The 71,195-nt window shown below is 53.5% G+C and overlaps 1 long non-coding RNA gene across 5 annotated transcripts; it reads right to left on the bottom strand.

Moving 5' to 3' along the window:
- Positions 1–14,964: 14,964 nt before the first annotated feature.
- Positions 14,965–21,216, bottom strand: LOC109434896 (uncharacterized). Of its 5 annotated transcripts, none has more exons than XR_012494201.2 (3): positions 20,951–21,213; positions 20,250–20,324; positions 14,965–18,080 (listed from the first exon to the last, which is right to left on the bottom strand). It is a non-coding gene; the product is annotated as an uncharacterized LOC109434896 (long non-coding RNA). The 5 variants fall into 5 exon arrangements; XR_016020330.1 differs by lacking the exon at positions 20,250–20,324 and having other exon boundaries at positions 14,965–17,308; positions 17,983–18,245; positions 20,951–21,204; XR_002135891.3 differs by lacking the exon at positions 20,250–20,324 and having other exon boundaries at positions 14,965–17,308; positions 17,983–18,080; positions 20,951–21,179.
- Between the last annotated feature and the right edge of the window lie 49,979 nt (positions 21,217–71,195).

Below are 71,195 nucleotides of genomic sequence, written 5' to 3'. Positions count from 1 at the left end.
CGGGATGATTGGACGCGTACAGAGCCTCAGCTGACCCGGTGGCCTGGGTGTCTGACTCAAACCCCAGAGCACACCTGGCTGGTGAGGGGCAGGGGTGCCCCAGGCAGGGGACGGACGGGCAAAGGCCAGGCTAGTTATGCTGCAGGACGGGCCACACAGCACAACATGCCCCTCAGACACGGCGTCCTGGCAGCCTTGGGCAGAGGGTCAGGCTCACTCTGCTCCTGCCCTTTGCACTGACCACGGGGCTCAGCATCTGTGGGTCCATGTGGCGCCTGGCACGGCGGTCTCTCTGCTGAGACTGTCACCATTGGCAAGGCACCATCTTCAGGGACAAGTTTATCTCTGAACTAAAAATGGCCCCGATGACTCATAGCGGGGAGTCCCTCGGGCTACCCTGAGTGTGACAGAGCAGAGCAGCCGCTGTGTGGGTGCCTGTGCCCGGGGCCTCCCTCGCCTGTGCCAGGCCCCACACGCACCGAGGGGGAGGTGCTGGGCTCCGTCCCAGCTGGGACCTCAGCAGCTTCGTCCTGCCCGGGAGTCAGTGACTTACCTGTCCCCCACCCCCACCCACGCCGTCCTCCTCTGAGCTCCGCAGTCGGGCTGGGGCCTGGGGCCAGGAGCAGCCCGTGCGTCCGGTACCCTCAGTCTGGAGAATCCCGTCCCATCTGCTCCGCCCTCCACCCAGCCTGCAACACCCATGGAAACGTTCCTTTTTGGCCTAGAACATTTGGAAGATTTGTACAAATGCAAATGTACGTGGAGAAAACCATAAAGCTAGCTGAACAACGGGCTTCCTCCACAAAAATGTAAATTAAAACTTGACAGCCAAATAGTTCTTATCTGGAGAAAAAAGTCATCACAGAGGAGGGTATCCAGGAGCTGCAGGAAGACACAGCCCTCTGGGGTCCAGGGGAGGGGGCTCCAGTGCCCTCTGTGCCCACGCCCGCCTGGGGCTGAGTCTGAGCTGCTCTGGTCCCTGGGCTTCATTTACATGGTCACTGTGCCAGGAAGGTACTTTGATTTGTGGGGGATGTGTACTCTCAGTGAGAGTCAGGAAACAGAGATGCCTCCGGTCCTTAAGTGACTCAATCATGCAGCCAACAGAACCTTCTGGAAGCCCTGTTCCAGGACTGGGAGCCAGGGAGGGGAAGAGACGCATCCAGGGAAGACAGGTGAACACACAAGGGGAATGGGGGAGGGGAGGACAGGTGAAGGTGGGGGAGGGGAGGACAGGTGAGGGTGGGGGAGGGGAGGACAGGTGAGGGTGCCTCATGGAAGGCCATCTCATCCTTCTTCATTCACCTAACAAAGGTGATTAGAAAAATGTTTCATGTTGGATGTTTTTTTGGAAAGCCTAGCAAAACCAGTGTCACACACACAGAGCAGGCTGTTTGGGGGTAATTTATGGGGCTCTGGGGAAGCCTGCTGTCAATATTGGTTCTTTCATCAATTGACAGGCTCATTTTCCATCATATGTCCACCAAGAAGCAGATTAAACTCGTCTTGGTCAGTTCTCTGCAACCACACGGGCCCATGAAGGGAGGCAGGAGGCAGTGAGGGAAGCCAGAGGGAGGGGCTACGCGTCTCCTGACGCGAGCGAGACACCCCCCTCTGTGTGCTGGCCATGGAGATGTCCAAACGGACGGTGACGTTTGTTATCTGTGACGTGGGGTGACAACACCACCCCCATGACGTTGTCAAAACTGAACAAATACTGCGCACACACGGGGACACTCCCGGCCCTGTCCCCACAGGGTAGAGCCTCAAGCAACCTCACCCACCCAGGCTCTGAGAGGGTAATGCTGCCCAGCCCCCAGGACAGCCGTCCTCCCTGTGCCAAGGGCTCCCCTCCTCGTCCCGCCGGTGCTGCCTGGCCTGTGGGCACGGCTGGGTCAGCTGCATTCTGAGACCTAGGCTAGCACAGCGAATGCATGGCCTGTGGTTGGTGACACAGACTCAGAGTGAGAGAGGAGTGCTTCAGCCACGGCTTCACAGAAGTTTCTGGAAGCCTTGCTGTGCCCCTGGGGCAGGGAGGGCCAGCCCTCCGCAGACCTGTGGTCTTTGAGGAAAGACCCGGTGAGCACCCTGTCGTGGGCTGAGGCAGCAGCAGGCAGCTCCAGTGACCACTGCCCCCTCCGCCCCTCGCCCCCTGGGGTCCGCTCCATGTCTGCACCACAGCCACCCCTGTGGTGTGAGTCCCCAAGCGCTTTCTACACACAGCGCCACCCACAGTGGCAAGTCATGCTGCCCCTCATCCCGCGGTGCACCTCCTTGGTTCCCACAAGTCCTTCCTGCAACACTCACTTCACCGGCCCCCCCTCTGGGAAACTTCTTCCTCTGGTCCACTCAGACCACGGGTGTCCTCTTCTATCTAAGTTCAGAACCTGCCCTGAATGGACACCGAGGCCTCTGTGCACCTGTCCCTGTCCCCCAGCCAGGCTGGGAGCCAGCCAAGCACCCCGACCCTGCCCAGCCTTCCTCCTTTGCACGCTCCCTCTGCATTCAGCAAGGGGCTTGTGCCAGAGAAGGACGCTCCTGCAAGCAGCACGGAGGCATCGCCAGGTTCTGGAGCCTGACTCTGTGGGTTTCCTCTGAGGCTGCTTGGGAAGTACAAGCACCTGGCCCCTAACATCCTGCAGGCTCACCCGCACACGGTCCTTCCAAGGGACGGGCGCACACGTGGGCCGCCATGCCTGCTACGGCTCAGTGTCCCCACCATGTATCTCAAACGTTTCCGACAGAAAGTGTAAAATTGCTTATTTTATTGAGCTGACTAATTAGAACAAGCCAGACCCTTTTATGAAGACACAGCGGCAAGGGCTCAGCCCAACCTCCCCCGCGTCCCTAGAGGAGCCCACGTCTCACAATTGGCAGGTTGTCAACATGTGGGACGCATCTTCAGGAAACTCAGATTTCATTTTCCTCAATAGGTCCATTTTCCATGATTGGAAAAGAGCGAGGCCAATCATTTTAAGTACTTTCCCCGTCTTTCCATGGGAATAGCAGAGAGAACATTTGCTCAAAGCACAGGGCATTTTCTCTTTTTAAACATTAAAAAAAGGAAAGAAGAGAAACAGGAAGATATGAAAAGGCCATGTTTGCTGCTATTTCAGCAAGAACTGCAGTTTTGTTCCTCATCCCGCTGAGAATTAGCGTCCGGAGCTGCGGCTGTGGGAACCGGGGACCCCCAGGCGCCCTGCCCAGGAAAACACTTGCCAGTTCTCGGGGGAGCCCCCCATGCTGATCCAATGAAGGGAGTTGTTGTAATTAGCAAAATAATTAAGACATTAGGGGAGAAGTACACACACATGGTGATGAGTTAGAAGCCGGCTCAAGAAAGGCAGGAGGGCCTGCTGGGCTGAATGCTGGTGAGAAGCACGTGGCAGGTCACGTGCTTCCTGGGGGTGGTGTGGAGGCCGCTGGGAGACTAAGTGGGGGCCGTGTTCTCTCTTTGCTCACCCACCCCAGGCTTCTCCAGAAAGTTCCAAACTAGGTGAGAAGGCGAAAGTTTGGCGGGACCGTGAAGCGAGCCCCTTGGATGACGCTCTGCCGGTGAAGGCAGTGGCAGGTCCTGCCCCGATGCTCGTGCACACGTGGGGTGACGGGCTTGCAGGGGCCCCGAGGCAGGGCCCAGGTTCTAAGCCAAGTGGACCCTCAGCTTCTGGGAGAAGACAAAGGTCCTTACCTGAGTCCTGGTGACGTTGCCCCTTGTCCTGAGGGTTCTGACAGCCCCGATGGCCGGGGTCATAGGCACCTCTTGGTGGCTGGCTCTGCTCCAGCCAGGCCCAGGCATGACTGTCCTACGTGTGGACACCGCGACGGGGCCTGGAGACCTCACTCAGCAGTCTCCCTCCTGTGGGCCAGCCCCAGCCTCTCCCTCCCCTCCCCCTCTTTCTTTCCCTCTCCATCCCCTGGACCCTAAGTACCTGCTTCCAGGTGTTGCCCCAGCACCTGGGCCCAGTTAAGGCCCAGTGTTCTGTGAGCTCAGGCCACAGGCTTTGTCCACTCCCCCAGCCCAGTGTCTCGCGGGGCCAACCCTGCCTGGCTCGCACTGAGCTGCTAACACCTGGCGCACACCTCCACTGGGGAGGGTCGGTGGGGTCTGGACTAAGTCACCAGGGATGTGTGCAGCGGGTCCCCACGGAGTGTGTTGGGGGGAGGAGACAGGTTCACGCATGTCCATTGGATTTCGTTTCGCGAGCGTGTTACTGTGAATGACATTCAGAAAGTACCTGGAGGCACCAAAACAACCCCCATGCCCCGTCCTGGTGTCTCCTGGACCCAGCACCTATTTCTTCTCTCGCTGTGCATCCGTTATTTGTCTCTTTATCGACCATATTTTCTCCCATTCTGCTGACCGGCCGTTCATTAGGCACGTCTGCCAAAGAGGCTCTTGATTTCTGACTCTTCAAATCATTTCCAAATATGTTACTGCTGGAATTCTGAGCAGCCGAAGGGAGGATTGTTTAAGGGAGAGGAGGGGTGGGGGGCCCGATTCCCCTGACTGCCACCCACAGCCCCCAGGTGCCACCAAGTTACGAGCACACCAGCCTCCAGTCTGCTGGTAGCCCCATGCAAGGGCCACTTCTTCCAGTCTGGGGGCCTCCTGGGGCCTGGTGCCCACAGGGGTCAAGTGTGATGGGGGAGGGGAGATGGCACTTGAGGCTCAGGAGCCTTGAGGGACTGACTGTCACTGTGAGGGGCTCTCTGTCCCCACACATCACAGCACGCCTACATGGTCCATGGGGACATGGGGTGACTTCAGGGGAACGTGCCGTGTCCCGTTCGGGTTGCTCGCACAGTGGTCTCGAGTGTCAATCAGAAACAAACTGTTCTCTGTGTTTATACATCACACCCAGGAAATGGCTGGGGCGGAAACACCCTGAGCTGGCTGGCTGTGGCTGCCACTTCGCGGGGACCATCCAGGCCCAGCCACGGCTGACGGATCTCCACGCCAGGCAGTGAGGAAATTGGCAGCTGGCTATAAATAAGCTGACGATAAATAAGGCGGCCTGCTGAATTAAAATGCAAAACATTTCTTCCAGTTCCCTGACAGCCACTGAAAGGGAAAATCACTAGTCTTTCCATGGAAGAAATTAGCATTAATAAGATAAAACCGTATTTGGAAGCACTGACATTTTGATGAATGTGCGGGAGGATTGCAGGGGAGACTTTTGATGGATAATATTTTGGGTTGCCTCAGGTTGCATTTAATTGTTCCTTTGCCGTTCTCAACTTTAGTTAAGTGAAACAGAAAACCACGGTGGTGTTGGTATTTAGCTTTCAGGAGGCAGAAGCGAGGCTTAATGATGAATCCTGCGGGCAGACACGGGGCTGGCCCACGGCTGGTGGGAAGCAGGAAGCCCGAGCTGATGGAGCCGGCGCCCCCGCCCTGCGGAGGGCATGCGGCCTGCGGGCAGCCCTGTCCCCCGATGGCGCTCACACCACTTAGAAGGGAGTCTAATCGATTATCCACAAATGAACACGAAACCCAGGTGATTCTAAATAGTGTGTGTGTATACTCGTATGTGTGTGTATTTAATTTGGATAAAATGATTGTAAATTTATTTTAAAAATACATAAGTATTTTTATTTTAAAAATCTATAAGTAACCAAGAAAACCTTGAAGAATAAAACTGAAGAGGCCCTTGCCTTAGAGACGTAAAGCTGTTGTAATGGAGGGATGGCAGGGGTGGACGGAAGGGACCCGCCTATGATGACGGGGCAGCACTGTCCCTAACCTCCCAGAGTGTCAGGCCCTCCTCCCCCAGCAGGGACGCTTAGAGGGTGGCAGGTGGCACAAGGCTGTGGGGCGGGGTGACGAGGCCCATGAGTAAGATGCTGGCACAGGTTACCAGGCCTGCCCCAGTTTTTCACCTTCCAACACACCGTTTATCATTCCTTATATCTCTGTGCATTTTTAAAAATCATCCCCATTTTTCGAATGAAGAACCTGAGGCTGGGAACAGTTGGAAGGGCCTGTGATAAGGTCCCCTCCCTCCTCCTCTTCACGTCCTGCCGACCGTCCTCCCCAAAAGGGCTTCCCGACTGCACCTCTGCTCAGGTCCCCAGGAGACCCCGCCTGCTCTGTGGGGTTTGCAGACTAAGGCTCAGGCTCAGCTGGACCACAGCACCTGCAGAGTGGAGGTGGGCAGAGGTGGGGCAGGGTGGGGCGAGGCCACGGTGACGATTGCTAAGCTCTGAGTGGCAAGTGCCAGGGCAGTGCAGAGAGCACAGGATGGCATTGAGAGGGCAGCATCTGGAGTGACCAGAGCAGGATGCAACATGACTTGGATGGTCCTCCTGACCATAATCCAGGTTAACTGCTGGGTCAGAGCCCGGGAAGGCCCCCTATCCCGGCTGGAGACGGGCTGCATCTGTTCCATGACCAGGGCGGCCACGGGGTCGGTGGCACAGCCTGCACGCTGCTGCCCGGCACGTGGTCCTGTGGCCCCAGCTCATTTGGAAGAGTGACAGTGCCAGTGTGCAGGTGGCATGCAGGGTGCTCGGTTCCCAGGGAACCCACGCAGCGTCTGCACTCCCTGTTTTCAGCTCGTTTTCACTCTGCAAACACAGACCCACGTCCTATGCGTGCTGAGAGGATGCAGCAGCTGGTCAGTTTGCTTCAGGGCTGGGCGCAGCTGGCTGAGACACGCCACCATCTGACCCTGCGACGCTGTGCCAGGACACACGCCACAGCTGACCTGAGGGGCCTGAGCAGAGTGGGGTGGACGTTCTCAGAAGACAGCTTCCCTGATGTTTTCTGTGGCCACTGTTCCTGCTCCACGAAGCGATTGTTAAGAAGGGAGTTATGGGCGTTCGAGGAGGTGATGGATGTAAAGCAAGAACAAATTCTCGGGAAATGTTATTTTATCATCACCGTCATCGTCACCATCATCACTGATGCCTTATATGTGCGAAGCCAAGGGTCTCACCGTGGTTAATCCCACGATCAGAATTCGGTCACAGATGTGGGTCCCCCAGCCTGGCCCACACCCCTCCTCCTGTCCCTCGTGTGGACAGACTTGTTCTGTGCTCACATCTCTGAAGATTTGCCCCATGAAAAGGGCCTTCATGGCCCAGACTCATCAGAGCCCCAGGCAGCAGTGTGTGGCCCCAGGCCCCTAAGGACCGGCTCTGCCGCGTCATCCAGACAGTCCCCAGATTAGCGTCGACGCAGAGAGGAGCACAGGTGAGGGGGAGCCTCGGATGTGGGCCCTCAAGCTAGCACATCCTCACTGTACCTTCTGGGATATTTAGACATTTCTTTTAAAAATAGTGAAAATCTGTTAACTTGGTGACAAACAACTTTGTTTTCCATTCGTAGAAGTAATGTCTTTAAGAGAAGTCACAACAGGACCACAGTGTCTTGCAAACCTGGACCCACAGATGACACTGCTACCATCTGGCCTGTTTGCTTCCAGCATTTGCCCACGTATTACACTTTCCCTTCATTCCTTCGTTCACTCTTCAGAGTCCGGGCACCTGCTGTGTGTTGCACCATCCTGCACCCGTGGTGGCCGCGAGGACGCGTCGAGCTGACCTCTGTCCTTTGGGAGCTTCTCAGACCCTGAGGTGACGGTCAGAGTCCCCAGTGAATCAGCTGCATAGTAGGCATTAGCGAGGGTGTACAAAGCACAGGGCGAGGGGCACCCACAGGCCACCAGGGAGGCAGGGAGCGAGTGCCGTGGCCGGCGTCTGGCCAGGTGGGAGGGACACTGAAGCCAGCAGCGGAGGGTTGGAGGGTCCACAGCTGCGTTGTGTCTCCACAGCCAGGCACCTTGGGTTGGCCTGTCCTTACCCACCAGCCGCTGTTCGTGACCAGAGTCTCACCTCCCTGATGGCGAGCTCCCTAGAGGAAGGTCCCCATTGTCCCCAGGTCCGACCCCGTGTGCCCTTGGGGAAGAGCTTACTGAGTGAAGGTGGCAGAGATGCTCTTGGCCTCCCAGCTCTGAGGCTGAGCCTGGCGCCCATTCCCCATCCCTCCAGTGGCTACCAGGCTGAACGCAACACCGGGCGTCCCCTCTCCCGCTGCCATCACCTTCCAGTCCCTGGGTTTTCTCTCTCCTTCCCCTCCCAGGGTCACAGGGGGAGGGGTTACATGTCGCCAGGGCTGGACCCTGGTCCTGAGCCCCTCACTGGCCTCCCTCTCCTCCCAGACCACATCATGGCTCCTTTCACCTGTTACAGCTGAGGACACACCCACACACCAGTGAGCTCTGTGGTGCTGAACAGGTAATGCATGTGTTTCTGTGGCCCCCAACCCAGCCCATGTCACATGTGCTCAGTGGGGGCCTTTCAGATTCACAGATGTACCAGGTGGCCCCGCGCTGGGCCCAAGCCCACCGTGCACGATGAGGTCACTGAGCCCCGGGCACCGAGGGCATTGTGGGCTTCAGAGGGCACCCCCCCCCCCGGTGGTGATCACCCCATTAGTGGGGTCTCCGTCTCCCTTCACCTCTGCTCTCTGGGCCGTGGTCCCCCACCCTTTGGGTCCCAGGGACCTTCTTGCACCAGAAACTCTGAGGAGGAGAAAAAGGGTGTGGAGAGAAAGGGATGGTAAAAGGCAGAGTGGCCGGAAGGGGGACTGAACAGGAAGGGAGGCAAGATGCCTGCAGAAGGGCCGGACAGCAGGGGACACTCAGAGTCCCTGCAAGGACAGAGGACAGGACAGCAGGGGCTGGGGCCCTCCTGGGCCTCGGACGCCCCCATGATGACCGGTGGGCTGGGGTCTCCCGGGCCACACACACCGAGTCCCCGCTCACCCTGTGCCTCCCAGCAGGCCCTGTCCAGCTGTGTGACAGCAGCGTCTGCAGCCACACTGAGGTCTCCGTGGCCTCTGCGTGGGGCTGAGTCCCCACTCCCAGGCAGGGCCCAGCCTTGCAGCCAAACCATCCTTATCAGATGCTGGGAGGCCAGGGGGTGACGCGTGTGAGTGTCTCAGTGCCTCTTAATTTTACAGCCTCTTGTGGAAGTCGCCTCTGATCTCCTGGCCGGCGTGTGACTCCGGGCAAACAGCTGTGCTCGGGTTAATGGACTCCGATGGTTTGCTCTGAAACCTTTGATGTTGACCCTTCCCTGTGAACGAGTGTCAAAGAAAGACTTTAATAACTTGCTCTGTAACTTAGAAGCGTTCGAGATCACACCATTAATCCCTGTTTTCCATAGTTGGCAGAAAGCTCTAAGTACCTCGAATACTTTCTGAATCTGACAGTTTTAATTATTTCCCTGCACCACTATTGATCCGGCAACTCAGCCCAGGACTTTGAAGGAAGGCCTTTGTCGATACCCATTGCCAATACCAGAGCCAATCACTCCTGGGCCAAGGGTGGGGTCTGCGGGCTGGGGCAGGGGGGCTGCAGGAGCCGTGGCTGTGACAGCAGCTGCGTCCTGTGTCGGCCTCTGTGGGCAGCTCTCCCGGGGCCTTCCACGTGCGGGTGAGGGCTTTTCTTCTGAGACCCACGCTGCTAATGTGAGCACGGGGCTGGAGGGGACTAGTGAAGAGAGAAATCCTCACACCCTCGCACAGTCCCCTCCCCTGAGATAAACAGGCATTAACACGTTGCTATGCGCCCCCTTCCCCCCACATACGTGTACGTATACAGCTGAAAACCAGAACACGCCTGGAGGGCTGGACCCATCCATCGGACCATAAATGAGATCACCCGCTTTTATTTTTGTGCTGCTCACGTTTTTCCCTTTCCTGTTGTATTTTAGGACCTGTCCATCAGCACACAGACCCGGCCCTGTAAGGGTGATGCTGCAGGGTGCCCTCGCCCACAGCTACACCTTCAATAATGAACACTGTCCCTCCTGAGGGACACTGAGTGTGTCTCCTGGTTTTAGTAGTGAACTTGCTGCTGCAGAGACGTTTGGGGGAGGTGTCTTTGCACATGGTGTGAGGATTCCCCAGCAGTGGCACCTGGAGAGAAGAGAATGCCCTCCAGAAACACTCGCCCTGTGACACGCTGGGGCAGCTCGCAGGGGCATGACCTCCCCAGACCTCACCTGCCCTGAGTGAGGCGGGCTGCGTCCTGCGGTTGTGAGTCAGACACACCCGCTCCCTTCTCAGCTTCCCTTCCCAGGTGGAGATGGCCTCTGTTTGTTCCCCATTTAATTTTTCTCCTGTGACTCTTGCTTGTTTCCCTACTATTGCCTTTTTCTTTATCTTTCTGGGTGACCTCTAACCCACTGTGAACGTCACTCATTGATTTTACATATACAGCGAATTTTTTATATTATTTCTACTCATTGCTTACGATGTCATTTCTACCGGGTATTTTAATTTTCATGTTGACAAATCTGTCTTTTTTCACTCAAATCCGAGTTCTACATGTTACTCAGAAGGGAATTTTTTGTTGTTGTTATTCATTGATTGTGGTCTTTATTTGTCCCCGATAGGCTGTGATGGTCTCAAAACATTTCATGGAAACTGTGACCTCAGGGCCACTTGGCATGAGACCTCCATCCCACACCGAATTCTCGTGTGTGCGTGGGCTTCCTGTGTTGTATTATTCTCTCTTCTACCAACAGGCCTATTTTTACTCCGGCACCACAGTGTTGTCTCTTGAGTTCAGTATTGCACAGTTTTCCTTGATATCTGGTTGGAAGCCTGTCTGCATTGTTCTTTATCTGTATTTTCATGCTTAGACTTGCCAATTTTCTATTTCATATATAGTTAAGATTAAATTTCACCAGGCATAAAATTGGGATTTTGATGAAAATTGCCTTAAATTTACACAGTAATTTGGGAAGAGTTTGTATCCTTACAGTAATAAGTCTCCCCCATGAAAGCACACTGTAGCTCCCCATTCAGACGGGTCTTCTTTATGTCTTTTCAGTAATGTTTATAACGTCCTTAAATACAAATTTTGTATTTCAAATATTTTTCTGGATAGTCTGAGTTTTCCATCGCTAATAAGAATGTGGTAGACATATGCTATTTTCCACTCAGTCATTGTAGGCCTGGAGTAAAGCTCTTGGTTGGGGCATTTTGGTCTGATACCTAGCCACCTTCTGTATCTTGAAATCGTTCTAGTAATTTCCACTTCATTCTGTCGGATTTTCCAGATACTCCCGTCCCATTGGTTCATAATGACATACTTGTGAAAAGCATCTTCCTTCAAAATGCCTGCAGCTCTTTTGTCCTGTGTGATTGCAGTGAAGACTCTGTCTCCTCGTGTGACTCCAGACCCTTGTTTCTTGTTCATTAATCCCACAGTTTCCTCAGGAGCCTCTATTGTACGCTAACCCATGCTCCAGGTCCTGGCGGTACCGAGCGGCTAAGTCCCTCCCTGCTTAGAATCTGGGGGCCAAAGAGCCAAAGGAGAGGAACAAAGGAGGTGCATTTCCTTATTAACCTGTTAAAACTTGTTAAAATTAGATGGGCATATAATCCATGGAATGCTTTTGGTGTTTATCGAGATGCTAACGTGTTTTATTTTCTCTAATTAATTAATGCACATGAATAAATCCTAAAGTTGAAAAATGCTTGTGTTTCTCATCTAAAGCCTTTTGAGTTGTGATGTATTATTTTTTAGTACCTTGTTGGAACAGCTTTCCATCTCCTTCGGAAGTTCTAGAGGGTTTTGCCTGTTAAATGTGAGGTTTCGTGGAACATACCTACTTACCATCTGCACCTCATGCCTGTGAAACATTGCCCATTGATGGTTTTGTACGTCTTTTTGAAAATTTACCCTCTTAGAGTTACTTTCACTTTTTTCAAATAGTTTTTCTCATTTACATTTCCCTAAGTATTGTATATTTCATTTAGCGTTTAAAATTTACCATTCCATAGTTGTATTATTTTCTTAAAATTATTATGTCTCTCTTTTAGATTTACCATGTTTATTTTATTAGAATTTCAAGGAAGGAGCTCTTGATTTTGCTGATCAAGTCTACCTGTTAATTTATTTGTTCAGCTTTATTGATTTTTAATTCATTTTTATTTTTTCAGCTTCTTTGAGATACACTGGACATATAATAACAATTGACATTCAAATCGCTCAGTTTGAGGCGTTTTGACATATGCATAGACCTGTGAGACCGTCACCATGATCCCGAAGGCAGTCACGTCTGCACCACCACCACCACCACCCCCAGTATCCATCCTATTTCTTCTCCTCTGAGACGCCAAGTTTTTTGTTTTGTTTTGTTTTGGTCTTTTCACACTATCCTACAAGTCCCCAAACTGCTTATATTTTTCAAAACTTTCCCCCCCTTTCTGTTGTTGCAATAATTTCCATTAGTCTATTTCAAGTCAATTTCTCTTTCTCCTGTCACCTCCATTTCGGTGTGGAGCCCACACACTGAGTACTTTATTTTTGCTACTGAAGATTTCAGTTCTAAAATGTATATTGGATTCTTCTTTATAGCTTCTGTTTCTTGGCTGGTACTCTGTTTCCATTTGTTTCAAGAGTGTTCGCCCTTACTCCTTAGCTCACGATGAAAATAGTTGCTCCCAAGTCCTTGTCGGTTAATCCAGATAGCTGTGTCTTCTTGGGTGTAGCTTCTGTTCGTTGTTCTTTACCCTTGTTAGCTGGACATTTTCTCTGGTGCTTGGTATGCTGAGTGATCTCCGGTTGTGTTCTGGGCATAGTCAACACTGTTCTGTGAGTCTTTTACAGCCCAAGGTGGATGCTGACTTCTGTGTGTTCGGCTCGTAAAGGAAATCCAGATCACGTTCAGGCTTCAGGTTCCAACCTGCCGTCTGCGCTCTGTGGTTCTGACATCAGTCCAGTGACATTCACATCAGCCCATGTGTCACCCACCCCATGGGCACCCCAAGACCCGGGCAGTGGTTCGCCTCATAGCTCAGCTCTCACAGTCTTAGCTGGCTTTCCAGAGTCAGATCCACACATGCACAGCTCGGAAGCGAGTCCGGGGTTTATACACCACTTTGGGGACTCACTTTAAAGTCCCTTCTCGTCACCATGTCTGCAACACATTCCAGGCCGTAGACTTCCATTCCTAGGCTGGGCCAGAAAGCCGTGGCTTGTTTCCTGGTCCCACCATCCATGTGCTGTGACCACCCCTTCATCGGGGCCCAGGTGTCAGGAGGACAGGAAGAGGAACAAACAATGGGGATCACCAAACAACTTTGGGGTCTTAGCTCCTCTATCAGAGAGAAAGGCTGCCCCCCGTCCCCCTTCAGAGTTGCAGGTGCCCACTGGTGGTCCTGCTGTCATTGTGCTGCCACTGTCACTTCTGTCTGAGATGTGGGGCTGGGAAAAACAATCGGGCTTTTCTCCCCCTCTGTCTGATCCTCACAAAACCCACCCCACTCCTCTTACTGAAAGCAGCAGCCTGTCTTGGGGGGTCTTTCTCTCTGTACTCAGGGTGCCTCTCCAGGTTTTGTGCCTCCTTTGCTTCAGGCTGGGGATACTGGCAGGGAGAGGTGGGACTCACAGGTGGTTTGGTAAAACTCGGGTCTTTCTCACCAATCCATTGCTACCATCCCCTTCTCAGTCCCCAGGTAGCAGCTCCGGGCACTCCTTCCAGGCTCAGGTGCTTTCAGGGTGACAAGGTGCAGTGAGCTTCTGCTAAGGGCCAGGAACCCTGCCCGGGCAGGTGCAACTGGGTTCCCTTTCTGTCCTTATGAGAATGATTGAGCATCTTTCCCCGTGATTAATGGCGATTTGCATTTATTTCCTGTGTTCGTAGCGCCAGTTCATTATTCTAACTGAATTTGGTCTCTCCCTTTTTTTTCTTCATTATTTCAAAAGGCTCTGTCTACATTAAGGATAATTACTGTCTATCTGTGATAAGCCATGTAGTTTTCCCAGTTTGCTATGCTTCCTTGTACTTTGCTTGTTGTGTTTGTGCCGGGCAAAGGTGTCTTTATCTTTTATATAATCGAGGTAAATCCTCCATGTGATAACCGAGCTCATTTCTTCTAGTACCTGTTGGTTGGTTTTTTACAGTTTTCAACAGTTTGGAATTCATCCTCATTATATAGTGTGAGAAATGGATCCAACTTTGCCGTTGCCTGTGAATACCCAGTTACTCTATAGGGCTCATAAAAGTCTGTGTTTCTTCTGCTGCCCAAGGTGCTGTCTTTACTGCATATTAAATTTTCATGTGTAATTGTGTCTATTTCTGGGCTTTCCAGTCTCTTTCTATTCATGCACTGACACCTTCTTTTTATAACCATAGAGGACTCGTGCTGTGTTTTACTATTTGACAGATTAGCCCTCTACCTACTGCATTTTATTTTAGGGTTTTCTTGGCTAGTTTTGTTTTTGTTTTTTTCCTGATAAACTTTGTAAGCGACTCCTTTACCTCTAAAACAAAAACAAAAACAGATGGAATTGGATGGGAACTTAAAAAAAGTGACGTGTATGTAATGGAGATTTTCTATCCCAAGCGTGACCTTTCCCTTTTTTCCAGTTTACTTCTATGGGATTGCTTTATAGCATCCTCAGCGTGGTCAGTAAATGGAGCAGTCTCACTTACAGGCTCGTCCCTGGAGCGACAGGACAGGACAACGTAAACGCTGCTGGGGGACTTCTTGGTTTTATCAGAGAAGTGGCGTCAACCGTGGACTTTGGTGTTTGCCATGCAGTCTTTCCTGTGACTCTCCAGTGTGTCACCCACCAGCTGTGGCATTTGGGTACGTTCCTGAGCCTCTCGTGCCTCACGACCCACGTCTGTGGAGTGGGAATAAGCTTCCTCGTTCCACCCTCAGCACTTTTTCTCTCGCACTTGTCGTAGTCGTGTCCCCGTCCTAAGTCTTTTAAAGTCATGTTTTCACAGGTAGATACTTTTGGGGAAGAACACACTCAAGAGTTGGTGTTCTGATCCCTCGCCGCATACAATGTGTTCTATTCCGGGCTGAAAGTTGAAAATAATAGATGGCATTCTTATGTCGGCATTTGGTATTCTATTATTTTGAACCTTATTTCTGAAAGACAAAGTACATGTATTTACGTAATTGGATTCTTATCTGAAGGAAAAGGAACCTGCTAAAACTTGAGCGGTTTATTTGCCATTAATAAACACTTTCCTTTTGCCAGTATTTCAAGTAATGGCTTCCCCCAAAATATGGCCAAGAAAGATATTGCAGTGCATCCCCCTGCCATTTTTATTTTCTTCGTTTGTTCCCAGGTGGTATTCTTACACTCTTACGTGTAGGAAAAGAAAAGTAAAAATGAATTCTAGGTTTTATTTACAATACTATTAAAATGCTTTCATTAAGTATAACTTAACGGAAAACCTTTTATGTTTTCATTAAACTAATATTTATCAAGAGCCCACTTTGCACATATTTCCATTACATGCCAGGGGTGGCGAGTTACCCAAAAACTGTAGAATACTCCCGCTGGGGTCTACACGCTTGCGTTCCGGAGGCTAAGACAGCTGTGCCATAACCATGCAGCCAGGCTGCTTGTCTGTCCATCATCTCCAATCATCCATTGCCTTAGCCCTTCACCGTGTCATGTGCTGTCCACACAACATTTGCACCTGTCTGGATTCATCAGCCGTGGGTAGGACAGTCACTTCTGCTGGCACATACAGCAGACCCACAGGCAGGAAATGAGCATGTCCCACAGAGGGTCCGGTGGGGCGTGGGTGAAAAGGCCTCCAGAGAAGGGGACGCACGGAGGGGAAGTTGTGCCGCGTGGAAAGCAGGGCACTGTGGGCTCCTGACCCCCAAAGCTGTGACACATGCAGACACTGGAGAAACCCCTCATGAGCTCAGTCTAGTGTGTCTCGTGGGGGCCAAAATTAACTCTCTTTCCTCCTTTCTAGGTTCTTCTGGCTGGGCTAGGAATCAAATTAGTAATTAGGAGACAGAGTAACAGGAGAAAATGTCAAACTTATCACGGATGTACATGTGGGGGGCCGTAAGCATATGAGACTCTGGACACTTTGGCAGCTGAGGTTTACATGCCGTTCTGGACAAAAGAGAGGGAGGCGGGGGCTGGGATTGCGAAGGGAAAGCAGATCATTCACAGGTAGACGAGACCGAGCAAACGTGTGGTCAACAGGTCCTTGTTGGGACACCCAGAAATGGGGGACACGAGGGGTGTCCAGCCCTGGGCTCTGCTAGATCCCTCCTGTCGGCCATTTAGTTCATGCTGTGATGCTAAGGGGATGCCCCCTTCTGTGAGCAGGTGTTTCTACCTGGATTCCTTTAGGCAGGTGGGGGGGGGAGGGTGGTTAAAGCTCTTCCTGTGTTTTAAAATCCATATCCCGAAAGGCATATTTTGGGGTGGCAAACTTTGGTCCCCTCAGCTCCTGCAAGTGGGGGAGTGGGGCCCAGGACCAGGTGAGTCTGTGGGTGTGAAGTTACTGAAGAGCCAAATCGCCATGCAGAGAGCAGCTCCGTTGTTGAGACCAAGGGGAAGCAGACCGGCCCCTGGCCAGCCTCTCAGGCCGACACCACCACAGACATTGCAGAGGCCACCGTGTCCCAGCCCACGTGCTTCCCACTGGGAACACTGAGGGGCAGGACTCCCACACCACATGGACTTGATTCCTGAGGGCCGGTGGCCACCCTGTGGGGTGTCCAGGCTGCTGGGGTCCCGCGGAGGCAGGACAGCAGGCTGACCTCGGTCACCTGCTTCACTCCTCCAGGCCTCAGTGTCAGACAGACAAGGCCCCCAGGGCTCTTCATGAAGGCTTTTCACACCATTGTGTAAATGTTCATGTGTGTACACACACGGAGAGGGAAGGGCTCCTTTAAATAAGGTGCTTCAAGGACATTTCACCAAAATACTGGCAGATGCGTTTGTGTCTGAGTGTGGAGGCAGCTTCTCGCAGCCTGGAGGGCAAGGTGGGCTCTGGGCGAACAGGCACTGTGGTCCGGACAGCTGGGCTTGCGCCCCAGCTGCTTCCCTTCCCTGGACGTGAGCAGGCTGCAGCCCCAGTGCCCCACCTGTGGACGCGGCCAGTGACAGCACAGGCCCTGGGCTGTGGTGAAAAGTAATCGACACAAGGAAAGCAGGGCCTGAGAGTCACAGGTCCTGACAGCTGCAGCGCCTGCTCTGCTCAAAGCTGTCTGATCGGCCCGCATTGCCCCCTTTGATCCCACCAGGGAAAGCTGGTGCTCGAGATTCAAGGAAACTGGGAGGGTGTGTGTGCGCGTTCACGTGTGTGCACTCGTGCATGCGTGTGTGGGTGGGAGGGCAGCTTTCTCATGGACGTCCTTGAACTGGTGAGACATGGTGATTGGAGAGTCGGCTCTCCCCCGCCTGGGAGCCCAGCTGGTGGGAGAGCCTGTGTGCCGCTCGGCCCGTCTGCACTGGCTCAGTCTCCCTGCGGGTCTGGCACAGATCTGACACGGCCTTCTCAGGCCCTTTACCTGTTGGCAAAACTCAGAAATGTCACTTCTCTTTGTCAGAAAATGGAAATCAGGTCAGAAGGAACTCTCAGGCCTGTGGCATCTCTGGGGGGATGAGCCAGCCGCATCCTTAATGGGCATAATGGAATGTGGAATGCGCTGGAACACATGGGAAGAAATGAGGGTCACTCGCTGAGTGCAGCTAATTCTCCTGTCCCCAGGCCACGCTCGCAGCAGCAGTGACAGCAGATCTGCTCAACAGGCAGGAAACCAAAGGATTTAGAACTGCCCAGCTCTGCACGGCACAACGTCAGCAGGTCAGACCGCTGTGTCCACCCCGGAGCATTTGTGCACGTGTGTGTGTGTGTAAGCACACATGTGTACGTAAGTGTGGGTGGGTGTGCGTGAGTGTGTGCACATATGTGTGTGACTGTGCACGTGCGTGAGTGTCTGTGTGTGTATGTGTATGTGTGTGTGAGAGAGAGAGAGAGAGAGGGAGAGAGAGCACTGCTGTTCCCTTTGCCTTTCTAAGACTCGGTCCCTGGCCTGTGAACCAGTGCCAGCTGACCCGCTGTAGTTGAAGTGGCCCTGGCAGACCGGCTTACAGGGGACATAGGGTTTAACATCACGTGTGGTCGCCCCCAGCAAGGTGTGTGAGCGCTTGACCACGAGGCCCCAGGTGGTTTGCAACGTACCTGCTTAAGTCGTCCTTGTTTTGAGCAACTTTCCAGATCCTGCTCCTTCTCGTCCTTGGAAAAGGCTTGAGGGATGCCAGCTGGGTTCCCTCACTGCCCTGGAACAGGGACAGGCTCCTGAGACAGGGACCTGGAACCGTATGTGTCACAGTTCCCCACTGTGCCCAAGGGGAGGCCTCAGGATGGCTCATGCTGGAAGGAAACCGGTTCAGGACACTCCCAGGAGAAGAGTCACGCTGGAGGGTGTCACCTGCCTGTCTACCCTGTGGGTCACGTAGGAAAAAACTAAGAAAGAGTAAATTCTGCACTGAGGGTCCGACATCAGCATCAGAGGCTTTGCATAGCTCACAACCTTGTTTTCAAAGAATTATGTCAAGAGAGGCTCTGATTTACTGTCCAGGAACCCAGAGCTGCCCCTGCTCTGCCTGTGGAACATTTACGTGGCTTCCTGTCCCCCCCCACCCCACCCGAAGCCCCTGTCCTGGATTGCTGCAGTTGCATTATGCCCCCTGAGGGCGGAATGTCTTGTCTGTGCTGAAATCTTATTGCTCTTTCCTGACCAGTGTGGTCTGCAGGTCTGAGAGCTCCTGGCCAGCATGGGGGCAGGGCACAGCCAAACGGGGAGGGGGCCAGCGCCTGTGTGTGGAGTACACATGGCGTCCCCAGGAAGCTGCATGGGGGGGGGTCAGAACCCCCACCCCCACCCCACCCCCAGCACTGAGACCCATGTCTTACAGACAGGTTAGCTCTCCGTGGGGGTCACATGGCTGACTTTCAGCCTCTCCCCCATGCACATCCTGCTCTCACTGCCCAGGGCTGGGGAGGCTGGGGGTTTGTTCACCAGCACCTGGAGATGTGGGTGGGCCCTACTGGGCCCCACCTTGCCCCGCCAACCACCCTGGCCCCACCCACCCCCCTGACCCCACCCTGAGATTGGGCAGCTTCTCCCAGGCTCCGGAATGACCCATCCTGGGTGGAAGATTTCCCCAGGCGTGTGTGGTAGGGCGGCGATGGTGGTCGAGGTTAGATATTATCTGGGAGGTTTCTTAGGGTCTTCCTTCATCTCACTTCAGACCCCTAAAATCAGGCCTGGGGTACGGCTTCTCCTGGGGTGGGGTCTGTCAGGGGCGACCCAAACCTGTCAGCCTGGAGGTGCCTGGGGAAAGGGGGAGGCTGCTACTGGCATTTGTCACTTTTGTCACCAGGATCCAGGGACTTTCTGTACATGGAGAAGCTCCACAGGGCTTGTCACAGATGGGACAAGTGTGGGTCCCCTTCAATGTGGGCACCGACTCTGGGAGGTCATGTGCTGGGGTCTCGTAAGGGCAGATGTGGGCCCTGGCCACCCCAGGACCAAATACAGCGCCCCAGGTCTGTAGATGACTGTCCTCTGCCCCAGGTGGGGACCTGGGCCGAGGGTCCAAAGGTGGGCAGCCACGATGTCTTCCCCACAGACCGGTAGCTGGGACCCTTGAGCCCAGAGGCGGCCCCACGGCCACTGCACTGTGGTTGTCTGGTCCCCTTCTGCTTTATGGTGACGCTTCTGCTCCTTCTCAGGGTTTCCCAGAGTATGTGACACACAGGGCTTCAGGGAGCTGGCCGTCTGCTCTAGCTGGGGCTCACTCTGTCCCAGTGGGGCTGCCCACAGGTGGCACTAAGTGCTACTCTCACCGAGCAGAAGTTTTCAGAAAAGCGCTTTGCTATTTAAACCCAGGCCCATCGGCCAGACACACTGCACGGACATGAATGTGGGTGTGTCCGTGTAGACTTATGATGTGTACATAGAGACACAAACACACATGCACTTCCGGACGCTGGAGAGTCAGCATGTCAGGAACGAAAGCCACAGGGGCCAGTTGTCCCGGGTGCAGGCAGGTGCTAAGGGAGGAATGAGACAGGACACACAGGCTTGCTCTGGTCGGATATGTCATAACGCACTGTCCAGGGCTGGCTGGCCAGGGACGCCTGGAGCCCAGACACAGGGCAGGGAGGTGAGGGGACGGTCCAGGTCGGGACGGGAGGAGGAACCCCCAGACCAGCCTCTGCCGGATTGGCTCTCGTGGTTATTGCCAGAGTTAAAACCTGCACATTTGACTTCCTTCCATGCTTGTCTCCCTAGAGTCCCCCAGAAGCTGAGTGATCCTGGGAAATGTGAGCCAAGGGACATCTCCTTGCTCCTCCCCGGGTCAGCCTTCCAAGGCACCCGCCCGTCTCACTCCAGCCGTCTCCCCTCCCCGGGCTCTGGGTACTCTGGGTCCCGGAGTTACCTCAGGACCTTTGTACGGCTGCTCTCTCTGCCTGGTGTCTTCTGTCCAGTGACTTAGGCGTCCACTCCCTCCTCCCTACACGGGAATGTTACTCTGTGAGAAGCCCCTGGACACCTGGTCCAAAATTGAGCCCCTCCTCCCTGCCTTCCTCTTTTCCTGCTTTGTTTCTCTTAGCTGTGACCACCGTCTAAAGCGCTGCCTACTTTATGGTCTGTTTTGTCTCTGGCTGCTCCCCTGTTAAATGTAAGTCTCCTCAGGGCAGTGGCTTTGTTCACGGCTAGTTCCCCAGTAAGGGCTGGCACCCAGCAGGGATTCTGGTGTGAGATGAAGGACGGAGGAGGGGGAGAGGGAAGGAAAGAGGCCAGCGGAGGGCAGGTGGGAGGCCCACACCCCACTCAGGCCCCACACTGACTGCTGACAGCGCTGTCTGTGCTGCCAAACGCCCCTGGCTTCCGTGTGGACGGTGGGGTGGCCCTGCCCGCCCAGACCAGCCCCGCCCAGGAGCCAGAGACCTGAGTTCGCCCCAGTGCTGCTGTCGGCCAGCGTCTGGAGGGGGTGGGCCGGGGGACGTTCCCCAGGCACAAAACATAACTTTGTAAACCAAATCTTCTTAAAGAGCAGACAGCATTTAAAACCAATTTGAAGTCGAGGAATGTTCACACACGCACACCCCACGCATTTTAGCGGCCCCAACACTGTACCTTCCAAATCGTTTTATCCTGGTTTGAGCAGCTTCGCTCCATGGAAATGGCTTAATCGGATTCCTCTGTTCCTCGCAGGCGGGCGGCTTGGGGTGGTGTGTTTATTTTCCAGACTTGCTAGACTATATGGAAACAGACGGCTGTACCTGAGCCAATGTGCTGTCTGCACTGGGGGCAAGCACAGAACAGAGTGTACTATTTTGAGGGTGCCTGGCCAAGCTCCTCCTGTCCCCGTCCCAAGTGCCAAATCTCTGTGCATGCAGTGAATTCTATAGTTAGCGGCTGCCTCTCTCCTGTTCCGCTGCTATTTCAGACATGGTTCCTTTGGGGAGAAAGATGCGTGAGAATGCTCTGGGCGGACGATGTGCCTCAGATGCCTGGCTCCGTGCGGGGTATTTTCCACGTGGGGCTGATTGCTGGGACGCGTGACAGCGACAATAAGAGCTTTCATTTCGGGGGACCCGGAGTGAACGTGGCAAGTCGAACACTTGCAAGAATCTTGACAAGTAACTTAAAAACAAAGAACAGAGGTCAAAGCTGAGATTTCAGAGAAGTTTGGTGAATGGCGTCGTGCAGGCAACTGCCGGCAGTGATGAGGCAGAAAAGGGTCAATAACCGTGAACCTGGGGGGGAAGCCCAGGCCTGCATCCCCTCCCCAGGAATCCCCCAGGCTCATCCCCTAGAAATAAATCTAAATGTCTAAACCCTCCTAAAAAGAGGAGATAAGACCCAACTGGTTTTAACTGGTTCTGCACACATGCACAAACTGCCAAAACCTGCCCATTGGTTGAACTCTAGCTTAATTATAATGCAATTAGAATGGATTGAACATTAAGGCTTGTCCCCCCGCCCCGCCCCGCGGGGTTTTTCTGTGTGCATTCTGGGTACGAGCATGTGTAGAAAGAAACTAGTTACATAACCAACATATGTCAATCAAATGACCTCAGTCTATACGTCACATTTCCTGCCATGAGGAAATTTACCTACACTTTCCTATATAAGGAAAAGCTCAGCTAGAGTCAGGTGCAGTCGTCTGCCCGGCAATGTCTCGGCCGGCTTCCTTCTTCTTGACTAAACTTACTTCCTTGCTCTCCTCATTTCAGGCTAGAAATGAGAATTCTAGAGGCTAGAAAAGAGTCTGTGAATTCTTTCCACCTTTTGCAAATGACCGGGAGTTAATTCCAGTGACACAACCTCACTGGCCCAGCCACACGGACACGCTGCCTCCTGCGGCGACGTGAGCCCCGAGTTGGGTGTTGGCTTTGAAAGTTCCCCTTTCCTTATTTCTGAACAAGAGAATTCCATGTTGTGTCCCCTGTGTGCCGGGGGACCGTGTCAGCCTTCCCTGTGAAAAGACCCTGGGCAGCTGGCTCCCGGCAAAGCACTCACAGCCGAGAGCCCCACGGGTGACGGGAGCAGGCCTTGTGGTTGTGAAGCTGGTCCTGTGAAAGAGAAAGGGGGATGCGAAGGTCGTCCCTAGTGAGTTACTGTCCCCCCATCAGGGTCTGCAAACAAAGGCCGGAAGGCCAGCTGTGCACCGCCCCCCGCCCACCCCACCAGCCTGTTATTGTAAATAAAGTTTTATTGGAGAACAGTCATGCTGTCGTTTAATTATTGTCTCCAGCTCCCCTGCAGGACACGCGCAGAGCTGAGTCAGTGTGACACAGACCATCTGGCCCCCAGAGCCTAGACTGCTTACCTCCGTCTCTGCCACTTTTCAGCCTTCCTAGATCCCCAGTACTGGCCTCCCCATCTCCCCTGGTCCTCACTCCCTACCTCACGTCTCGTAGGGGACGTTGCTCACGTCCCTGGCTTGGGCCCCCGGACACTCCGGCAACTGGTTATTGATGGGACTTGAGCTGAGCACAGGAGTCAGGAAACGAAGGAGGACAATGACTTCCCAGGTGGGGAAGCCTTGTTTCTCCTGCATCAGAAGCCTGGACACACCATCTAGAATGTTCTGCCAGAACCCAGGACGCCCCTCACCTGGACAGGTGGTGGGAGGTGCTCACCTCTGCCCAGGGGCCAGGTCCATCGATGAGAGGGGCCGGCTTCTGGGCCCGCCAGGCAGGGCCCTCTCTCTTACACGTCCCAACTGTGCCCGTCCTCCCTGGGGGCCACGCACAGAGATGCCATCTGCCCGGAGGTGCTGGGCGGAGACAAGGGGACCAGTCCCTCTCGCTCCGAGGCTCCTGGAGCAGAAGTGTCAGGGCAGGTTTCCTTCTGGGCAGGTGTCTGGTCGGGTAACAGTTTGCCATCTGATCAGTGAGCCGTGGACCCTGCCCTGCCATTCTGAAAGCAAGGCTCAGGCTGAAAGCAGAAAATGCCCGTCACTCCCCGGTGACCTGCCACTTCCTCAAGGACACTGTGCTTCCCCACCTTCCTTGTCAGGAGCCTCCCACCAGTTGCGGGGCGTCCGCACCGTGAACGAAGACGGCTTTCTCCATAAACGGTCCTGTGAATCAGACTTTCTCCAACATTCAGGAAAGGACTTTAGACAGTCTCTGTCTGCTGTTTAATTACTTGATTTTGTTTGATTTTAGTCACAAAATAATTAGCCTACTAAGCATCTAATTATTGCTCAGGCATGCACTAGCAGCATCAGCCCCCGCTCTCCTCTGGCTGCGTGTCCGGACGCAACGACACTCTGAAATTAGTTATGTTCTTTTAAAAAGGCGGCTCAAATTTAGCATTGTTTGTGCTTGATACAGTTTCAGATGCCCATTCCCTTTGAAAGACAACAGTGTTTCCAATTGAAAGTCAACTCAGAAAACAATGCTTCCCAGCTCAAGGTCAAAGCTCTCCTCTAATCCCGTAAACAGGGTGAATCTTCTATCTCGGTGCCTCTCGGAGATTAGGGCAACATCATTCCCTTCCATTTATTCAGGTGCGGGACCCGCGCGTGTCTGCAGCAGATGCCGGCCCGGGAAGGCTAATTAGAGAGACGGGCAGATAAAGTAGATGGTTTATAATGCATCTAATCACGGAGTCAACTTTGCCCCAGGCGTGCTGTCTGCACGGGAGCGATTTCTATCTGGAATGTGCTCTGATGATCCGGGAAAAGAAACTGCTACCAGCTCACTCTCCTGGCTGGTTGCTGCACAAAGTTTCTGCCTGTGGCTGAGAGGACGTGGTGTTTGCATCAGGTTACCTCGGCGAGGACCCACCCTGGTCCTGGGCTGTGACCCTGGGCAGATGACCTGGCCTCCTGGAGCTCCGTTTTTAAATCCTGTTGTGGGGATTTCGTGGGAAAATGCATCTGAAATGTTTTGCATCCTGCCTGCACTGAGCACCCAGCCACCTGGGGAGGGTGTGGGATGCCCAGCTCCCCTAGGGATACCTCTGAACCCTCGTTCCTTGTTGGAAACACATGCTGGGGACCAGCCCAAACCCAAGAAGATGGTGTCACGCAGGCACTGCAGTGGCTTTGTCATCTGGAAGGTGAGGCCACCTATCCCCCCTCCTCAACCCCCGGATGCACAGGCCGCAGTTGGCCCCCACGTACCCAGCAAGGACTAGGGAGCTCTGAGTTCATGGATTTGAGATTTGGGGTGTTTCCCTTGGTCCCCGAGGAGAAATAACACCCCACGCACATCGCAAGGTGAGCCAGTGGTGCGTCTTGAGGTGGGGGTGCCTTTTCCCTTGAGAAGAGAAAGCACGTTGATAGACCTATTTTTATCATCTGTCAATTGTGTAAAACCCTTTTCAATTTGGGGGAAAGAGCCAGGGCTGTTGAAAAATCAATCAGGAGGTGAGCCTCTTGGGAAAGAATTATCACAGGTTTCCAGATGTCAGCTTTTAAAGACACAGCCACCCGTCTGGAGAATCAGGTGGGGACAGGAGGGAGGGAGGGGCCCAGAGTGTCCCCTGCTGGCCTGTGGCCTGTTCTGCTGGCAGAGGAGGGGCCCGCTGACCACACCTGTGCATCCACGCCCACGGGGCCCAGCCTGACTGCTATGCTGGCCTCTGGGGCCACTCCAACTCAGGCACTGAGTGTGTTTGGGATTTCGAGGGAGGGTCATGGGGACGGATGGACAGTGGGAGTTTTCCTAGGATCTGAGAAGGGGTCTTGCATGTTGGGGTTTGTGAACCAGCCACCCTCGTGCAGGCTCGGCGCCCTCCTCATGTGGGTCGGGCCTCATGGCGTGGCCCTGGGCTGAGAGCCAGGCCGCGTGTGGGATGACACCGCAGTCCACACAGAGGCGCACAGCCGAGCCGGAGAACGCGCACAGTGGGGCTGTGACCCAGCGTGCAGGCTCCCGAGGCCACCTGCTGCCCATCTTTGTGCCTCAGTTTCCTCTGTGAGGTAACAGTGGGCAGACATGAGGATGACATGGGAGGCCGCCACCACGTAGGGATGGCCCAGGGGACACTGTGAGATACACGTGTTCTCTGACAGTGACAATGACGCACACACTCTCGACCTTCAGAAAATACGCAGAAGCTTCTGGAAGGAGACGCTGCTCTCCCCCTCCTCAGTGTGGGTGCTGAGCTGGCCCCTTCCGCTGGGTGGGAGATCCCTTTACTGCCATCTCTAGTCTATGGACAGATGCAGCCAGAGGGGGAAGTAAGTGCTGAGCACAACCCCGCTCTCCGCTCCGGCCCCGTGCAGGGGCAGGGACGGGGCAGGGGCTGCTGTCTGAGGCTGGGGGGGGACTCGGCCGTGAGCCATGCTGGGACTCAGGGACGTCTGGGCAGCCGGGGGTGCGGGGGGGATCCGCCAGAGTCTTTCAACCCAGAGGGGAGTCATGGCTGCAAAGCCCAGGGGAAAGGAGCAGGGATGGGAGCCCCCCTGCTTGGGACGCAGCTGAGCCCAGTAGCCGCAGGGACTCCAGGACGAGGGGAGCCTGGAGCTCAGGAGCACCCCTAGGTGGGCCAGTGCTGGAGGCCCTGAGCGAGGTCCGGGCTCCCAACGAGGCAGCTGACCAGGGGCAGGTATCTGAGCCCCCAGTAGACCAAGTGAAGCTCAGGTGTGTGCAGGAAGGGGCTGCCATCCGTGAACTCAGGGCAGCCTCTGCATGAGGTTTCACTGCTCAAGGCTGGGTCTGGAGCTGGGGAGACGCCATATACATACATATGGGGAGAGAGAGAGAATATGCACGTAGTATCTAGTGTGTGCATATAGAACCTAGAGTGTCACATATGTTATACATCACTTACATAAGCTGAAGCTACTGCTGCCTACTCATCGCAACCAGCAGCTCGCTCGCTGCCCTCGTCCCCACGGCATCCCGGGAGTCATCAGGTCACGGCTCCTGAGGCGCCTTATCATCACAAGGACATTTTCCTTCCTGAGATGCTGCTGCTATGAGGGGGCAGCAGCGTGACCTAAGCAGGGTTCTCAGTGACAACGAGAGCCTGGCCAGCGTCCACTTGCGTCCTCCTCAGGCTCGGCGTACGCCGTGGACGAGTGGGTAGAACAATGTGCCCCCACCCCCCCTTCCAGGCCGACCCCGAGGTCTGAGCCCATCGGCACCCCTCTCTCTGCTGTGTGATTATTCAGACACTCAGCTGCGTGAGGCCTCTCCCTTCTCAGAGACATCGAAACCCTGTCACATCCCTCTGAGCCACGCGTGTAGATCAAACGCATTAAGAAATCGCGGTCTCATCCATCACGGTCTGAATGGTGCTACCGAGGTCAGTAACCATCTGTTTACGGGAACCAGGTAAGGTTACTTTCAGTCTGAGGATTTAACCACTAATGATGTACACGTTACTGTGTTAAATTAACTCAGAATAGTTTCTCTGCACGAAGTTTAGCTACCAAGTTGATACAGCTGTGGGTTTACTTGTTGCTGTTGGTGTCTGCGGTGTGCAGGTGTGTTACAGTCTTGTAAGCGTGTGTGCAGAGCGCTGAGCACTCCGCTATCTGCGTGGGCTCGCCCAGCCTGCCCTAAAAGCACGTGCCAGGCTGCCTGGGCGCTCGCTCTTCCTGCCTCTTTGTTTTGCTACGAGACAGGCTTCTCATAAGCACCTGTGTTTCTGTGTCCTGTGCCTGCTCCTGCGACACCCCCAAAGTGGTGGGTGAGGTCGGCCTGCGTGGGGCTCACCATGGAGGCGCCCCCAACCCCCCACGAGGGCCGGCTCTCCTGCACTGTCCTGGCCCCTCCTCCCTAGGTGCGTCCCTCTGCCTCTCTAGGGTCCACACCTGAAAGGGCCGAGCGTGTCCTGCCCTGGACCGGCCCCTCTGGGGCTCCTGCTCATGGTGACCCAGGAATCTGGCCTCCTAGCATGTCTGACTCTAGTCTGTGATCGGGCTCTTCCTCCCTGTGCCATGTCGCCTTATGCGGACGGGGGGCTCCCCGTGCCCGCACAGCCAGCCTGGCACAGTGACCGGGAGGAGCAGGGCCCCACGTGGAACAGTGGGACCAAGGCGCTCACTGCATATTCACTGTGGTCTGTGCAGGAGGGACGGCCCACCCCTCATGGGGTGCAAAGCTTCAGACACGCTCCCTCCTTGTATGCGGACAACAGAGCCAGCCAGGAAGACGGGTGCCTCCTTTGCAGCCTGTGGTCTCCAGACCAGCTCTGGGGGGTCAGCTCCACCCTGGTGGTCTGCAGGAAGCCCAGCTGGGCAGGGCCACCCGAAACTTGTCACATCACAGACCCTCAGGCTGGCCTTGGGGTGTGCGCCCTGCTTCTCCCTCCCGGTGTGCGGCTTTCATCAGCATTTACATCTTTTGTGAAGGACGGGAGACTTGTTCTGTGTTGCTAAGTAAGAACAGTATTACTCTGGCACAGAAGGAAGTCTTAAATAAAAATATCACCATAAAGCAAACACAAGTTATTCCTGTAATGTATTCAGAATGTCCTCGCCTGGCGTGTAAATCCATGTAGCTCTTAATAATTTCTGTGCCTGTCTAGCATCGGTACACATGTGATATTGATTTTTTTTTTCTCAGTCGGTGTAAGAAATATACATTTTGTTTACTCTTTAAGAAATCCCCAACACCCGTCACTGCTGGTTTGCAGCAGGCACCGTGCGTGGCAGTCGGAAAGCTCAGCAGCGTCCTGGGAAACAAACCCCCACTGTCATGTTCAAGGGTCTTCCCTGCTGCCCAGGCTGGAACCCAGGGCTGGGGACGTGTGTGACAGAATCAGCTAGGAGTGTCCTTTGAGGGCGTCAAGGAATGGGGGCTGGGCTCCCACAGGAAACCACTGCCGCTGATTCTGGGAGTTCTCTGGGCTCCCCGTGTCCACTGCTGAGAAGGCCGTCACCTCTGAGCCCTGAAGGTGTTCAGGCGGCAGCTCGCAGGCAGGTGCCTCCTGGCATCACACCGGCCTCTGTGGGAGCAAGTGGGACACGGGGAGCCCTCGGTGGCTATGTCTCCAGGGCAGTTCTGTCGCTGGGGCTCCCTGGGTGCCCAAGGAGACACGGGCTACAGTGGGTGGCCTGCTGCCCCCGAGAGTCAGCTTGGTTTCGGGGTTGCTGGCTGGAGCTCCAGGGCTGAGGGGAAACCCGCCAGGCCCGGGCCCTGCACGGCAGTGAGAGGCCGTGAGCCTCAAAGCTGTGGGTCTGAGCCACGCAGCCCCTCCTGCCTCCTTGGGTCGCTCAAGCAAACCCCCACAGTCTGTTGACTTGGCCTTTGAACATCACTCAGTTCTCTCCTGGGTGGAAGCTCCTCTTCTGGGAGCCACCAGACAATAGGAAATACAAAACCAACAAAATCACCCAAAACAGCAAAGCAAAACATAGACTCTCCTGGCCGGCAAGGCTCCAAGTCTCCATTGCTCCCTGGAATTCCGCTCTTGCTTACAGCAGAAAGGGCGGCCGTGCTGCTGAGCGCACCGCAGCCCGAAGGCCGGCCCTGATGGGGGCTCAGGGTGTCCAGCCTGCGTTTCCCATCTCCAACAGCGCTGTGCCAGGCGCCTGTGAGGACCCATGCACGAGACAGGCAGCGCTTCAGGGACGACTGGGGTGGCGTTCTCTGTAAGTGCCGGGCATCTTTGTCAGCATGTGACCTGTGCTCGCAGCTTTTATCCACCTGGGAGAAACCATCGGGTTGCCCAGAAAGCACAGAGGTGTCCCAGACACCGTCACCGGTGGGGCCCTTGCTGAGGATGGAAGGCTCTGGAAAGCGAGGGTCCCGAGTGTCATGCGGGGTCTCTGCTCGCTGCGCCATGTGTCGTGCGGGAGACCCGGCGGGGTCTCTGCTCCCGCTCCCCACACAAGAACGCAGGATATGGTGAGGCCAAAAAGGAACACCCACGGAGCCATAGGTAGGGGAGTCATACCACTATATTCTCTCTGGCGGCACTATACTCTCACTGGAGGCTGGATCCACACTGTCCGCAAATCGCCATCCACTCTTGCTAGCTCAGCCACCATCTTGCTAGCCCCCATTCTTCTCTCTGCTAGCATAGCCACAGCAGTTATATTAGTGGCCAATGGCTCACTGGTTACAGCTGACGGCCAACTAGCCACAGCTGATGGCCATCCAATCACAGTTGGCCATTTACTACCTGAGCCAGCACCTGTCTATGTGAGGCCGAGAGCCTGGAAACTACTCTCTGGGGCTCCGCCCCCACACCGAGTCACAGGGAAGTGTCTTCTAAACGGGAACAGACTTCTTTGCACTGCCTCCCGAGAACGCGGCTGCAGTTCTCCTTTCCACCATCAACGGCAGGGCGCCTGTCTCCCTGCTTCCTCCGACAATTGCTTTAAGCGCTGCCTGTCGATAGCTGCGAGACAACCAGGAGCATCATCACTAACACGGTAGAAATGCTTGAGCAGCGATTCACATCTCCGCTTCTCTAATTGCCTGCTCAGTGACACCCCTTATGAATTGTGCGTTTTACTGTCATTACTGTCCCACTTATGCATAAGAATGTTAACTCTTCATGGTCAGACACGTCGCCGATGGATTTCCTGAACTATGGTTTTCCCTTCAAACTCGTGCGTACAATTGTTTGACACCCAGCATTCTCAAAGTGTTGTGGAGTCAAGTGTATCTATATTTTAAACTATGGCCTCTTGATGTTGGGGCAGAAGAAAAACCCTTGCTCCAAAGTCCCACGAATGTTATACTAAATGTTCCTCCACACTTTGTCTCTGTTTCACTTTGAGATAGTTGATCTACCTTGAATTTATTATAAGTAGGTGTGTGGTAGGAATGCCTTCTTGTTCTGAAAAGATGGCCATTTATGTTGGTACCAATGAAACGAACTCTCCTGGCTCCATGAGACTGGGAACCCGCTGGCCAAGTCCCCGTAACAGGATGGGCCGCGTGGGGATGTCGTCCACTCGTCAGCGTCCTGACAGCCAGGAAGGCAGCTGTCGATCCCGCTGCCCTATGCTCAGCTGGCACGTCAGTTAAGTGCGCACTTCCCCCTGTGGTCTTTTCCAGAATGTCCTCAGAGACAAAGCTGTCCTTCCGCGGGAATTCACACTATTTGCACAGTCAGAGGAAGCCCCACTTGATTCTATTTGGGAGGGCTTTCTAGACACATTTTAATCAAATAACAAAACACTAAGGATACAATCATACGTTATTATTTCGAGTTTTCCTAGGCCAGGAAAAGTGCCATTTTACTTATTTAGGTCTCCCTCGGGCTCATCTTTTATATACTTTTATATACTTTTTCTTATGGGCTCAGTGCCTTTCTTGTTTGATTACATGAGATCTACGCAGTCTTCCTTGAATAGAAGATTACCTTCCATTTCTGTGCACAGCTTCTTGCTGCTGGTGTAGAAGATGTGACTAATCTTGCCTGTTTACTTTGTACCCAGAACCCTAAAATATCACATTTGGTGAGGATAATATGCTTTTCCTGTTCAACTACAAATGGGATGAGAGGATAACAGCCCAGGGGCAGGTGAGAGCCACCCTGACGTGTGTCTGCAGCTGCAGCTCTGCTTCTGGTTGTCCCAGGTGCCAGCTGTCCCCAGAGCCACTGGCCCTGAGTTCCTGGGATGGGCAAGGTGTAAACCAAGGCATGTGTGTGTGCGCACATGTGCATATGGGTGGGCAGGTGTGTGCATGTGTGCACATGTGTGCACATGTGAAAGGTACACACACACACACACACACACACACACACACACACACACCAGGGAAGCAGATCTCACTGGCAGTAAACAGATTGTCAAGTTCCAAACACCCCATGTAGTCAAAAGCCATCTAAAGAGAAGGCACGTCTGCTGGCTCAAGCTGACCTGGCTCTCGCTGTTTGTCCAGAAACCCGAGTGAAACATCCATGTGGACCCGGGGTTCCCACGCACAAGGACACGTACCAGCAGAGTATGACATTCATAAGGGGTGTCACTGAGCAGGCAATTAGAGAAGGGGAAACGTGAACCCGCTCAAGCATTTCTACCGTGTTAGTGATGATGCTCCTGGTTGTCTCGCTGTCTCGCAGCTATCGACAGGCAGCGCTTAAAGTAATTGTCGGAGGAAGCAGGGAGACAGGCGCCCTGCCGTTGACGGTGGAAACGAGAACTGCAGCCGTGTTCTCGGGAGGCAGTGGGCAGAAGCCTGCTCCCGTTTAGAAGACACTTCCCTGTGACTCGGGGGCCAAGTGGGCAGCTGCACTGAGTCCGGGGCACCCCTGGCCTACGTGGAAGCCTCTCACTCTTCCTGTGGCTGCCAGCTGGACGTCCGTACTTCTCCTTCCCCGCCTCCCTTCCATCGGTCTCCCCGCCAACGGCTTGTTTCTCCAGAGGCATCTGAAGGCCCCTGGCCGGCTCTCCCCCTCACTCACCCTCGGTCTGAGTGTGGCCGTCTGGCTGCTCCACGCTGCTAGGCCTGGCCTCTGAGGGCACCTCTGTTCACGTAGGCCTGGGCCCCAGGCAGGGACCCCACAGCTGTGCCCCCAAGAGCCGGCCTGCAGGGCTCTGCACAGGCTGCATGAGATTTGGTTTGATCACGTGACCAGTCAGCCCCGGCCGTGCTCTTGGGCCCCGTCCTGTGTTCACCCAACATCTCCTATTCCCACCCTGCCATCGTGTGCCACCATGAGCAGTGGCAGGACGGGTGGGGGTCAGGACCTTGGTGCAGGTGATGGGAGGAAACTACCTAGGGACCCAGGAGGGCAGGGGACACAGGGCACTGCTGGGACAACCTCACAGGAGTCCTGCTGCTGGTGGCCCCTCGGGGGTGGGGCAGGGCCCTGCGATGGCACTGGTGTGCCTGTCTCCTGCCACCCGAGCTGGGGCTCCTGCGTCACTAGAGAGGGTCCCTTGCCCCCCTGTCTTGTCCAGTGTTTTCTCCAGGAAACAGGTGACAATAGCGAATGTCCCTAAACTCTGTCCTCTTCAGTGGGTTTGAGAAAGCAGTGTGGAGCCGCGATGTGGCATTTCCGGAAGCCTCTGTCCCAGCTGCTGGCAGGAGACACAAGGGCGGTCTGCATGCAGAGCACAGGCTTTGTCTTGTCCACACACCGTAAAGGTCAGCGTCTGCATGACCTCTCGCTAACAAAGGTCTCTGCTGCCAGCTGCTCTTGCAGACGGGGCACGACAGCAGCCGACAAATGGCTCAGAACGAACAGAGGCCACCCTGGCCTCTAGTCACATGGGACGGTCACTGGTGTGTCCTGAGGCAGAGCACAGACAGGTCCCAGGGACAGGTGCCCGGTGCCAGTCCCGACGCAGAGGTGGAAGGAAGGCCTTTACTCACAGTGCTTGGGTCAGCGGGCCGCGCTGTGTGCAGCCAGCCGGTGGGTGAGCCAGTGCCTGGATGGAACTGGGCCTGGACAGGGACCCGCGGTGGCCTGCGCCCACTGGGCCTGGGGAAGGCATCTTGGAGAGGCTGACCGCGGTGGAAGAGCGGCCGTCCATGATGGTGGGACAGGGGCCGGCTGTGCTGGAGACACTGGACGCTGGCAGGACAGACAGAGCAGTGGAGCTGGACAGAGGGGGTGCAGCCGACCCCAGCTCCAGCTCCTGGACAGCAAGGCCAATTTCACTCTTTATGAGTCTCCTCGTCCTTAATGTCGTCTGTTGTGGGACAGGGGTGACCACCTACATGAATATCTCAATGAACCCTGCACAGTGGGGGCAGGCGGACCCAGGGCCCTTGCTGATGGAGTGAGGGGCTTCCCACAGGGAGGGGGAGCTGGGCTGGGCGAAGCGCTGAGTTGTGGGTGCGGAAGGGAAGCTGGGTAGAAATCCTCAGTGGACAGATGGACAGACAGTCGTGTGTGTGGACGAGCATGTCTGCCTGTGGAAGCCCCGCATTCCCAGCCCCTCGGTGCCTGAAGAGCCTCTGGAAGGCCACTCATCTCTCCCTCTGAGCAGGGAGGACCCTCCGCCAGGCCGGGTCTGGACTCCACACCTGTCACCTCCCTGCCCTGGTGCCTGGATGGAGGGCACGCAGGGGCAGAGCAGGGCTGCCCTCTGCCCTGTCACCACAGCCTTTGTCAGCCCAGGAGTAAGCAGGCAGCACCCCTCCTAAGTGGTGAGACACTAACAGTGATTTCTAATGTCACACTCTGCACAAGGTCACCTGCCCTGATGACAGAGTGGACATGTGCGTTTCGCCCACTCAGCTCCTTTGAAGACTTTCTCCTGGCTTCCGGGCCGAGAGACAGCTGGTGAGGAGGGAGAGTGGGTGACAGGCCACCGTGTATGGAGCGGTTCGGGGGCCTGGGGCCTGGGGCCTGGGGCACAGAGACGACACAGCTGCCTACCTCGAGGCCCTGGGGAGGGTCTCAGGGGGCCCAGGCCACTGTCCACCTGCTCTGGGATTCAGAAACACTCAGGGAGGCTCTTGTTTCCAGACTAAAACTTCACCTGCAAAATGACACCCTGACCTGTCCTTCCTGTGCCTCCTCATGCGGACCCACCCTCTGAGGCCCCTGAATGACAACGTCCTCTGTGCCCAATCCGATGGCCAGCCACTAAGTACCTCGAACAGCCCTGGTCACACCTGCCTTTGCTCTCTGCCCATCTTCTCTGTCTGAACCCCACACAGGTGCACTCAGACACTGTGACGGGCCAGCCGCCACGAGTCGATGGGTTCCCGAATGGGGGAGTGGGAATGAATAAAAGACACTCTCACATATGATGGCAATTGCGGACTTCAGTGATCCTGAAGACACTAAGTTTATTTTACTGCACCCATATAAGCAGTTTGAGCACGTGCAAGTATGTATTAACATGACAAATGTAAATTCTTTAGCTTTCACATAGAGGATACAACATTCACCGAAACTCTCACAAGTAATTATCTTATCAATTGCCCTGATAGGCATCAGCCTTCTGTGTCCGGGAATGGGCCGCTCCCACCAAATTCCTCAGCAGCTTACAAGCTCAAGATCCCCCCAGGTGCAGGCAGAGACAATTGCCTCAGGGGGAGGAAACAGGTAGCATAAACCGAGCCATTCTGCAAAGCTCAGAGTTTCCTGTAACCATGGCTCCCCACAAGACACCTCCTCCTGGAAGCCTTCTCAGATGCCGAAGCACCCAGGTAGACGTTGAGAGAAAGGCCAGCACTTTTTAAGCACATTGCTGTGTTTATTATTATCATTATAATTCCCACATCACATATGAGGAAACCGGTGCCATGGGGTCCGCGGCGAGGATGGAGGCAGGGCAGCCCTCACACCTCACACTCACCTCTGTCTGGCTACAGCCTGCACGTGCCCCTGGTGTGACAGCTCAGCGGAGCAGAGGCTCTGGGGCAGGAGGGGCGTTGGCACATACCTGCTGCTCCTCAGGAAGGGCCCGGGGTCCCAGGGCAGCTCCAGGGCAGGACAGACCAGCTGTGGGAGCCCGTGTCCTGCCTGATGTCCCTGGAGGTCCAGGGCGGCCATCCTGTCCCCTGTTGTTGGGAATGTAGTGGGGACGTGTCTCCTTTGCTCTCCTGACAGGCAGAGAATTGTCTGGATTATGAATATCAGCTCAGGGGTGACAGGTGACAGACGTCTCGGTATTGACCTTGTTCAGAAAAGGCACCAAAATAGAAAGTTCAATACTCTCTATTTTAACTGACAGTTAAAATCCAATAAATCCTCGTCTTGCCAGGCACCTGCATGTAATCAAGCTGAATAAATGGTTGGCGTTTCCTGCACACGGTTGGGCTGTCTGTGTGTGAAGTTATCCGTGAGCCGGGAGGCGCTGGGTTCCAGACTCTAGAGAACGGCCCTTTGAATGTGAACAATTCCTCTGCAATCACAGACTCTTGTGACAAAGCTGAGAAGTGACGCAGAGGTGGGACATAAAAGCATGCTACATCTCCCCTTGTCCCCAAGACAGAGGGCACGAGGTGGTTGCATTCAGGCCGTCAACAGCGAGAAGCAGACAGCAAGAAACAGGTGGGTCAGACCCAGGCTGCGAGGCAGTCCCGCCAGGGCAAGGACCACATCAAACTTGAATAGTGTGGGAAAGAAAAGAAATACCAAACAGAAAGTAAGAAACAACATCACCGAGAAGAAACAAAGTATCAACACAAGGAAAATGTCTGCCTGTTCACAAAGTGGGTGAACAGGTATTTTTCCTTAGGAAATAAAGATCCAGCATTTAAAAGTAAAAGTAACGCAGAATGACAAATGTCAGGAACCAAGGGAAGGGACAGATGTCATGAGAATTGAGTCACAACAAAGACTACACCCAAAATATAAAAAGAACACATTCAAATCAATGAGAAATAAATGACCCAAGAAAAGTAAGCAGAGGGCACGGACAGCCTGCTCACAGAAGCAGAGGCAACTGTGAAACTGCAGGGAGGTGACCGGCCTCCCCGTCATCAGAAGAGCTGGGGACGTAACGAGATGTCAGCGTGTGACAGGTCCTGCATCCTTGACCCCAGTGAGAACGGAGCCGGCCCTGCCTCTGGGCAGAGGGGCTTTGCAGGGCCCGGAGGAAGGGGACAGGCTGTGGGGCAAGTAACTGTGTCACTTGCTCACAATGATCTGGGTCCGCGAGCATTGGTGACAACGAATCTCGAAGACAGTGCACCACACGAGTAGGAGGAAAAGAGCTGTGCACGGCGACACACAGCGTGTGCAGAATATCACCCTCCTGAGCAGAAGACTTATTCTGTGCGCACACATACATATTGGCGGAGAAAACTTAGAGCCACGCGGGGAGCCCTGCACCAACTTCAGGATGTCAGGCCTCCCTGAGGGCGAGGGAGGTGCTCACAGGGGGTTCGGCAGCTCCATCATCACCCTGAGCATCTCTCCCCATCGTGGGGACGGGCCCCCACAAAAGGGCGCTGGCCTTGTTTATACAGAGCAACTGAACAAACGCAGTGTCACCCTTGCTGTTCTGAGAACCACACGCTTTCCTGTAAATCACTCCAGATTTCCATGTGGGGACACCCTGGAGCTGAGGGAATGTCTCGGGGTTCATGGCATTGAGTTTCATTAATTCAGATCAGAAACACGGCACCCGAGTGAGCAGCACGGGGCATGTGTCCCTCTGAGCCCTCAGCCTGGGGGGGGGGGGTCAGGCGGCCACGCCGGTGTGTGTCTTCACTTTCTGAAACCAAGGGCTGCTTGACTCTGATTTGTAAATTTAGTTTGTGACAAATATTGTAAGAACAGAAAAGTTCAATCACATGCATTCAGTAAGTTACATTTATCTAGCAGACTGAAATTTCGTGGAATGAAATGCAACAGGTAATGAAGTCCCCGTGTGGCATGAAGGCAGGACAGGGTACCTGCTGGCATAGGACAGCCTGGAAGATGCGTGCGGAGGGCTGGGTACCCGGGAGCCCCTGGTGTCTTCCCAGAGCACATGGCAAAGGGCGCGGGGCCAGCGCCTCAGGACTGTGGATGCCCCCCCCCCCCCCGCCCCAGTCAGAGACGTGTGCAGCGTTTCCAGGCAGACACTCAGCGAGCGGCTCCCATTTCCAGGGGGGTGGGCAACGTGGAGCCCCTGCTCTGCACCAACCAGGAGAAAACGGAGGCGCCCCTTTCCTACATGTTAGGGCCGTGCTGTTCCTATGAGGCTGGGAGTCCTGCGTCTCCCCTAAACCCAGGTTTGGGCTCTTCCGGGGGGGCCAGGGCCATGCATGGGACTGAGGCTTTGCGTTTGGGGGGAGGGTGCTGGGCGGTGGCTGCTCGGGGCTGGGGGAGCCCCTGTGCTCGTGCCTCTGCACCTCAGGGGCCGGCCCTGGGGAGGGGGCGCCCCCACCTGCCCAACGCTTGGACCCAAGGCCTTGGGGCCTGTGGCCAGGGTGCCTCTGTCCAACCCGGGGGGGTGGGAGGCCATGATGGGGGGCACCGCAGGAGGGGGAAGGATTGGGGAGCAATGTGAGTGCCTCAGATGAGGGGCCCCAAAAGCTAAAGGGCAGAGGCCCGTCCCAAGACCCCTGGATTGTGTGAGCCCCACAGAATTCCCCTGGGCCCTGTCCCAGGACCTCACAAACACGCCCGGATCTGAGTGTCCTGTCACCACGTGCAGGGAGGGCTGGTCCTCGTGACTAACCCAGTGTGTTCTCGACACTCCTGGCTGTGCCTCCATCCAGCCTCGCTTCCACCTTCCAGGCCACAGCCTGGAGCTGCACGTGCCTCCCCCAAAGTCTCGTGTGGAAGGAATCCATGCTCTGGGCTGCCTACGCCAGCGGCTGCCCCCAGCCATTGCGAGGGGGGGACAAGGCTGAGCACACAGCCAGACGTGTCCCCCCCACCAGGCCGCTCCCCAACGCTGACCATGCAGGAAGCCCCCCACCCCCCCACCCCGCTCCATGGAGAACCTCCATGGAAATGTCAGGACCAGAGGCCACTGGCCTTCAGTCTCTGTCCATCTCTGGCCCCAGAACATACAATTGTGATGACGGCAGGTGGGGAGCAAAAGTTCGTGTCTGAGGCCCAGGGAATCCAGCGGACGCTGGCTTATCCTTGGAATTTCTTCATTTTGAATTGTGTTTCTCTACTCCGACAATTCCTTGTTTTACATGTTTGTTACTGCAGTTTCAAATGGCCCTTGGACGCAGCCACAGGTGTCCTGGTTAAGTGGTCAGCGACAGGGTCCCCACTTCCCTGCACCCTAGTTGGTGGGGACGAGCTGCGGTCTGAGTCTGGGCTGTGTCTGCAGCTCCAGGCGGGGGAAGTCAGCCTGCCTGTCTGGGTCCGTCCGGACGTGACATGGGCCTGCTGCCCACCCACCGGCAGGGTCTGTGCGGATGCCATCCAGTGCCCTGTGTGCTCGCGTAGACGGCAGGTGACGGGGTGGCTGTGACGTTACCCACACTGGGCAGCCATCACTGAGACCCGTTTGGGGGTCTCACTCTTACTTTGAAGGGACACGAGGCAGCCGAGTGGGCCCAGGTCCCCTCTGGGGCCTCCAGCCTGGGCTCTGGGGCCAGTGCTTTGTCCAAAGGACCTGATGTGCTCACAGGCTGGAGGTGAGCTTACTTTGCCAGCCTTTCCAGGGGAGCGGGCCCCACACTGGGCGACGTCTTGTCCAGCGCAGGGACCCAGGACAAGGGTGTGACACACACCCTCACACACATATACACATATTCAGTGGAGGCCCCTTTGGAACTCGCAGTCATTCCTGCCACCTCCTAGGACGCTGGTCTCTACCTGTGGGGACCGTGACCGGGGTGGGGCTTCCCGGTGCCCCCAAGGCTTAGTGCAGTTGGGGTTCTTGATTGTACCCTGTTCTGACACCTGCTCGTCCACAACCCTGGGTGGCTTTATTATAACCTTCACTGAGGCTCCAGCCCTCTGGTTACACCAGCTGCGCTCTACACAGCAGACACGGGGCACCTTAGCCTCAGCTCTGGGAAGATTCAGTTGATGTGGTGTGTGCACATACATGTACACACACATATACACGTACAGACACATTGACACACACCCTCACACACATTTACACAAAAACACACACACAGATACACATGCAGACACAGGCAGACACGCAGACACACAGACACACACCTTCACACACGTGCTGCATCTAAGGCACCTGAGGCTGGAAGCCGGTGGCCCTGGCGTGTTGAGTGCAGAGAGCTATTGGGCACGTGAGCTTTCCCTCTGGGACCATCAGTCGGGCACCGTCTGCTGCACGGGCACTGCCACTCAGAGCCCCGCCCTCTGGACCCTGTTGTTGTGGACGTGGGTTCCTTGAACCGTTTCCCCCTTGGGAAGAGATGGGAGACCCTAGCTGGAAGCAGACCCTGCCCCTGGCGTGGGCACAGTCCGGGTGACGAGGCCACATATGCCCCGTGGAGGAGAACAGGACCTGGGCCGGCAGCAGACCCGGCCTCGTGCTGCACAGACAGCTCCTGGCAGGTGCACGGCAGCTAATTAGCAGAGGCAGCAGGGCCCTGGGCCTCAGCTAAGTGCCTCCGGGCAGAGGAATCAAAGCACAGGTTTACCTGTTTATTTATTATTTTTCTGGTCCTGGCTTCCTGCACACAGAACGTGGCTGTTGGAGTCTTTCAAAAACAAAAACAAACTGTTCTATTTTGGATTTTAAGCAATTCGAAATTTGATTTTAACTTTTCTCATTGGTTTATCACTGACTCATCCACGCATTCAACAAGAGCCGCGGCCAGGTGCTGGCCGCTGTCAGGTGTCAGGGACTCGCAGTGTCACGTGGCAGAACACAGCAGGTGAGGGAGAGGCCGCGGGCGGTGGACACAGACACTGCGCCCCCAGGGCCTCTGGGGCCTCCAGCAACCGTCACGGGCGGGGCACACATGACCCCAAGGGCATGGACGACCCACGACGTCTGCGAGCCTTGAGGGGAGCTGCGCACTGGACAGCGGGGAGCACGGTGCAGCTGAGACCAGGGAGTCCGTGGAAGCCGCCCTTTTCACTGGCTCATTCGTTTGTTCGTTCATTGACTCCACTTACTCTGCGATATTCACTGAGGAACAGCTAAGTGTGGGCACCCGGCCCAGCCCAGGGCAGGACAGAGGCGCTGAGTGCCTGTGGCCAGTAAACCCAGGTCAGGGTGACTGATGGCAGTGACAGAAAGGCAGCCACATGTGGGAGGGGACCACGAGATGCCACGTGAGGAAGTGTCCTGGGAGGTTCCGAGCGGGTGTGTGACCAAAGCCTGAGTAACATGAGAGTGAAAACAGGGGGTGGGGGAGCTCCCAGCAGGTAGACGCCTGTGCTGTGTGGGCCTGTCCTGCCTCCCCGAGCAGCAGGGATGAGGGGAGCGGGCCCTCCAGCCGTCGCACCCTGGCTCCTGCTCTGCAGTTACTCTGGACTGAGTCTGATAAGGGACACTATCTTTCCAATGCCATGCAAACATGGAAAGTAATAACACGACGTCTCAGCGTCCTTGAGCGGAACTCGAGAGACAAACAACACGGTGTGAAGGTGTCATGCAGGGTGTCATGCGGGGTCTCAGCTCCCGCTCCCCACACAAGGACGCAGGACACGGTGAGGCCAAAAAGGAACACTCACGGAGCCATGGATGGGGGAGTCACACCACTATAGTCTCGCTGGCAGCTGGGTTGGAGATACAGGAAGCAGGAATCACACGATCTGCAACCTGCCGTCCACTTCTCTGCCAACAAAGAAACCCCTTGCTAACTGCAATCCACGCTTGCTAGCGTAGCCACGGCAGTTCTAACAGTGGCCAATGGCTAACTGGTTACAGCTGACGGCCACCCAGTCACAGCTGATGACCATCTACTACCCGAGCCAGCACCTTTCCACGTGAGGCCGAGAGCCTGGAAACTGCTCTCTGGGGCTCTGTCCCCACAATGAGACCAGCTAACACTGGGAGAAAACATGTGTCGAATCTCCTCAGGTCCCGAGACGGCTGGGGAAGAAGCAGTTCCAGAATGGCGGCCGCTCCACGGGGGGCCTGGGGCAGCGTCTCCTTTCCTCCTGCTCAGCGTCCTCGGCGCCTTGGGGACACTTGGGGACACAAGAGGGCGGCTGCTCCTCCAGCACCACGTCGTCCTTCCAGGCGGGAGAGCGGGAAGGACAGGGCCCCAAGGAGCTGACCGACCAGGCTGCTTCCTCTGAGAGCTTCTCTTGAGGCCTCAGGGGCACCTGTCACATCTCCCAGGCAAGGACGGGCCCACGTGACACCAGCTAGGAGAGAATGGGCCGTGCTGGGCTCTTCGCCCGTCCTTTATTTGGCTGCTTGTTTGGAGTGAAATCTGGAAGGAGAAGGTGGATGTGGGGTAACACACAGTTTTCACAACAAGCCTCTCGAGTACGTAGTTTGTCTTCCCCGTGAGGACGCCGGGACTCAGGGTCACGGAACTCACCCCAATTACCCCGCACCTTGGTGGACTCAAGCCCGACAGGTTATTCCGGAAGCTTCCCTGAAGTCCTTTGCCACTGGCCCTTCTGAGGTGGCTGCAGCCACCTGGATGTCACCGTCCCCTGTAATGCCATGAGCCGCAGGCAACTAGGACCGTGACGTTTAAATTGAAGCCCATCCATGTGCTCAAAACAAACCCCTAATTTCATATTAACCTGATACTTGGTGCTTGATTTATTTTAGTGTTTGTGGTAATTGTTTTTGAAATTTTGTTTGGTAAAGGGGACAGAGAGGACCTGGTGGCAAAATGCAATTGACAGCGAGTGCTTATTATGTGATTAGGATGCTTTAATATGCATATTTTCTCTGTGGTTGGTAGCAACTCAATACATAATTAGTGAATTTTTTAGAAGATATTATCTACAGGGCCTTCTGTCTGCTGACAACTAAAAGAGATTCTTGTGTGAAACATGCCTAAATTCCCTTTCAATACGGAGATGCGTGAGGGTCAAAGCAGCCTCTGGGAGGGGGGCGTGGAGAGGGGTCCCATGAGGATCGGGTTGGGGTGCGGCCTGAGGGCCTGGGGGTGGGACCAAAGCTGATGTCGTGTTGGTCCCTGTAAGGAGCAGATGCACCTTCTGACTTTTCTACTTGAACGAAGTGATGTAAGGATGCCACGTCCACACAGGTGGGAGTGGGGACGTCCTGGGAATAATGTGTCAGGGCCGACAAGAGTTGGGAGGGAAAGAGTTGGGAGGGTGAATGTTAAGAAAAATACCAGCGAGACGGCAGTTGCAGGCCTGGGATGGACCCTGCAGAGGCCACCGAGGGTGATGGCAGTGCGGGGAGGTGGGGATATGAAGAGGGGCTCAGATGGCACTGAGCACACACACGTGGACCTGTGCGCGCGCACACACACACACACACACACTTCCAGGATCACATCAATAACTACAGACACCAGGAAAAGCATGTCCTCTTCTTCCCTCTCTCTGGGGAGCAGTCCTACGCCCACCAGCACCCACCCCACACCCCGCCAGAGGATGCATCAGGACTCCTGGGCTCTGGACATGGTGCCCGTTTCCTGGGACCCCCCAATACTGTGCCGTCACGGCTCCTAAAACCTGAAAACTCTGCACCGTCAAGGTGAGCCAGTGCCCTGCTGACTCTAAGGCAGGAAGGGAGGCCAAGGGCCGTCATCCAAGCACCCTGCCAGCACACCTGGCACACCTGGGAAGGGGCGGAGGGGCGGGACTGGCTGGACGGACAGGACGGCAGGACCTTCCCACTAATGGCTGAGAGGCCACGACCTGTCACCTGGCTCCCAGGCAATGCCACCCTAGGTTTCAGGGCTCTGCCCAGACTTGAGGTTTGCCCTGACCTCTGTGTATGCAGGGAGAGGGCCCAGATACTGAATGAATGAATGAATGAATGAATGAATGAATGAATGAATGAATGAATGACAAAATGGGGGAAAGACTGGATCTGAAATTCCCGGCTGCCCCGTTCATCTGGCACAATCACAGTCACCCTCCCCTCAGGACAATTTTGGGCTCAAGAGGGAGAGACAGTAGCCTCTTCCTGGGTCCCCAGCCCTCTGAGCAGTCACAGATATGTCCCATCTTTGTCTCGATGTCACTGGGGCTGGGAATTACCCACGCACACTGGGCACCAAGGTCAGTATTTTTAGATGTAATTCTTTAATTTCTGAAAACCCTCCAAAGAGATTTTAGTGATGGGTGCGTATTTGATAACTAAATAAATTTAAGAGCTAAAAACGAACTTCTCTAGAATGTCCACTCTCTATTTCCCCTTTCCTGGAAGCACACACATTCTGGAGAGAGAACGAGGCCCCGGCACCTGCCAGCAGGACACCGACCGAGGCCGATGGCCCTCTCCAGCCACCAGGGTGGGCCCTGAGGCCCCGCGGCTGGGAAAGAAGGTTGTGTTGAGACCAATGACAGAGTCGTACAAGACCATAACCAACCTACAACAACTAGCTCTTATTGATGCAAAAACGGGACCCATAGAGATTTATGGAGACAGCGAATGAATGAATGAATGAATGAATGAATGAATGAACGAACGAACTGCAGTATCATCACTGAGGCAGGGGCTGTGGCCATGCCACCCTCTTACCCAAGCTCTGAATTCTCACTGGATGGGCGCCTTGGTGGGTTCAGGCGGCCATAACAAAATACCACAGACTGGGGAGCTTATAAACAACAGACATTGACTTCTCACACTTCGGGGCTGGACGTCCCAAGTCAAGGGGACAGCAGATTCCGTGTCTGGTGAGGACCTGCTTCTAGCCGGCTGCCTCCTCGCTGAGGCCTCACGTGGTGGAAGGGCTGGGGCTCCCTGGGGTCTGCTCTATAAGGGCCCGAATCCCATGATGGGGGCCTCACCTTCTGACAGTGTCACACGGGGGGTTAGGGTCCAACATATGGGTCTGGGGGGACACAGACCTTCAGTCCGTGACAATGGCCCAAGCAGGTGAACAATCCATGCCTTTAAATTCAAATGAAAGGAAACCGCAGACTTTTGTACCTGAGCCTCATGTCACAGGCCAAACACTACGATGACCTACTGCACAGACCTCTCTAGGGTCACGGCTCTCATTTGGCAGGAACCACCTCTGTCCAGAAGTGGGCATGCTTGTGGGCTGGCATTCAGAGTGTGGAGGGCAGGTCGTGAGGCCCGCGGCGCCCACACCTGGCCACGGGTCCATCCCCCGCCTGCCCTAACCTTGGCGTAACGGGGACAAAGCGTCTGACAAGTAGATCTGTGTCGGCCGGCAACCCACAGATGAACAGGCCCCTGTGGGAACGTGAAGCACACCCTCCTCAGGCCTCTGCCCGGACCTGGTGGTCCCTGTGGTTTGGGCCACCTCCCTGAAAACCTGCAGAACCGTTTGTAATTGTTGCATCTTCAGCTGCTGAACATTCGTGCACACAGTACAGGCTCAGGGGGAATCGTTGGAACTCTGCCTCTGCTCAGGGCCCCCAAAACCTCACCAGCAGCCCGGCCAGCCAGGGAGGCCTGGGGCCACTGCCCCCTGTGTGCAGGGCCTGGCCTGTGCGTGGACTGCTCCCGCCTCTGCCTTTCCCTTTAGCCTGTGGGATACCATTCAGAATCGTCTCAGCCTCGTCCCTCAGTGACCCCTGTGTCGGGTGGAAGACCTTTTTGGAAATGGTTGAGCGTCTCTGAAAACCTGTGTCTATTTCAGTGTTACTTGGTCCTCTAATACCCGCCTTATCAGCCCTCCTATTTTTCATCATGGTCCCGGCTATCTGCCCGATTACTCTGCATGCCTCATACCCTTTGTTTCTTCCACTTCTGTAGCCCTTGTTGGCTCAGTCACCCTAGTGAAAATTTTTCTGTGTACGCAAACTCAGCCCTAATTAATGTCACTCTTGGACCTGGTTCAGCTTAAGGTTCTACCTAGACTTGTCAATGTCACCCGTTTATTGGGTGTCGAGAAGCTACCAGCAGGAGTACTTCCTGTGATCCCACACGCCGTCTCCTTTTCTCACACACATATGATTGCTCTGCCTCTTCCTCCAGGCAGGCGTTGTGATTTGCTCTGTGACTCGCTTGTTTGGAGCAGAACTCATTAGCAGACTTACCTGTCTGCTCCTCCACGGAGGTCTGGGAAGGTGCAAGGCATTTCAGCGGCCAAGGGAAGTATCACAGAACCCACATTTGGGCTCCTGGCCTTTGCACAAAGGCCGGGCACCCCAGGAACACCCTCAGAGCCTATGCCACCTGACTGCTCCCGGGGAGGACACGCCCAGGGGCTGGGGGCTCAGTTCCAGGCAGGTTATGTGACCGTGAGAAAGTCTCCAGGAAATTCTGGTCACAAGACCAGAAAGCTGGCTGCCAGAGCTGAGCAAGCCCGCGTACACAGCAGGTGCACGTATGCCGAGCAAACACATATATGCACACACGTACTCGTGTGTCACCGAGCACCCACCCTGGGCCCTGGGGACTGAGCAGAGAACACCTGCTATAGACCTGCCCCTCTTCCTCTGGATCTCATATTCTGGAGAGGGGACAGATGGTGACAGCTAAACGAGCACACAGAGTGGGTTGGGAGGAGGAACTGCGTGAAGGGAAATGAAGCTGGAAGGAGGAGAGCGGGCATTGGGGTGGATTTTCATTCAGGCGGCAGGAGGACGGCCACAGCAGGGCATTCGACGAGTGACCCAAGCAATGAGGACGCAAATCGTGTCCCGGCCAGGAAACCCTCTCAGCTCCCGAGAGCCGGTGCAGAGGTCCTGCCCACGTGTGTACACCTGCACACGCGTGCAAGGAGCACACACACTCACAGTGTGACCCCACGGTGGCCGTCGTCCACAGGCCCTGCTGGCCACCGATCGGTCACTCTTTTATGCCCTGACAGAGGCTCGGGGAAGTGTCTACTTAGTATATAAACAGTATCTCATTTGACATTTTTAAAAACTGAAATATTCCAAACCTAGAGAAAAGTCAACAGTAGACCAACAGCCGTCTCTTACCACACAGATTTACCCATTCCTGAAATATCTGTTTTGACTGTTTTCCTGAGAAATAAAGCCTTACAATGTAGTCAAATGTTTGCCCAGGACCCCTACCTGTCCCTGTGGCCACTGCCTGCTGCCAGAAGAGCCCGGAGACCAGAGCATCCGGAAGAGAACAAATGCCCCCCCCCCCATTCCCCGTTTCCCACTCTTGGCTCACATGCGTGTGTCTAAGCAGCTGCAGTAAGGTTCTGCGTGTTTCACAAAACACACAAATGCTTGGTAGTGTTCATGTCAGGGCACACTCTGCTTTCTTCACAATTCAGCCTGTATTTGCGATTTACCAAAACTGGACACGGATGTGCGGTTCCTTTGTTTTGATGTCTGTGCAACTTCCGGTTTGAGGAACCATCACATTCAGGTTGCTTCCTGCTTTCCTAGTGACAGACAGCACTTGTGCAGGCGCGTCCTCAGGCACGTGATCTTATCCAGGGACGGGACACTGTCACGTCTGCTCTCTCACGTGTGCCGTGTCTCCCGCGGGTGGGGGCGCCGCTCTCTTGGGCTCTGTCACCGCTCAGCACCGGGACCCTGTGTCTGCTACTCCCGCTGTCCCACACCACGTTTCCAGTTTCATTCCCTTGATTAGCAAAGAGCACGCGATCTGAGCCAGACACTGAAGTTCCCTTTTCATAGTAACTGTGGGGGCAGAGCCCCAGAAAGTAGTTTCCAGGCTCTCGGCCTCACATAGAAAGGTGCTGGCTCAGGTAGTAAATGGCCAACTGTGATTGGATGGCCATCAGCTGTGGCTAGTTGGCCGTCAGCTGTAACCAGTGAGCCATTGGCCACTAATATAACTGCTGTGGCTATGCTAGCAGAGAGAAGAATGGGGGCTAGCAAGAAGATGGTGGCTGAGCTGGCAAGCGTGGATGGCGATTTGCGGACAGTGTGGATCCAGCCTCCAGTGAGAGTATAGTGGTATGACTCCCCTACCTATGGCTCCGTGGGTGTTCCTTTTTGGCCTCACCATGTCCTGCGTTCTTGTATGGGGAGCGGGAGCAGAGACCCCGCAGGCCTCCCAGCACGACAAATGGCGCAGCGAGCAGGGTCTCCCGCATGACAGTAACCGACCCTGAGCACTTGCTCAGCTTCGGAGATGCCTGGCTCTCACTGAATAATTCGAAGGGTCCTTTGCATGTTTTGATTGAAATGCGTTGTTTATTACGTGGATGTGAATGTCTCCCTGTCTGTGGCTGGCATTTTCACTTTCCGGAGGGTTTGTGGTGCGGTGCAGGAGTTTCACTTTCCCTGTGGGCATTTTTATCAATTTTCATCTTCAGATTGTGTGTAGGAAACCTCACACATTCTTAAGCCATCACAGTCTCTACAATCCCACAGTTTCTCAGGTTTTGCTGTTCAGGTCTAGGTGAGTCATCCATCTGGTCGGGAAGCAGGCAGCCTGGTGCGCTGTGGGCTGGGGACCGTCCAGGCAGCTGGGCTTCCTGCTAACATGGCAGCCTTGGGCACCGGGCTTCTGATGGACACCCAGAATCTAAGTCGGGGACACTGGGGCTCTCACAAGCTGTGCCGCCTTCCCAGTGACCTTGGAAACGGAGCAGTGCCACTCCCTTTGGCGTCCATTGCTCACACAGGGCGCCTGGCCCTCAGGTCTAAGAGGGAGCCCCTCCCAGTGTGAGGAGCATCAAGGAATTTCCTCCTGTGTATTTTGAACGCCCACACGACTGTTTCTCAATTTATGTTTTCCTCTGTTCCCCTCTATATACCAGCACATCTGCAGCCCGTCTTAGGATAGCAGAGCTTAGTTACCCTGACCGATTCTTAGGGGGGGGGGCAAGCCACTCGCCCTGGAGCCACTCACCCCCCTGCATCAGGCCTGGACCTCGTCCTCCCCTGTCAGTGCCTATGGCCTCGTCTGCCCCCGGCCAGGCCCAGCGAGCCCCACCCACCCTCCCCCTTGTGACTCCCCCCAGGGGCTTAGATTTAACTATGGGGGAGGGGCACAAAGAGCGAACAAAACTAAATATATTCATGGTGCAGTCTGCAGTCCTGATGATAGATGTGGAAAGACAAAGCTGGATGCAGAGTGGCTGGTGTTGTAGGCTCGACTGGCCGGGGACAGCGCCTGGGAGGGGTGACATTTAAGCAGAACATTCAATGTGCCCATGTGTTCCCAAGGGCGGGAAATGAGACGTGGAGTCGCTAGGTCAGTGTGTATACACGTTATTAAACACTAATCTTTAAAAACATGATTTTAATTATGAGATAGTTAAAGCATACAGGAAAATTCAGGAAACAATTTAAAGGGACCTGTGGGTATACAGCAAGAACAAGCTGTTTTCCTGTTTTGCATATTTGCTTTAAAGCTGTAATAGTCCAGCTTCAGCCAAAGCCCCCCACCCTGCCTGCTTCAGGGGTGAAGACTGCTGTGAAGGGTTTTTATCATTCCCAAATATTTCCATGCATTTTACATCGCGTGTATGTGTTTGTAAATAAGATCTACAGCTATGTTTGCATTGAACAGATGTACATAAATCGCATATTATCATATCTTGTCATCTGTGATCTCCTTTTTTCTTTGTATCACTCCAGATCATGGCTTTGAATGTTATCCATGTGAAAACACGTGTACCTGGTGTGTTCACGTTAAGGTCCATTCATTAGGTCACCTGAATAGCCCGGTTCATTTCTCCATCTCCCAGTGAGGGCTGTGGGTTGTCTGCCATGGCATGTCCTCATTTGCCAATGACGGTCCTATCTCATATCTGTGTGGAGGACGTGTGCGGCTGTCCCTCGATGGAAAACACCTGGAACGGAAGTGGTCGCGTCACAGAACCCACGTGGTTGCTCACCTGCCAAGCTCAGGAGAAGCCAGGTTCTCCTCTGGGACCAACATACCTGAGGCCTGAGTGGGGGAGGCCCGTCTGGGGACCAGGCCAGCTCGTTTTTCCACAACTCCTGTGAGCAGGCAAGTCTTTGATGTTTAAGTTGACTGTCCGCCAATTGTTACCACAAGGGGGCGTCCTTTTACGTGTTTTCTGGCTCTTGATGCTTTCTGTATGAATTGCCTGTTCACACGTGTTGCCCATTTTCATTGTATGCTTAGTGTTTTTTCTTATTCATTTTTTGGCGGTTCTCTCTGTTTCAGACACAAATCTCTTTTTTTGGGTTTAAGCATGGCAGGTACCTTCTCCCAGCCAGTGTATATTTTCACAGTGTCCTCCAGCAGCTGCCAATTTTCATACAATCAAATCCATCAACTATTTCCTTTGTGGTTAGTGTGTATTGTGCCTGGTCTAAGAAATCCTCCCTGCCCTATCATTGTGAAAATAGTCTCCTAGATTTTTTCTAAAATTATAATTGTTTCTTTTCCCATTCAGATCTTGAATGTACCTGAATCATATTGTGTGTACTGTGTGGCATATTTGTAATATTTTGGGTATTGATTCATCCACTCCACGAAACATTTATTTAGATTTATTTTCAAATAATTTTTGCAAAATTCTATTTTCCTGGGTGAGGTATATTACCAAGGGATGTACAGATTGTCTTCCTATGATAAATGATGTATTTTAAAGCTACATTTTCTATTTTTTGTGCCTAGTTTATAGGGACAGCAACGATTCTTGTTTACTGATCTAGCTCCTCTTTCTTGAGAGGCTGCTTACTATTCACTCTCCACATATTCACTGAGGACCTACCATGGGTTAGACACTGTCAAAGGTGCTGGAAGAACATTTGTGGACAAAACAGAAGAATATCCACGGCGCGTACATCCTTGCGGAGGGACACGGTCACAGCTGCTCCACTAGATAAATGACGGAGCAGGCTGTTAGTTTTGAGCATTTCCCGTAGATTTTCTTGGGCCCCTTGGAGATGCCTTCAGTGATTTTCTGAGCCGCCTCCACTTTCGTTCATTTTACTTCTCTTATTGGGCTGCCTAGCACCTCCAGCACAATTTGAACGAAAAATGGCTTTTGTTGATTTCCTTTATTGGCACTCAATTAAAAACACGTTTCTAATATGTCACGTGAACTTGGATGTTTGCCCCGGTGACGTGCAGGACGTCCTCTCTAAACAGAACTGGCCAGTGGCCTTTGTTTTCTTTTCTGTTATCATGACAGGAGGTAAAAATTTATGAGATACGTCCCTGCATAGACGGAGGTGGTCACAGGCTTTCCTTATTGCGTCTTTCAGACAAGCAGCCTTTAGAGCATCAGTGGGGTAACACACGTGACGCCCTCAGCCCAGGCCCACGCCGGGAAATGCAGTAAAAACATCAACTTGTGCTCTGATTACAGCGGGAGGTTTATACAGAGATTTTCTACCATTAGGTCATCGCTGCCTTCGGAGGTCAGCCTGTCTTAAATGTCACAGCACTTTTACACATTCCCACTTTTGACTTGCCGATCTTTTACGTATGAATTCTGAGTTTATGCTTCTAAGTAACGTCAAAGGCTGTTTCGTTTCCTCTCAGGTGACTGAAACCTAATTTTGATATCAGGGCTACTTTAGCTTCGTTAAAAGAGTTAAGGGCAGCCGGTTGGCTCAGTGGTTGGAGCGCAGTGCTCATAACACCAGTGTCCCTGGTTCGATTCCCACACGGGCCAGTGGGCTTCGCCCTCCACAACTAGATTGAAAACAAAGACTTGACTTGGAGCTGAAGGGTCCTGGAAATACACATTGTTCCCCAATATTCCCCAATAAAAATTTAAAAAAAGAGAGAGAGAGAGTTGAGACTATTTCCATTGTTTTCCTAATTTCTTGAAAATTTGATATAAAGTGGGCATTTTCGGTTCTTTGAGAGGAAACCTGGAGAGCGTTTTGGCTGGCAGGCGGAAACGCCAGCTGATTCTAAGCAATGGCGGCTGCCTTCCGCCGGGCCTCCTGTCCAGTGTGCCTGGGGTGACGTGTCCGTGTCTGGGTTCCCTCTTCATTAAGAAACAGCACGTGACGTGACTGAGGACCCAGGTGTTTTGTTGGCTGGATTTCATGGGTGCCAAGTTGGCACAACCAGTGAGGTTAGCACATGTGAACTGCACCTCTCACTAAGCAAATTCCGAGGAAATTACCCCATTGGCTCAGCACTGTTTAGGGAGAGGGGCCATGTGTGTCCATTGTGTGTCCCACGTAAGTTCCTCTGTTAACCACCTTCCCCTTCCTCCCTCCTCCCTCCTGCTTCCTTCTTTTCTTTCTCCTCCCCTCCCTCTGCCCCCTTAGCTCCCTCCATCCCTCCCTCCCTCTCTCCCCCTCTCTTGATACAGCTCTAGCTATAGGTTTGGATAAAACATCAGTCATTTTGGACGTGACACTGGACAACCCCAGCCTTCCTAAACGGCAGACATTAGACACCATCCAGTTTACTGCTGAGCGAGGATGCAGCCTCACCAGCACACGGAGGGGGTCCCCGCGGGGTGTGCTCAGTGAGCTGTGGCCCCGACGCAGCAGGTCCGTGAAATCCCAGAGCGTGGCGTGGACAGGCGGTTACGAAGGTCACATGTGCTGCCCGCACAACCTCCCAGCTGGCCGAGTGTGTGGGGCCTGGAGCAGACTGCTGCCCAGGCAGGAGCAAGGCTGTCCCCCTGCCGCTCCATCTCTGTTAGGAGGAGGCCACCTGGTCCTTTCAGGGAGCGAGGGGGCGGGCTGGGGTGGGCTGCTGCAGCCACCACAGGGCACCCATCTCCTCGCTGTGGAGTTGGCAGCAGGAGCGTTAAGTGGCCTCTGAACCCCACCACCTCTGTGCTGAGGGAGGGTCTCTCATCTCCCACAACAGTACTGAGCACACAGGACACATGGAAGGGACTCGACCTGTGGGTGAATCCAGGCGCCAGGCCCGTGTGTCTCTCTCTGGTCATCTCAGACATGCAAGCGCTGGACGTTCGTGGCCCCTGAGCTCTCAGCCACGTTGTCCTCTGCCAGCGGCGTGTTTCATGGACAGGGGTCTCCAGGAAATGCTGGTCCTCGTTGTCCCCTATCCCAACCCCCCCACTGTCCCTCCCGCTGCCCCTGTGCTGTCTGAGGCCTAGCGTCAGGTGTGATCAAAGGATATTTCATTTGGAAAGAGAACTTAAGACCACACTGCCTAACTCGGCACGAGGAATGAATGTTGAAAACCCAGACGGACTCCACGGGGTAGGGAGATGACGGGGCACTGGGCTGCCTCCCACGGACGGCGGGTGGTCATCGCAGAGCTGGCCCTGCTCTGGGGGCTGCGGGGACCGGGCCTCACTTTCCTTCTTCCTCCTCAGGCGCCTGCCTGGGCACTGAGCACAAAGGACACTCCACGCCATGTCTATAGGACAGGTGACGGCATCGTCCTTCTCACGCTGAGAAGCTGGGCTGGAGAACAGCACAGCCCTAGGACTCACGTCTACGTTGGTACAAGGTTTCAAACGGCGCTGTGGTCCCACGCGTTGTCTTATTTCCTATTGTTTCAGAACTCAGGAGGGGCGAGGGATGATGTCCCTGGAGCCACCTCGGGGGACACAGTGTTCCCTCCCAGGCCCCCTGTGGCTGGCCGGTGCCCTCGGAGCTGGCACAGGGCCCGGCACGTAGGAATCACAGCAGGAGAGGAAGCTGCTCGTCCCCAGATGTGAAGACTGTGTTTTAATAACAATTTAGCTTCCCCAGGTCAGGGCCTGACTTAAAAGTGACGAGCAGTTTCACGGGATTGTTGTAACCGACAGTTACAACCTCCTGACCCCTGACAGGCGCTTAAAGCTTCGGTGCCTTTCACACAGGGCTGGACTGTCAGAGCTGAGTGACCGGCGTGACCCTCACGTGGAAATGCTCACGCAGCGAGCAATAAAACCAAGAGCTGAGACACTTTCCCAAAGCCACACTCAGTGCACAGAACGCGTCAAGCTTACACCTTCCTAAGGCTGCACAAGGCAGGACCAGAGAGCAAGTGGTACCTGGGTCCCAGGCAGAGCAGACACGTGCAGGAAAGCGAGAGAAGCCAAGTCACCCGTGACCAACCCAAGCCATTTACCGAAGGTTTTCCAAGAGCCTGGAGACCACAGCTCTGTGTTGGAAGGGGGGTGGCCTTTGGAACGTTCCAGAAAGACTTTAGACTGTGTTACAATTGCAATCGGAGAACCGACTGGCCATTCCTGTTTGTCAAACTCCTTGTGGCCGGATTGTATGCCAGGCGAAGAGTTTCCGGGTGTGCGATACGGAGGACAGCTCAAGTTTTTTGAAGAAACTGGTCACATGGAGACGTGTGACCTCGTGGTAGTAGCAGACACCGAATTCCGGAAAGGACTCCATCTTCCCTAAAGTGACGATGCCCACGCTGGACAGAGGGGCACTGAGACTTACTGCAGGCCTTTCCTGGGAGGACAGCACCTCCTGAGAGGGTCTATTCCCAGTCCTGCTGGCTGGAGCCAAAGACCTCAGCGGGCCTGTGGTTTGAATGGTGTAGAAATGGTCACAAAAGGAGTAGCTGCAATTGTTGTCAGTTACTTATTGCAGACAGAACAGTCCGTGGAGAGGGTGCCACTGTCCCTGGTGCTTTGCCGTGCTCAACGCAGACATCTCTTGAAAAGGCGATTTGCAGAGTCAGGGGGTGAGGGGACAGTTCTCTGCAGTGGACCCAATACCGTCCTTGCCGGAAGCAATGTGCTATCATCACACCTCCCCACTTTTTTGTGTTCTTCCCTAGCATATGTTTCACACAAAAAAAGCCAATAAGAGACTTTCCGTGAGACGCGACTAGATGAGCCACACATACTGCAGGGCGGCCTTTCTCCAGGGTGGGGGGAAGCAGGCGGGGGGAGGGGGCAGCAGGGGACACTTCCTGGCCATGGACTTGGCTCCGGGCTTGTTATGCCGCCTTCTAAACGTCGGGCACTATGTAGATTTTTATTCCACTGGCATGGAATGGGGTGGAAGGACCAGGCACTGAAATCAGCGCCCACAGAGGAGCAATGCCAATCCTGCTTGTTCCCAGCAGCCCGCAGACGCCAGCGTTTGTATTTTAGGTGCGTCCTCCTCTGACGCAGTCTCTTTCGAGGTCGCGGTTGTGACAGGAGTGTGTGTGTGTGTGTGTGTGTGTGTGTGTGTGAGTTTACATGTGCAGACGTGGAGAGGGTCTTCAGTAAGATGTTGGTTATGCTCTGAACAGTCCCACAGATCATTTTTCACAGCTAAGTGGGGAGCATGTCTTGCATCGGTAACTGCACACTCTGTCATCGCACTTAGGGCCTGTGGGGCTGGGTCACGTGGGCACACTTTGTATATGTCACTCTGCCACCCTTGCTGGACCGTTTGTTGTTTCCTAGTTTTTCACCGAATAAACATACACTTGTAAACACCTCTCTTCACACTTACCTGATTATTGACTCAGGATAAATCTCTCGGAGCCGTGGTGCGTGTGGGCTGACTGGAGCCATTGTGTCCACGTCACAGGTGGCCGTGGGGGCCTGTGGGGTCACTTCCCAGCCCCACCCAAGGGCCCTCATGCCCACGAGACCGTAACTCTCCCGCGGAAGTGGCTGTGACCTGTTTTCTTCTGTGTTTGGCCGGTTGTGAATTGCTGCATCATTTCTTTAAGGATGTTCCGAGTGCCGTTTGCAGAGCGTGGGCAGTTCAGCCTGAACACGGCTGCCTGGACGACAGAAGCAGGCACGTAGAAACTCAGTAAGTGTTCATCAAACCTGTTCATTAGCACATCTAGGAGTTTCATTTTCAGGTTTAGTTTTGCTCTCAGATGCTAATTGTGTGGTTTAATAATGATTTCTATTAATTAGGCCATTAATTTTGCAAACTGAAGCTCTGGGGCCATTTGGACACAGCTCCCGTCCTAGATGGAGCCAACAAGCATTGACCTTGAGAGGCAGAGGGACTGAACGGGAGGCTCGGTGATCTCCCGCGGATGAAATCACTCAGGGGCAGAATCTGGCTCAATAACCATTAGGAGGTAACGATTGTGAACTCAATGATTTTAATGGTTTGGGATAAATTACTCCCGAAAAAAAAAAATCTTTAGTACATTGTATTTCGGAAGGTTTTTTTTCCCCCTCTGAAATAATTGCTTGAAGACCTCTGAATAGCAGCAAAATGAAAAGAAAGTGAGAACTTGCTGATGTATCTTATTTAACTTTAAATAAAGGCATGAGAACACAGGATTCGATGACTTTATACACACATTCTATGCATTAAAGAAAAGTTGATTTAAGCCCATTGTAGAAAACTGTTATGAATTTTATCATTAAATCCTTTAAATTTATCAACAGAGTGTCATCTACCCCCGCCCCCAACCCCCAAACCCATATTGAAACAGCGGCAGTGAAAGGATGCCAGACGCCAGAAGGGAGCCAGAGTGCTCAGCACAGACTCCTCCTCAGTGACCATCCCAGGAGGTGACCGTGACCACTGGGCAGTAGGAGAGGAAATACGGCTATGATGAGGCCATTTGACCCGTGACTCAGAGCCTCGGAGGCCTGGAGGATGGATTGTGTGCCCAGCTTTCTCTCCTCCCCTGGCTCAGAGGGCCAGAAGCTCTGCCAGTGGTGGAGGCCACTGTCCCCATCTAGGAGGCATCGCCCCAGTACCCACACCTCTGACAGAGGGCAGGAGGGCCTTCCGACATGGTCAAGCTGAGAAACGCAGGTTTCATGCCACTGGCCGGTAGGGAGAAACAGTGCCAGGCCCGCAGGGAGAGCACCGCCCCATGACACAGACGAGGACCACGACCACCTTTATCTCAGCAAATCCTCAGAGGTGACCCTGCCAGGCCCCAGAAATGGGGTAAGGCCGATGCCCACCCACCTGCCCCAGTTTCAGATTTGTTTGTATCTAACCCCTGAGTGGTTCCGGAGGCCTCTGGACTCATTCTGGGGACAATTATCAGAGATAATCATGTCAGAGGAGGAAACTCAATCTTTCCTGAAAGAATGAAAGCAGGCCACATCCGAGGATCCCGGCCCCATACTAAGTGCCAGGTGGTGTGGGAGCTGTGCCAGAGGCCTGGGACGGAGGGAACGTCTGCAGCTGAGAGGGGTTCATGGGAAATTAGGCAGCACAGAGACGCAAACAGGGACAAGTGCTGTGGGGAGCCATTGCTGGTCATTACAGATAGAATACAATGGATTACATACATAATTGATCGCATACCGTGTAATCATACACACATGCATATGTATGTCATCGCACGCACACGTATGATTTTTGCTGCTTGGACAGTACACCTCCCCTATCAGCGCCCAGGACAAGTCTGGACACCGTCCCTCATGCAAACCTTGCAGCCTCCAGCCCAAGGTGGTCGTTCTATCCCCATGAGCTACCCCAGAACACAATGTCTGCTCACAGATGACGAGATATATTATTAGGCACGAGACTGAACAGCTGCGGTAGGTGTGCTTGTCAGCTTCAATGCAAATAAAGCAAATAATAATACAAGAGAAGCTTGGCATTTTAAAAACCAACGCCAGTTATAGTTAATAATAAAGGAATGGGGGTTCGGTCAGGTAAGTTCCGTAACTTGCACGTGGACGTTACAAGAAACCCTACCTTCCTCGTGAGTTTGGGAATGGAAACATAGGTCTCCATATGGATTTCAAAACCTCAAATGGAAATAATAAGTTGGATGTAGTCAGTCAAAATATTTGCAGGACATTAAAATAAAGCACCTTTTGTGTACAAAGTATAGAAAACAAAAAAACGAAGACGTAAGAATGGATGTCAGGAGGAACATGAAACAGAACAGTTATGCCCAAAATGTAAACACTGATTCAGATAGATTCAAAGTAAAGTGCTTTTTAGAAAGACCAAAAGTGGGCAAAAGGACACAGGGTAGAAATAAAACAATGGGCAGGTGTCACTGGCACATTCACAGAAGACGTGGGGCTGTCAGTCTTGTCTTGCAGGACACAAAGCGACTAGGGCCCAGCTAGTAAAAACTCACCAGACCGAAGCATCACCGAACACTTTTCTCTGCTGTAATTAGCACATTGTCCAACACCCCCCAAAATCAGGTTCCATTTTAAATACTTGTGGAAATGGTCAGGAAAGACGCTAACACATTATTATTATAAAAATTGATGTTGCAGCAAATAGACCAAGAATTAATATGGATATTAAGGGCCACTGGGGCGTTAGTTAGCATGGAAGCTTCTGGACTGGGGCACCAGTGACCTAGGGCCAGGTGGTGACGGCTGTGGACAGCATCGCAGCACCTCCGGCGTCCAAGTGCTGGACGTCAGGAGTGTCTTCCCCATTAGAACAATAAAAATAGTCCAGATCTTTGCCACTTGTGCTCTGGGGACAAAATCATCTGAGCTGAGAACCACTACACTCAAGTGGTGAACAGCACCACACAGATGCTGAAGAGAGGCTTTTTGGACAAGCACACAGTAGGTGCTCAGTAAACATTCACCAAATAACACAATGAATAATCTCTGTTATTTTACAGTGCTGAAAGATGGTTAAGAAAATATCACCAAGGAAACATCAGGAAATTAAAAAAACAACAAAACAAAACAGAAATTACCCAAAAATTACCCAAAAAACACTCTTAACAAGATACAATAAATTTAAATTACAGTCGAGAGCCATTGGAGCTAAATAAAACAATAACAGTAATGCTTTAAAAAGAATGACAAACAATAGTATGTATCAACTACAGCCAAGATGGCCAAAGCCGTATCTATAGGCCAATTACTTTCCTCATGTAAGAAAAGGAAGGAAACAAACTAGACACTCAACATGCAAGATTGGAAAATGAAAAACAACAACAACAAAAAAAACCCTTAATGTCTAAGGAGATTAGAAAAAAGTAATCATTTTTGAGAAAAAATAAGTATAAACAAATTTCTTGCAAATTCAAGTCTATTCAAGACAAAATCAAAGGACTGGGAAAGGCAAAATAACAGAAATTTTTAAGCAATAAGGGGTTATTCTAAGTATCCAGGGGAAATAGGGTCTTTCATGAAATAACTGGTTTAATAGGTTCTCTGCTGTCTTCGTCTGGATTTATCTCTTTCCTCCCTTCTCTCCCTCTCTGTGTACACACACACACACACACACACACACACACACACACACACACACACACAAAGGTAGACACAAATAACCCAAATTAGATATTCTGAGCAGCCGAATAAAGGAGGAGGAAATGGAGGGTGTGATTATGGCGTTTCCCCCTCAAAAGCATTAGGGCCTGATGGAAAAAACTGTGTATTTCCAAGCAATGAATTATCTCCACATATTAGTTAGAAAGCACCTGTGCTGTGTTTGAAAGCATAGAGCAGAGCAGAAAGCACAGACAGCCACAACTTCCAAACCAGAAAAGGAGGGTAGTGTCATGGAGAGAAACAGGGCCCTCACGTTTAGGAATGCAGATGTGAGCATTCCACGTGAAATAACAATAATCCTGTAGCATATTAAGAACATCTCACCCCTGCTCTAAATCCTTCTCTTGTAATGAAGCTGCTTCGATATTAAAAATAACATGGTCAATGGAATACTAAGCAGGTCAGAAGAAACACGTGATCACTTGCCAGATGCCGAAAGAGCATTTTTGTTTTCAAGTGTGTCTACTTTTTGACACGCGCGTATCTTTTACTTTTTCTATGTTTATTATCATATTATCTCCACTGCTCCCCGAGGCTATAGAAACTTGGACCTACACGTACTTCTGTGGTTTTGCTTTTTATGTTTATACATGGAATCCCTAAGACGTTCGTACAGACAGAAGCTTGACGTAGGGACCTAAGCCTCTATCCACGTATCCAGGGCGCTGTAGGGAGCCCCTCTCTCCTCTGTGTGAAAAGGCCCCTGTGAGCACCCACATGAACGGACACTCCAGACCCAGACCATGTCCTTGCACAGGCAGCCCCCCGTGGGGGTCAGGAACCTCCTATAAAAACTTCCTGCTTCCTATGAAGTGCATTCCCATGGCTGTGCAACTGACCTCCAGAACTTTCTTTCTCCCCAAACTGGGACTCTGTCCCCATGAAACGTTCACTCGCCTGCCCCTCCCCCAGTCCCTGGCATCACCGTCTACTTCCTGTCTCTATGCGCGTGACTCCTCCAGGGACCTGCTGTCAGTGGAACCTACAGTATTTGTCGTTCTGTGACCGGCTTACCTCACTGAGCATGACGTCCTCCAGGCCCATCCGTGTTGTAGCAGGTGGAGCACTTCCTACTTTTGAGGTGGAATGACAGATACTCCACGTATGTAGAGACCACTTTTTGTGTGTCCACCCATCCATCCATCGGTGGACACTGGGTTGTGTCTACCCTTCGGCTGCTGTGAACCGAGCTCTGTGAACGCTGGTGTTCGGGTTCTCTTGAGCCTTACTGTGGCTTCTTTGGGTCCATGCCAGACTGTGCGGGAATGCTGTTTAACCCACGGTTGTCCACAGCGGCCACACGAGTGTACACTCCCACCACAGGGGACGAGGCTCCGACTTCCCCGCAGCTCCCCACACCGACCTCTCATTGCTCACGGCCGTCCTAGGAAGTGTGAAGTGCTACCTCATCGAGACTCAAACTGGCGTCTCCATGGGAGCTAAGGGGACTGAGCACCTCTCACCAGCTCACTGGCCACCAAGTAGCTTCTTTGGAGAAATGTCCACTCAAGTCCTTTGCCCATGGTTGAACTGGGGTGTTTGGGTTTTGCTGTTGAGTTATAGGAATCTCTTATATATTCCGTTACCTTTGCTTTTACTATAATTTATTGAGTTGTAAGTTAGCATAATGTCACACTTAATGATGGCACCTGTGTATGACAGTCAGCTCCCAGCACCCTGGACGCGCGGTCGGCTCTCCCATGCTGATATGAGCCAGCTCTGGATGTCACCGTTTACCCCTCCCTGGGTTCTTGTCAGGATTAAAGAGGAAATGTTAACAAGAGTCTGAAAAATCTAAAGTGTTTTCCTAATCTAACAAATACCATCATTATCATTTATGGCTATTTTTATGCCTCAACATAAACCCACGAAATTCACTCATTGACGTGTCTTGTGAGGGGGGCTTTGGTGGACAGAGGAAGCTGGAGGCTGTGTAAAGGCTGTTCTGGGATTATCTCTGAGCTGGAGATCACCAGGCCCCCAGCCCCGTGCACGTCTGATAACCTAGAAAGAGGACACCAGCTTTCCTGCCACTGTTTCCAAAGCGTCTCGGAGCATTTGAAACCCTTGAAACACCGTTAGTTAGCCGATACAAACCGTTCGAATGAATAAAAGTCAGGCTCCTCTGAGCAGCACAGGCTGGGTAGGCAGTGACTGGCGAGAGTCCCTGCTCACTCACTTGGAGCCCAGGCTTTGTCCTGGTCACAAGCCCCCCAAATGCCACCCTCAGTGGTCCTGCGTGGCCAGTCTCCTCCTGCAGGACGGCCACTCTTTACACTTCCTGTCCTTTGTCCTCGCTCTGAGTGAGACAAGCTCTCTCAGGAATGAGCTGTGCCACCTCAGGGGAGGAGCTTACCCTCTTCCGTGCATCTCTTTGCTCTCCTCTGGGTGCTGGAGCCTCTCACCCATGGGTGGTTGTTAAAATCAGTGTTTCTGTGGGAGTTTGGTGGCTGGAACTTCCCAGTCGTCTGGCTTGTTGATACTGCCCTAAGCCTGACCCGTTTGCTACCTGCTCCTTTGCAGAAAACGTTTACAGACGCCTGCACGCGTGTGCCTAAGGTTTGCTGCTGTGAATACTGTGTGGAGGTGCTTGTCTGCATCTCCTGGCCCATGTTCCAGTCTGCTTTGCGTCAATACCTAGAAAGGCAATTGCAAGTCACATGGCAGGTGACGTGCAACTTTGAGAAATGACACCTAAGCGGTTTTCCATTGTCTTGTACCAGGTTACAAGCTTCCACTGATAAAGTGAGACCTGGGAGTTCCCATCTTCTCCATAATTGTTATCGTCAGTCATCTCATTTCATTCCCAACTGAAGAGGTGTAAACTGGACATTCCAGGGGAGCCAAAGCCATCAGTGTCCTGGGAGGTGGAACAGGAGTCTCACTCATAGCAGCGGCCCCGAGATGGAGTTTGATGGGGCTGCTGGGGAAGCAAACAGGGACCCCACGCTGGTGTCGAGAGCAATGTCTGGGCTGCGGGAGGGCACGTCAGCCTCTGGCGCCTCGGGGATTTTCTGGGAGTGACCCTGGACGTTTGTAAGCTTTGTGTTTGTAGATGGGAGCACCTCCCTCTGTGTCTCCTTCTGCTCAGGAGGGAAGAGCACTGGGCCTTCAGAGTCTGCAAGCTGAGTCTCTTGGGGTCTGCAGGGGCCCCGAGCTGCTGTCCAGCCATAATGTCGCCATCATCACCACCATCACCACCATCACCACCACCATCACCATCATCAGCATCATCACCGTCACCATCACCACCATCACCACCATCACCACCATCACCACCATCACCATCACCGTCACCATCATCATCACCATCATCTCCGTCATCATCCTTATCATGACCATGACCATTCTTTCAGCTAGGTGACCATGATGGTTAAAATCATGTGTCTTTCTGACTGGGCCAATGGGTGTTGAGTATTTGGTCACACATTACTCTGAGTGTGTCTGCGAAGGTGTTTCTGGATGACATGGACATTTGAATTTGTGGATTGAGTGAAGCAGAGGCCTCTCCAGGGTGGGTAAGCATCATCAATCTATTGAGGGCCTGAATAAAAGCGAAGGTAGAGGAGAGAGAATTCACTGTCTCGGCCTTATTGTTGAGCTGGAACATCGGTCTCCCCCTGCCCTCGGCTCTCCTGGGCCCCCGGCTTGCAGATGGCAGATCACCAGACCTCTCAGCCGCCATAATTACATGAGCTAGTTCTCATCATGAAACTTTTTATAGATCTCTATCTCTCTATCTGTTGGTTTATCTATCATCTATCTCTATCATCTATAATCTATCTCTTTATTGATCTATCATCTATCTATCTCCTATTGATTCTGTTTTCCTGGAGAACCCTGTCTAATAGTGACTGAGGCCTACTTTGGATGAAACACCCGAGCAGGAGAAGGGTCATGGGGAAACAGTGGGCTGGGTCAGATGTCTCAGTTTTCAGCCCAGTCCTGCCGTGGACCAGGGTGGGGGGTCAGGAGCTGGGCATCATCCTGGTTTCTCCTTACAAGCTCCAAGTCCTTTTCTAGCCTGAAGCCAGAGCCCGGTGAGCTTTGGTCATCCTGGCATGTTGCTCACAAAGGCAGGCTTCTGTGTGAGCCCGAGGTTCTTGCAAACTCAGGTTCTCTCGGGAAAGTTGTCAGAATGAGGCACAAACTTTCAAGTGCTCCTTAGCAATTCTGAACTTGCTGTGTCCCCAATCGGAGTGATTTATGGAGCAAACAGTAGCAGAAGATTAATCAATGTGCAAGGAAGGCCCTCCCACGGCTAAGGGCTCTCACAGCCCTCTGGATCCCCAAGCAATGTGCCTCCTCCCCAGCGACCAGGGTGAGCCCCAAAGCTGCCACGTCATCAGCAATGTTGAAAGTCTGCATCTGCCTTTTGAAGAAGGAGGTGTGTTGTTTCACACGGGAAGTCCTGCTGGCACGTGGGAGGGCCCTGTGTGTGTGCATGTGTGAGTGTGTGTGAGCGAGGGGTCATAGTACGTCTACGGCTTTATCATTCTGAACTCAGAAGGGGCCAAAAGCAGCAGAAGCCACTCGGCAGTTAGAGGAGCAGCCGAGTCGTGTCCCCGCTGTGGGGGGAGCAGCGTCTGGGAGAGGCCACCGTCCACATCAGGACAGAAACGGGTCCCTGAGGGTGGCTGTGATGACCCTTTGCTCCTGGTGTGCTCTGCACAGGGCTTTGCTCATCACAAGGCACCCTGATCGTGTGTGTGTCCGTGTGTGTGTATCCGTGTGTGTGTATCCATGTGTGTGTGTATCCGTGTGTGTGTATTCGTATGTATCCGTGTGTGTGTATCCGTGTGTGTGTATCCATGTGTGTGTGTATCCGTGTGTGTGTATCCGTGTGTGTGTGTATATCCGTGTGTGTGTATCTGTGTGTGTGTGTGTGTGTATCCGTGTGTGTGTGTGTGTGTGTGTGTGTATTCGTGAAAGAGCACATTGGATCCAGTCTGGTCTGTGACATGCCGAGAGGCCCCTGTGAGGAGTGACAGGGAGGGCGGGGGGGAAGGGGGCAGGTATGTGAAAACACCTCGGATGGACGGAGGTGAAGGAAGGCCTTTTTCACTTAGGATGACAAAGGGAGAAGGAAAAAGACCCGTCCAGAAATCCGATTATGTTAACTTAGCTCCCCTATCGATCCTACATCCCAGGCTGAAAAAAAGCCCTAATTACTGGACCACTAACGACTAAAGTGACAAATCGAGGCACGCTGGGACCGCTGCTGGTAAGAATCTCATGTTCAGAAGCCCCGCGTCGGAGAGAATGCAGACGCTCGGTCGTTTCCAGGCCCGGCGGTTTTTCCCAGTTTTTCTGGTCATTAAGGATACACACGAAACACCTCTGGCCACCTGTGAAAGGACGGGTTTCTGCAGCCTCGTTTCTTTTCTCGTGTCCGCCTGTGGATGTCAGAGGCACTTTATTCTCGACGCTCTGAGGGGCGCATTGTGTGGTTCGTTCTTCCAAACGCAAAGGTCTGCCGCCTGCTCATGAGAAAGACCCCACTGAAATCAGCTGGCCCCTCACTGTCCCGGGCGTTCTCGGAGGTGGCATCTGCCATCTGCGTACGCGCTGTCCTAAGTGCCTCCAGAAAGGCAGCTGGAGTGACAGTCACATCACCGCTGCTGTCTGCAGATATAATTATATATAGAATGCATTTAATGCTTCAGTGGACAACTGGTATAACAGTTTAATTTTTCACTGAAATCTAAATTTGCTTGCAGACTGTATATTTTTCTATCACATTAGATAACCAATCTGAGCAGAAATCCAATTTTAACTCAATCAACACTTTTCTGGAGAAGGTTCCACACATGAGCAGCCCCTCCCCTCTTTTGAGGCTGGGAGACCGGTGGCCACAGCCGGGGTGTGCATGGACAGTCAGGGAGTGGTCCCCGGGCTGACCCACAACCTCCCTATGACTGGCCAGGGGTCCCCCTAGCAGAGCTGGGCCAGCTGCCTGGGGTGGAGGCGGGGGCTGCACCCTGTTGGCCAGTTGGCAGAGAAGTGCCAGGCAGGTGGGGACCTCTGGGCCTGCCCAAGAGCTTCTCTCCCTGGTTACGCATTTATTCTAGTGTCTTCCGCTAGAATGATGTGAGAGGCCGCTGGTGCCTGTTCCCAGGATCTCCAGGAAGCCCTGCCCACTCACAGCGGGTGTTGGGCGAGCTGGCTCCTGACCTTGGCCTCTGGTCCCCTGTGTGGAGTGGGCGAGAGGCTGGACACAGTGCTGGGATTCGATGTAGGCCCCGTCCCCAGCCCTCTGCTCAGGGAGGGAGCGTTTTCTCGATGGCAGCAGGTGGGTGGTTTGGGACGGAAGTGGCGACAAGGACAGATGGGGTGGCCCCGGCACCAACTGACCCTGAGTTGGGCAGGGTCCTCCTGTGCAAGGGGGGACCCTCTGTAACTGCCACACACAGCAGTAATTGACAGCCAAGAAACAGTGCAGCCGTGAATGGCGTTTTTCTTCCACGACCAGGAGAGTCCCTAATTAGGACAAACGAGAGGGCGTCTGCTGGAATTCATGAAAATACTTCGTTGTGAATTGCTGACGAGCAGCCCAGCATTGTTACGGGCAGCTCTCTGGGGGCCCCTGGGGTGCGTTCCTGAGGGGCAAGGGGACAGCCTTTCTTAGAGAACATCAGGGTGACGACGAGGAAGGAGTCTGCACAGACGCGGGCTGAGGCTTCTGGGACACACCTGTCCCTGCCACCTGCGCTGTCCGTCTTCAGGACGACGTCTAGGCTCAGGCTGCCTGAGGTCCCTTGGGCTCGTCACATGGCACATCGGGCAGTGCCAGGGTCTGCCGGGTGCTTCCAAGGGCAGCACGGCTCCTTGTGAAAGCGTCTAGAACACGGTCCTCTCACGGTGCGCCCACCAGCAGGCGTCCTGCACACTCTCCGCCGTGGCCACTGCGCCCTCTGGACGGCTGGCCCCGCAGCCTCACAGCTGTTGCTTGTGTCTGTGGTTTTCGCGTCCTCAGAGCACATCAGCTTCTGCATGTTCACACCAGGGACCCGGGGGAATCGCAGGGGCCTGGGCCACACGCGGTGCCCATCAGTCCATGTGTCCCAGGAGGGCATACTCAGGCCTGGTCCTGAGCGAGGGGCCGGGTTCCTCAGACTGAGGGGACTGCACCCTGGTCACTGACTGGAGTGGCACCCAGAGGTGACAGAGCCCCGGGTAGAGGAGCCCCTCCCAGGCGTCCTCTCCAGTTTCAGCTCTGGGCCCTGATTACAGGAAGCTTGTGCTGTAAAGGCCACGGAAGCCAGGTCAGGCACAGGCACTGGTCCTGGCTCAGCGTCTCTCTGAATTGGGATGGAGGTGAAGCTGTCCATGGGGGGGTGCTCTGAGACGAGCATCTCCCCTTCCTGACACAGAGTCCATGGCCATGACTGATGGCAAGGGGACTGCTCGCTGGGCAGGAAAGAGTGGACATCTGCACGCACTGGGCTAAGACGCTGTGAAAGCAGAAGACAGCGGCGCTGGTGGCAGTCCTGACACCCACTGGTGACAAAGGAAAGAAGTTTTCTGGGCAGCAGTCTCCACATCCACAGAGGAGGGACACCCCCACCCCCACCTGAGGCTATTCTGAGACGAAGGAAAGCAACACCCCGTTAGAGCCGGGTCTGCAGAAACACGAAGGGAAGCGTGCGCTGAGGGGGAGGTGGTGACACCAGTTTACCCTCGGGGGCAGGCTCAGTTTTCTAAATCAAAGCTTTAAACCTACAAGCCATAAAGAAACTGTGGCAACATAAAAAAGTTTCAAAAGCGTTGCAACAAAAATCACCATAAATAAACGCGATGACAAGTTCCACGCAGGAGGAAATGTTACAGCACAAAGCAGAGACCAGATTAACGCCACGCGGAATAATTAAAGAATTGCTGTAAATCAATGAGAGGGAAACACGAGCAGGAGGCTGTTTGTAGGCGACTCACAGAGGAGGACGTGTACGTACACGGTGTGAGCACGCAGGTGCCCGGCCTCCCCGGACCGGCCGTGAGCGCAAAGCACGTCACCGGTCACCGCCAATGATGGGCTATTACATTTGGGGGAGAGTTCGGGGGGCCGAGAGCACCCAGAAACACTCAGGGTTCGTAGGCATTGGCAAAGCCATTTTGGAAGCTGTCACACCGTCCTACCCGGAGACGCCTCTTGTGCCCTCGGGCAGCTGGGGCGGCCATAGGAGCTGTTCGGATTGGTCCAGTGGTTGACTGAAAGCCACCTTCTCGACAGGCTTTCTGACCACTTGCTTAGAGTGACGCCCTCCTTGTGTGCGTGCCCTTTCCTGTCCTCTACCTGTCCCCTACTCTTCCTACCCCGGCCACTGAGCGCCAAACCCAAGATGGGGCCCCTCCCAAGTCTCTGTGCTGAATGAGTGTGAGGGAGCACACACAGCTGAAGTGCCCTGGGAAAGTCACCTGCGTGAATGTTCCTGAGAAAGGGGACATCCGTCAAACAAGCAGGAACAGGAGGTGGGGTGTCACTGGGCAGGATCCCAGCGCAATGGCGGTGGGGCAGGGCAGGGAAAGGCCGTGGAGGTGAGTGTCCCAGGGACAGGCATGGGCCTTGGCTCCGTGTCTGCAAATCAGCGCATTCCGAAGCGACGTGGGCACAGGTGCCTGAGTTTCCACGTGTAGAACCAGTGAAAACTTAATGCTACAGAACAGAATGGAAGGCTGTCCCCAGGCCGTGCCAAAGCAGGAGTCGGGGTGTGGGCGGGTAGCTGCTGGAGGAAGGATCTCGGAGCTGGACACCAGCCTGCGAGGGGCTAGAGGTGATGGAAAGCTCACGGATATGGGGATTTAGGACAGCGACCGAAGCCACGCAGAGCGGGGGTGGCAGAGAGAGTACGCATTCCTAGCAGAAGGTTCTGTGCATGGACCATTGTTCTAGGGAAGAAAGATGTAAGTTGTTTGAAGGAAGTTACACTGGCCACAGACGAGGGGCAGGTCCAGGACAGGGGCACAGTCCGTCAGGGACAAGCATTCACTCCTTTGATGGGTCGCGGGCAACAGTCCTGAAAGTTCATGCACGTGCGGAGGTGGTGGCCTCTGGTGCCGGCTGCAGACGTTCACTCCAAGCTCCCACAGACATGTGGGAGTGGGGGCATCTTGTCAGTCGGCCGCAGCGGTTAACTGGTTAAAACTCCCGTCTCCCCGTCACCCCCCTCCCCGTCTCAGAATGTTTCTCTTGTCAGAGGCAGAGCCTCATCCTGAAGGGACAGCCATGATCGCTTTCCAAAGGACACTTGCAGGTCCCCGAAACTGGCAGGTGAGGGGGGGGGGCAAGCTGGACAGCATCGGCCCTGCTCCGGACGACGGCGGTGGGGTCCCTCAGAAGCAGGCTGGTGTGAGCTGTCCCCGAGTGCACACGCGAGCACATCTGACATTGCAAAGTTTGTGAACTCTCTTCACAGAGAGAAAGAGAGCAGGCCTGCCACTCCCGCTCCCCCATGACAGATGGGGCCCCTAGAAAGAAAGCCCGGTGCCCCCACCGCAGGGCCGCGTGGTAATTACTAGGCAGCTGAAGGAACTGGATGGCTGTTCCTGGGTCTGAAATGGATAAACAGCCATTATTGCCAGAGAGGCCCAAGCCCATATTCATCACGATTATGGAGAGCGAGGCTGCCGGTGCATGGTAATCAGTCACGGCTCTCACTGGGCTTTGGCCTGGCCGGTCCCCAGGCGTGGACAGCCGTCAGCAGCTCGTGGGCCACAGTCCAAGCGTGATGGATGGCAGCTGCTGCGGCTCCAATCTGGGCAGCATTGTTGGGGGCAAGGACGGCATCCATCCCCTGATGCAAATTATGCAAATGAGAGGAGGGCAGCAGGGGCTTTGTGCTTCATTTGGAGGGAACCCAGGTGGGCACAGGCAGAGAGAAGGATCAGGTGTCCCGTTGGTGACCAGGGAGACTGCGCCACTAGACCCCACAGGACACCTACTACATAAGCGACTCTACTAAGACTGGGAGACATAGCAGCTTGATGTAATACATAGAAACAAAGACAGAGAGGCAGCCACAATGATGACACAAAAAACATGTCTCAAAGGAAAGAACAGAACAAACCTCCAGAAAAAACAACCTAAACAAAATAGAGACAAGCAAACTACCAGACGCAGAGTTCCAAACACTGGCTATAAGGATGCTCAATGGTCTCAGGGAGAACTTCAACAAAGAGATAGGAAACATAAAAATTGAGATAGAAAACATGAAAAAGAACCAGTCAAAAATAAAAAATACAATAATGGAAATGAAGAATACATTAAAAGGAATCAACAGTCGATTAAATGAAGGAGAGGACTGAATCAGCGATTTAGAAGATAAGGTAGCACAAAACACTTAATCAAAACAACAAAAAGAAAAAAGAATCCAAAAAATGAGGATAGTTTGAGGGGCCCTGGAACAACATCACATGTACTAACATTAACCAGAAGGAGAAGAAAGACGGCAAGGGATTGAAAACCTACTTTAAGAAACAATGACTGAAAACTTCTCTAACCTGGTGAAGGAAATAGACATACAAGTCCAGGAAGCACAGAGAGACCCAAACAAGATGAACCCAAACAGGCCAACACCAAGACACGTCATAGTTAAAATGCCAAAGGTTAAAGACAAAGAGAGAATCCTCAAAGTAGCAAGAGAACAGCAGTTAGTTGCCCACAAGGGAGCTCCCATAAGACTGTCCTCTGATTTCTCCACAGAAACTTTCTACGTCAGAAGAAATTGGCACGAAACATCCAAAGTGATGAAAAGCAGGGACCTACCTCCAAAACTACTCTACCCAGCAAAGCTGTCATTTAGAATTGAAGGAGAGATAAAGAACTTCCCAGACAAGAAAAACTAAAGGAGTTCATCACCACCAAACCAGTATTACAAGGCATGTCAAAGGGACTTCTTTGAGAAGAAGAAGAAGAAATCAAAATATGAATAACAAAATGGCAATAACCACATACTTATCAATGATTTCTTTCAATGTAAATGGATTAAGTGTTCCAATCAAAAGACATAGGAGGGCTGAATGGATAAGAAAACAAAACCCTTACATATGCTGCCTATGAGAGAATCACTTCAGATCGAAAGACACACACAGACTGAAAGTAAAGGGATGGAAAAAGATATTTCATGAAAATGGAAATGAAAAAACAAAAACAAAAAAAGGCTGGGGCAGCAATACTTATACCAGACAAAATAGACTAAAACAAAGGCTATAACAAGAGACAAAGAAGGACCCAGTTATCCTACTTCTAGGTATTTATCAGAAGAACCCCAAATGCTACTTCGAGGGGACATGTGTTCATTACAGATGTGGGCAGCCTGGGTGTCCACTGATGGATGATGGATAAAGAGGAGGTGGTACATATATACAATGAAATATCACTTGGCCATGGAGGACAATGGCTTCTTGCCATCTGCAGCGGCATGGACGGACCTGGAAGGTACTACTGGGCTGAGTGGAGTAAGTAGACAGAGAAAGACAAACACTGTATGATCTCACTTACATGTGGAATCTCAAAAACAAAAATAAATGAACAAACAAAACAGAAACAGATTCATAGATACAGAGAACAAACTGATGGTTTATCTGATGGGAGGGGCTTGGGGGGCTGGGTGTAAAGGGTGAAGGGACTAAGAAGTACAAATTGGCAGTTACAAAACAGTCATGGGATGTAAAGTGAAACACAGGAAATATAGTCAATAATATGGTAATGATGATGCTTGATGACAGATGGCTACTAGATTTATTGAGGTGATCACTTCATAAGTTGTACAAATTTCTAATCACTATGTTGCACACCTGAAGTTAATGTAATATTATATGTCAACTGTAATTGAAAAAAATTTAAAAAACATTTCTATATTTGTATTAGAAAACAAATTAGAGCACACCTCAGTCACTTCTGATTAAATTACTCAAGAAGAGCTGCTGGGTGACTCCGAGAAATGAATATATTTTCAACTCTTTTTTTTTTCTGTTGAAGGTAATTTTCATGGCTGGTTTAACTTGTGAGGATGATAGAAAATATTAACAAAACATTTGCTGTCTAAGTTTGGGTGAAAGTTCAATAAATGAGATGGGCATCGTTCACTTTTGTCCACGTGACAGTGATGGCTTTGAAAGGGATTATTTTAGAAAGGAAGACGCTGCTGGTGAAGTCTCGGAGTCGCAGAATGTGGGACGGACGGGGAGCCACCCAGCCCTTCCCTGGAGGGGTCACGGCTCCGGGGAACAAATGGCACCATTGCCATCACAGCTACGAGACAGGACACCCCTGTGGCCTCCCGGGGGTGGGGGTCTTGTTGGAAGCAGGCAGGGCTCCGGACTGAACGTGGCCGGAGGGGACCCGCAGAGCCTGACCCAGCTGGTGGCCTAATCCAGGTGGTGGCCCCTCCCAGTGGGCAGAGGTGGCTCCGCACATGCTGCCCCTTTGCTGTGTGACTCTAAATGTAAGCTGTGACGTTAGTCTTGGCGAGATCTGTGGGGACTAGAGAAGGGATTATCTATAAAAATGTGCTTTTCCAGTGATGTACCGACTTTCCTGAAAAAGGAAGGCAATGAGAGGAGTGGGAGGGTGGGGGACGGGGCTGCCTGGCCACACACACTGTGGTGATTCGTGTCCAGGATGCGACTGGGGGCTGGGCAGCTCACACAGTGTCACGGGCGGCTGCTCCCTGGAAAGCAGGGTCTTTGAATGGGGTCGGGCGGGGGTGCACAGCCTGGGTCTCAGAGCCTCCTGGGCCCCGGCTGCTGTCAGCACGGGCTGTGGGGCTCATGGGCGCCCCAGTCCTGGGTGCACGTTGCTGGCTCCTGTCCGCAGCTGGCCTGGGGGGGTCAGGCTCTGTTTACTGCTGTGGGTGAACAATTGGGAGGAAGTGGCCTGGAGGCCCTGCTCCTGGCCGGGCCACATCCGGGCGATGCCGGGGTGTCAAGATGGGACCCCGTGGGGACAACAGGATGGCCTTTCAGATGGCGACACACTCTTCATGAGGCTACTTCAGGGTGGGAAAGATGTGGCTGCCCAACACGCACGCACACCCTCAACTCACACACAAACATGTGAGGACACACATGCACACGCAAATGCACATTAGAGACACGTGTGCGCACACAGTCACACATACACACTCACTCATCATAGACACAAGTACGCACACACACACGCAGACTTTCACAGGTGTTTTGTGCAACAAGCTGCAAGCTGGTCACGTGGGCCTCAATGAAATGACGTGTATGAGGTCTTGGGGCGGAGTCTCAACAGCTTGGTGACACGACTCCAGCTCCACCAGGGCCACCTGCACGGTGGACTGATGTGCACAGGACCCTGAGCTCAGACCCCCAGCCCCAGGTCAACGGTCGGTCGTGGGCACCATCTTGAGACCCTCAGCAACTTTTGAACAAGGGCCCCTGCTTTCCGTTTGCAGTGGGTCCCGCCTGTCATGAGTTCCCCTGCTGCTGAGGAGGGGGACGTAGGAAGTGCCCTCTCCTTCTTCCCAGCAGCTGGGATGCCGGCACCCACAGGCCTTCCCTGG

The sequence above is a fragment of the Rhinolophus sinicus genome, chromosome 1 (assembly GCF_057876585.1).
Source record: "Rhinolophus sinicus isolate RSI-liver-muscle chromosome 1, RSI-T2T, whole genome shotgun sequence".
NCBI classification, from domain to species: domain Eukaryota; kingdom Metazoa; phylum Chordata; class Mammalia; order Chiroptera; family Rhinolophidae; genus Rhinolophus; species Rhinolophus sinicus.
The sequence above is the reverse complement of the archived record's forward strand: the minus strand, read 5'-3'. Positions and strand labels throughout refer to the sequence as shown.